A 50705-nucleotide genomic window follows, 5' to 3' on the forward strand; every position below is an offset into this window, starting at 1 on the left:
AAGACTTAGGAGCAGAAATGAAATTATTTTCTTAAATTTAGACATCCTTTGAAATAAAATGGTCTTTGAAGCCTTACATGTGTTCATGCACTTAGCTGAGGAAGACAACTTAAAAAAGGGATCCCAGATGCACCAAGGAGGTATATTGTGGCATGGGGGGGAGGGGGGTTGGCGGGGAGGGGGCAAGGCCCAATGCAGGACGGTGAAAACCAGCAGCAGAAGTCTAGCCTCAGAGATGGGATACTGTGCAGATCCCATCCTCCTCCTGGGAGGACAGGACAAGGAGGAAGGGTACTGATTCCAACTTCTACAGGGAGATGGGAGCCTCAGACTGAGCCCCTTTCAGGCTGTCCATTCCCTGGACCCTCCGCCCAGACCACAGGTGTGGGAGGTGGGAGTGGGTAAGCAGGTAGGGGGAGGGAGGCCTTGGCTCATCCAGTTCTGAGGAGAGAGGAGTGGACTTCCCTTTGGAGCACAGCTCCAGCAACACTGGCCAGCCGCCTGCCCAACCATAAGCTTAGCCTGGCCTCTCTCTCCCTCCTCCTTTTTCCATCAGCTCTGAACTTGGGAAGGGATCAGGTATTGTTTTGAGCCTCCATCCTAAGCCAATCAAGGACTTGGAATCATTGCACCAAGGTTGCAAGATATAACACCAAGAAGAAAAGCTGGGAGACTGCACACACAGGTTGCCCGTATTTGAGAATAAAGAACATGTGCATATAAAGGGGAGAAGACTAACAAACTGCCCCAGGGCATTAATACCAGGTTACAGCTGGAGAGCAGAATTAGGGGTGGGTTCCATTCTGTGTTCAGGAAGTTCTACGTGATATCACTGTTATGATCACAGGAAGACCACAGAGCTCTGCAGCAGGTGTTAACCTTTCAGTAGTCGGAGCAAGACCAATAGGGGTGAGGACTCTGGGGGAGAGGACAGAACCGACCCACTGGGCAGGAAAGGTGGGGGACTATCCTATGACTGCTGCAGCCACCTCAATTTGGGCCCCAGAACCAATGAGAAGGTGCCATCCTGAGCTTCCTGGGATGACCTATGGGCACTCCGGCTGGCAGCCCCCCACCTGTTCTCATGTTTGACTCCTCTGACCCTCCGTATCTGTGGGGCAGGTGTGTTGTCCAGGCTGACATTTTGCATTCCTCTTGCAGTTTGGATTTCTCTCACCTACCCTTCAGATGATATTGCCTGAGGCAGATGCCCCAGGAGTGGTCCTGGCCTCAATGCCAAGCTGGAGAATTATAGGAATAGCAACAGGGCTTTGCCTCAAACAAGCTGGCTCCAATGTCAGCTCAGTGTCCACCACTGCATACATGATACCTGGCATGACTGTCCCCTTCTAACCCTGATGCTATATGTCATCCCGTCTTGATGGTTCCTGCTCATTTTATGTCCCTTGCATGGACAAGTCACCATTAGACATGACACAGGCCCCCACTTCCCTGCCGGCCCCAAGGCCAACAGAAAAGCAGTGGCATGGCAGAGGTCTGTGAGCCCCAAGGGTAGCACACTCTATACCAGGGTGCCCTCCACCTACTCCCCAACTCAGGTCTCATCCTCAGTGTCCTGAGGGGTCCTGTCACTCCAGGATGAGGGACACAGCAGAGACACCTTCCTGCACGGCGTTTCTGGAGGACTCTGGCCCCAGGGATGTGTCCACGGGTCCAGGAGATGGTCAAGTAGGCTTAGGGTTAGAGGGTTCAGGCTCCCTGCCAGCTACAGGGGCCTGGGAAAGGGGAGGGGAGAGTAGCTTGCCTACCACCAACCCAGTACCACTCCTATTTGGGAGCCTCAGGGACATCAATGGTATGACCAGAGCTGGCCCAGCTCCTGGCTCCCTGGAGACAGTCTGCCTGTGTCTTGGGCTAGCTGGTGGCTCTGGGCAAGGTAGGTACCTCTTTGAGCCAGAATATCCTCCTCAACAAAGTGAGGGCCCTGACCCAGCCCCACTGGCCTCAGAGGTCCCTGTGCGACTCTCTGTGAAAGGGCCTGGGCCATGGGATGGAGCCCACGGCTGGCTGTGGCCCCAGGTCTTGTGTCTCAGACAGATCACAAGCAGAAGGAATTGCTGTTAGACTCCCCAACCTCAGCCCAATTTCCTAAGGAAGGTGTTGTCCCAGTGAAAGGGTCTTGTGCCTGAGGGGCCTTGGCCAGACTTCTAGAAGCAGCAGATGAAGTCTCACCTTCCCGAGTAGCCTTGGGCCACTTCCCCTTCTGGTCTTGGGCATGCCTTCCTCTGGCTGGACTGACCCTCACACCAGGGGGACTTCCCCCTTTGTCATCACTGTTCCCTCACCTGGAATGCCCTTCCCCAACCTGACCACTGCATCCCCAAAGGCTTCTCCCAGTGCTGGGAGCTCTCACAATCCTTTGCAGTTTATTTTTCCCCACTTGATGCATCTCACGCAGTCTCCCCTCCCCCAAGCCTGCAGTTCCAGGGACCAGGGGCAACCTCTTGAGCTGGTAGCTGGGTGACTTCGTGATGGAAGACAGGCCATCACCACAGCACACGCCCTTCGGGTCAGCCTGCACACACCCCTGACCCCTCTACTGCCCATCCTGCACTTTGCTGTCCTGCTATGTCTCTCTCTGCTGCCTAGGAGCCCTGCGTGGCCACTGCCAAGTTATAAGTATGTGATTATGCATGCTGGGGTTCCCCCCGGCCCCTTTGTTGCTGCGGAATCTGTCCTGGCAAACAAAAGTGCACTGGATTAGCCACAGTGGATTAAAAGATTTGCTTCTCAGAGTTTAACTAATAACCTAACAATCGTGCCGACAGAGGCTCTGAACCTCTGGACACGCTTGCCAGGCCATCTGGGAGCTCTTGGCCTCTGTGAACGGTGGGATGGCAGTTGGGGTCATAAGAGGCAGCCACCACCCGCCCTCACACCCAGCTCTGTGTGTGTCTGGGCCTGTGCTCTTGGCTCTGCCAGGCCCCTCTGGGCTGAACTTGGGGACGGACCAGACTCCAAGAGAAGGCGGAGGCCCAGGTGGGGGGAACAAGGCCTAATAAGGACCCCCTTCTAGAGGGCTGGCTGCATGAGGCCAGGTGTAGGTGGCATAGACCAGGCCTCGCCTACACCCAGCCTGGCCCCCCTGGGCGTGTCCACATGTCCACACAGCAACAAGGACACAGCAACATGGCTGTGATGAGCAGGTGACACTCCAGGCTTCACCATGCCATGGCACACAGCCCCCCCTGCAGTCGCCCCATGATGCACGGTCCTACACACACACACACACACACACACACACACACACACAAAAGCGTGTCCCTCTTTGATCTCCAAAGGACACTCCATTTACAAGCTCTTAATCGCAGCTGTCTTTTCGGGGCCTGTCCTCTGAAGTCCCGAGTAATGGGATTTGGCTCCTCTGATCCATCTTGAGCTGGCCGCTCGCCATTATAGGTGGACATTTTTTCCCTTTTTTTGCACTTTTTTACTTTTTTTTTTTCCTTCTCGAAAAATTATCCCTTAAACCTCACATGGCTTGCCGCCTAGTCCTGAGAATGGTGGCTGGGAGAGGGGCAGGCAGCCTTTATGCCAAGGGCCTAGCCAGTTGGGGGTCTTTGATGCCGCCTCCATGTGAAATCTAATGTGAAAGACCATGAGAGCGATTTTCGGAACCATAGTGCGGTGGATTCATTCTGCCTCGTGCTGTTTCCTTTGTCTCTCTTCCCATGACCCTTCCTTGGGACATTTGGGGAGAAGGCCTCAGAGTGAGGGTGCGGTTATGCGTGTACGTGCATGTGAGGGTGCAGAGGGCAGGGTCGGCTGAGGGCAGGGCCTCGGCCATAAGAACAAAGGGCAGCAGGGAGCATGTCCACCTGTCCGCCTGCCCATCCATCCGACTGTCCGTCCACCCGCCCAGCTTACCTCACCTGCCTGGCTCTGTGTGCTTGCTCGCGCCCCACCATCCTGCGGTCCGCCATGATGGGCTTGGCTGTCCGTCTGAGCACTTTCAGCCACTCCAGGAAGCGAGTCCCTGCTCTTGGCCACTGTGTGGCTGGGAGGAAGAAGCGTGACTCTAGGCTGCAGCTCGGGCTCCCACCGCCGATTGGCTGAGGCAGGGACCAGATGACGGCCTCAGAACCCTATGGTAGCCATGGCAACCAGCCCCTTTAGATACCGCCACCCCCAAGCCACTCCTGACAGCTGAGGGAGCAGGCAGCGCCTCTGATGGGTCCACGCCAGGGTCCCCTCAGAGGGTCAGATCAGGCATGGCTGGATGGTGGCTGTTCCCGCACGAGCTGTTAAGTGCTTTCATGTGTGTGTGTGTTTTTCATGAATGTCCAGTGCAAAGGATCCCTGTCCCTCTCAGGACATGTCCCAGGCTGCTCCATACCCTGTCTGACCCTTCAGTGGAGGCAGAAACAGTGTCCTTACAGCCCCAGGTAAGAGGAGGACTTCAGGTTAGGCTTGCCCCAGGGGCTGAAGGCCAGGCCCAGTCTCATGAGAAAATAATGGGTGAGAGCAACGGGAGGAAGAGGAGAAGGAACTGCCCAACCCCAGGTGGACAGAGCCAAGCTTTTGATCCACCTCAAACCCCAAAGGGCCTGCCAGCTCTATCTCTGACTGCCAACCGCTCCTCTGTATTCTCACTAATCTGTTGAACACACAATTACACAGTCCCCTCAGCCTTCAAAGGCGCTGGCATAGCTCTGCTGCCTACAGATCCTGTGCCTCCACCTGTAGGACTCTGGGACTTGAGCCACACTAAGTAGACACTCTCCACCCCTGCAGAAATTGGTCACACACCCGGGACCTTGCACCTGCTCTTTCCCTGAGGCCCTTTGGTGAAGCCTTCCCAGATGTCTCAAGACCAGGACTTCTCAGAAAGGGCACAACACAGCATCACTCCTGGGTGCTGCAGAGCAAAGAGCAATTCATACCTCATCTCTGTGACAGCCCCTGGCCTGTCCGAATGTTCCTGGGATGAGCACCACCTGGTCAAGGTCCCCAAGGCCACCTGAAAGCCCAGCTTCCTGGCCCAGCCCAGCCCATACCTGCTGAACACAGGCTGAGTAAGGAGCAGCTGCAGGGCTGCCAGGAGTAGGTGCAAGCCTCAAGGCCCTGTGAAGTGGCCAGGACTAAGGCAGGTCTCTGGGGCCCAGGAGGCTGCTGAGGAGGCCAGAAGACCCAGGAGCTGGCGGAGCCTAGAACACAGATCAACATGGGTCCTGAAGGAAGGGGCTCAGGGAAGGCCAGGCTGGACCCAGAACCATAGAGCAAGGAGGCTGCTCAGGTAGCCCCCTGAACTTGCTTACACTTCACACTGCCTCCACCCTAAGCTACCTGGTCACATGACTGAGCCCCCAACTTTAAGGGCCTCCCCTGCAAGGTAGGATGCCACCAGCAGATAGGACTAATCCAAGGGTAAAGCTGGGTCACCTGATGGTGATAAAGGGCCCTGGACCTGCAGCTCCAACCTGGGGGTCAGAATGAGCTGGGAAGGGCTCTGGTTTGCTGTGGCAGAACGCAGGACAGCACAGGGCTGAGGCTAAGGGGGTTCATCTGGCATATGGCTCCAGCTTGGGGGCAGTTGGTGGAGAAGAAGAGGGGTTTGAAGGGAGTCTGGAGCCGGCAGAAGGTTCAAAGGGGTGGCAATGGATGTTGAGGACAAAGTTCAAATACAGGCTCAGGGAAGGGCAGGTGGTGCACATGGGTGGGCCTCACAAAGGCTCCTCTGAGCTCCCAGGACTCTGATAGGACCCAGGGCAGGGACAAAGGTGCCCAGGCCTTGCCTGCTCTCTCCACATGCACCACCATGCAGCCAGTGTACACTAGAGCAGGACTCGAGTGACACCCTCAGGATGAAGAGAGGTACAGAGCACTAGACTGGGCTGCACCCTTCCTGGGACTTAAGACAGACACCAGAATGCGACAGTGGACATAACATGGTCTTGATGGTCTACTGCCCCAGTCCCAAGGGACCCCTCCCCAGTCCATAGCCAGTGATGGTCTACCCTGTGTCCACAGCCCAACCATGGCCCTTGACACTGAAGCTGACTGGTTGGGCTCTGTTGTCCTGTAAACACATGGGACACATGGGGATCAAGAGGGCTTCTAGACAGCTGAGGGTCTGACCCAGGCAGCACAGGGTAAGTCTGGCTTCTGCACGTTTGACCTTGGTCAGTACAAATGACCCCCCAATCCAGGGGCCTGAGGGGGCTGCGGGGCCTCATGGAGAGGGAACTGGAGGCTCCCAGAAAGACACACATCAACAGAAATGAACAGGACCTGGAGGGAGGAATATATGGGGGGCAGGGACACGTGGCTAGATGGGCTCCAATGGCTGTTCCTGGTTCCGTATGACATGTGAGCACATGTAGTCCATGTGCCCCGTCCCCACCTCCACCTCCTAAAAGGTAGAACAGTATGACGCATCCAGTCTGCCAGTGGCCTGTCCCAGAGCTGGGCTATTGTTTTACCTGTGGTGGGGGAGGACTCTGTCAATCACTGAGGGCTTCTTAACCTTTGCTGAGTCAAGGGCATTTGAGGAAACAAACGGATGCTGCCTTCCTCCAGGAGAGAGCTCATGTTTCAGAGATTCAGGGCCAAGGCTACACTCAGACTGCCACCTCAGTCTATCCTCTGTTACAGAGAAATGAGTGACCTGCCAAAGCCAGGCCGAGTTCCTCCCACTGGCCAGCAGCACCAGAAGCCGGGGGAGCAGAGCCGGCCAGGACCCAGGACACTCTCCCTTGGGCCACCAGTGCTGACAGGGAAACAGATGCCCAAGTTTGCCCCTACCCTGTGCCAGCCCCAAGTCCCCTGGGACCGCAGGAATCTGACACAGGAGCCCTACAGGTCCTGGCAGGAGCCCCCTTACCTGTGGCCTTCATTGGGGTGGAAAACAGGTTAGTGATGGGTGACTGAGAGCCAAGGTCAATGAACTGGGGACATTAGGGGTGCATACCACTGGGGAGACCCAGGTCACAGGCTGAGGGGCTGGAAAGGGATCAGTTTGATTCAGTTCAGGGCCGATGTGAACTGTTGAACTGTGATGTGGACATGAATATGGGGAGGACTGGCCCATCCAGAATATAGCCAATCTGGCTTAAGCCAGAGGCTGTAGTTCAGACAACTGGGTTTGGTCATGCTGATCCACCAGAGCTGGGGCAGGGGCAGACTGGGAATTGTCAGCTTTTGGTAAAATTTTTTAAATATTTAAAACTGTTGCCCAGCTGGCATGGTTCAGTGGTTGAGCATCAACCTATGAACCAGGAGATCACGGTTCAATTCCTGGTCAGGGCACATGCCTGGGTTGCAGGCTCAATCCCCAATAGGGGAAGTGTAGGAGGCAGCTGATCAATGATTCTCTCTCATCATTGATGCTTCTATCTCTCTCTCCTTCTTTGAAATCAATTAAAAATACATATATATAAAAAAAAACCTGTTGCACTGGCCAGTTTGGCTCAATGGATAGGATCTGTGGACTGAAGGGTCCCAGGTTTGATGCCGGTCAAGGGCTCAATCCCAGTAGGGCGTATGCAGGAGGCAGCTAATTAATGATTCTCATTGGTGTTTCTATCTCTCTGTCCCTCTCCCTTGCTTTTATTGGTTTTAAATCAATAAAAATATTTTTTAAAAATACTGTTCATAAAGTAGGGGCATTACATGAGAGATCACTGGTGTATGGAAGGATGAGGAAGCGTGTGGGACTAGGACAGTGTACCCAGCTATGGACAGAGATCTCGGAGACATGCCCCCCAGGCAGGTTCTGACCCTTGATGACCTCATGAGCCGTGAAATCTCCAGGGCTCTCCTGCAGCTGTACTCACTGGCCAGCCATCCCTACTGGCCAACTGCATGCTCTCTCTGGCCTCCGTCACCAAGAACACAACCCAGGTGTTGTCACTTCCACATCACCTTTCAGGGGAGCCCAGTATCCCTCAGACAGTTGTCAGGACCAAGTCAGGGGAACCCCTCCTTGTGCTTCCAGGGCCCTGAATGGGTCTCAATGCTGGACTTCCAGGTAAGGGTCAGGGAAGAGGGCCAAGTCACCCCAAAATCTCAGAGCAAAAAGGCCTTAGGGTGACTGGCCCAAAATCAAGTGTGGGTTTGCAGGTCCAGGTGGCTGTGCTGCGAGAGCTCCTGTGAGAGGCTCTCCCTGCGAGACACTGCCACCTACAGTGTCCTCGAGGGCCTCTGCACCTCTGAGCTGGTGGGAGATGCTCACCACACCAAACAGCATGCCAGCATGGACACTGGTCACTCCCAGAGCCAGACCACAGCCTCCTTGCCTCTGCTCTGGAAAACATTCCAAAACAGGCAGGATGTGCAATGCGGAGAGGCAAGCACCATCCAACCCTATTGCAGAACACCTTCAATTTCTCAGGATTCTCTCCCAGAGGAAAGAAAAACCTCAAAACAAACCTTAGTCCCACAGCTCAGCTGGGCACCACTGCCCCTTCTCAGCCATGTCCAGGGTCTCTGGGCAGGGGGGTAATGGGGTCAAGGAATATGCAGGAGAGCTTCAATCCTCTAAGCAAGCAGCACACACATGGCCCAGCTCCAGACTTTACTTGTGCTGACCCCGAAATGTGGTGAACCTTCCTCAACTGGGTCCCCGCTGCAGGCGGAAAAGAGACCTCAGAGGCAGCGAGAAGGCCCCAGGCCGCTGGGGATCCTGGGACCAGAGGTCCATTAGGGCCTCCACAAAGTCCACCCCACCCAGAAGCTTCACAGCCAGCACACACAGGAACGGTTCAGCCACTGCCCACAAGTGGCTCTTCCACCGCCCCAGACCATGTCTATGGTGCCAAAAGGTGGAGAGGTGGGCTGGCCGGGGGACAAGGGACACTGAGCCTGGCTATCAGGCGTGCGTCAGTCACTATGTGGTCACTTCCCGCTGGCTCTCTTCTGCATCACCGCCGGCTCAGACAGTGCCTGTTGCTGAAGCCGCTCAATTAGCTCTTCCACGTAGACCTTGAACAGAGGGACGGGATCCTACAGGGGCAAGACGGGGTCACAGTGAGGCACTTTTGGGAGGACAGAAACCCAGCTGCCTTTGGCCAAATACCAAGAGGAACTAGGAATGAGAGGACTGAACCTCTCAGGTTTGGCCACAGGGTCAAGTGAGGCCCCTCAGCTTGTCACCCCTTAGCCCCCAGTCCAGAGGATAGTGTCCTGTCCATGAGACAGAGATAGCCTTCCCTTGGGGATACAGGAATCAGGCTCCTGCCTCTGGTTTCCCTGCCTTGGGGCTTAAGGGAAACAGCTAAAACGAAACAGAGGGAACACAGGCAGACAGCTGCTTTGCCATGGGTGGGAGCTCTCTGTCCCGGCGGCTACCACAGGCTCCACGCCCTCCTAAGGGACAGACACAAAGGTCTCAACTGGGAAGACCCTGAGGGATGCTCAGTGGCTAAGTAAACCAACAGTGCACGATCCAGCTCTTATCACCGAGAGACTTTCTGTCCCTGAACCTATGAAGTGGGCCAGAGGGAGCAGGAGAGGGGCAGAACCACGAGGGGAGGGAATGTGCCATGTGGAATCCACAGGACTGTGGCTCCGGCTGGGGAGCTGGGCAGGAGCAGCTCTTTCCCAAGCCCACACGGTGTGGGCAGCCCCTCAGTCAAGACAGTGCACTTCATCCCTCCCCCAACTGTCTGCTTGGCCGCTGTGCCACCCTAGAGGGTAGCGCTGCTGGCACTCACACACGCTCACCTTCTCCTCCAGAAGCCTCTGCTTCTCCACAGCTTCATCCAGTGTCAGGCCGACCCACTCAGCCTCCTCCTCTGGGATGACAAACTCCTGGCAGGCAGACAAGGAGCATGTGGTGAGGCCAGGTGGTCAGTCACTGGGGCCCATGAGCAGAAGTCCAGGCCCAAACCCTCACCTGATACTTGTCATAGATGGCTGCCCTCCTCTCAGGGTCGTCTGGGTGCAGCTGGGGGTCCCGTCGGGCAAGCCGCAAGAGCATCCCTCGCTTCAGGTCCATCCCGAACTTGGAGCACAGGTCCTCCTTCGGGGTCTGGCAGGAAGCTACGAATGGGGCCAGGTGCTGCTGGCAGGGTCCCACCCACCAGGGTACTCCCTAGCAGCTGGCAGTCCCCAGGCCAGAACAGAGGAAGGAAGAGCCAAGAACAGGAAAAGAGGAGGCTGTGTCCACTTGGGCTCTGGAGAACAACAGAGCCGCCCACAGCAACAAACTTTCCTGTGGGCAGAAAGCCCCCACGGGGGCTGCCCCAAAAGGGGCATGGTCCCATTCACATCTCATCGGTGACCCTCCACTCCAGAGACCAGGTGCCCCAGTGGGTGCTGTGATCTAGCCTCCCCGCTCTGCCTGACCATCAGACCCCTCTTGCCTTCAGGATGTAGAAGTCAAACCCATAGGCCTCATCGATGAGGTCCAGGGTCCGCATAGTCACAGTCACGGAGAACTTCTTGTCCAGGATCTCACTGTAGAGCTCGCGCTCAAACAGCTGTGGCTTCCACACCTTCTTTACCCTCTTTGAGAGCTGAGAAAGCAAGAGTCTTCATGAGTATGGCTGCTCCTCCCAACAAAACAGAGACTCAGAACACAGACCTGTTTGCCCATCTGGAAGTCAGCTTCTCCCCAGCCAATGTGGCACCCCAGGCTTTGCCAAGGCTGCTGGTGTGTGTTCCAGACACACCACACACACAATCCTAACTCCATGTCTCACGAGTTATTACATTCCACACCAGGGACCAAGAAGGCAAAGGGAAGCCGCCAGCCTGGGAGGCCTCCCCAAGAGGGCTCAGCGGTCCCTCCGGGTTTACCACCAGAGGCAGCAGGTGTTGGCCACAAACCTGGGAGAGGTGCCCTCAGGTGAGTGTCTCGGTCCAGGAGGAGGTGGTTGTGTCAGGAGAAGTGTCAGAGACAAACTATGGTGACTCAAGCTGACAGGTGACTGCAGACCCCCCTCACCCCTCACCACGCAGGCCTCCCCGTCCTTACACTTGAGCTGAGCCACAACCGCAGGGCCTCTGCACTCGCTGTTCCCCATCACGGATCCCCCTGTCTCAGGATATCCAGTTGGTCTTACAGAGAGCTGTGTTCCCTGGGACTGTGCCTTTTCACTCTGGCGTGCTCCTTTGAGGGAGCTGTCTCACCAGACCGTAAGGCCTCCTGGGACTGGCCGGTCTCCCTTTGGCTCCCCAGATCCCTCGGAGCCCAGCACGGTGTCCAGAGCAGCCAAACCCCGGGGAACCCCCCCCCCCCCGCGCCTGAAGCTTGCCCTGCTCACCCACCTTGTGGTTGTTGACATATCTGTGGCCCAGGATCCAGCCCTCGCCGCCCCAGAGCCCCCGCTGGGACTCGCGGGGGTAGTGAATGGGAATGGGCACGTCCTCCACGCGCTCCCGCTGCCCATTCTTGGGGTTAATCTTGAACTTGGCCCCGTGTGGCCTGTAGTGCACGGGAGCGGGCGTCCGCGTCTCCTCCAGTGAGCGGAGGTAGTGCTGGGGCAGGCGGGCGTAGATGCCCTCCCGCAGCTGCAACCGCTTCCATAGAAAGACGGGGAACTTGTGCAAGGGCATCGCGGCCAGCCTGGCGGGAGGCAGAAGACCGCCATCACGACGCAGCCCGGCTAAACCTCACCCGGACTCGAGCGCAGCCCCTACCCCAACCCCGGCTTCAGATCCCCGCGCTAACCCGGCTCCCGACAACCACGTTCACCAGGGGGGCAACCCGCTAGAACCCGAGTACCTCTCCGAGCTCCGCGCCCCGCCGGAACCGGAAGTTGCGCTGCGGCAACGTGCTCTCCACCCGCCTCTGGCTGGCCGCAGAGCCCGTCACTCTATCGCGATCCCGCCCACTTTTCCGCCGTTAAGGGACCGTGGAAAAACGCCCCGCGAAGCCTGAGGCGGCGCTAGGCACCGTCAAGAAAGGCCGGTTTGGGGCGAGCAGCAGCCTGGGGGACAGGCCTTGTCATCCCCGAGTCTACCTGCTTTCCTCCCAGGAGCGCAAAAAAAAAAAAAAAAAAAAGCAAAAACTCTTGCCTTGAAATATAACCGTAGCCCCGGCGGGGTGGCTCAGTTGGTTGGAGCGCCATTTCATACACCAAAGGGTTGCGGGTTCGATCCTCAGTCAGGGCCCATAGGAGAGGCAACGGATCTCGTTACTCTCTCCCCCTTCCTCTCTAAACATATCCTTGCGTGAGGATTTTAAAAGTATATATAACTGTAGAGTATTAAATTAACCAATCACAGTGAAATCAGAGCTACATAAAAATATATTAGTCTTATTTTTACCCCAAAAAACACCATATATAAATGTTTCCCCTTTATGAGCCTAGCGAATGCTACGTTGGCCATATGCAGTGACTGGACGTGGGGGGAGGCCTCCAGTGAGGCCACACCCTGGACAGGACCCCAAAGGGAAGCCCCAAGGGCTCTGAGCCTGGCCTCAGTGACCCGGCTTCGCATTGGCCCTGTTCCACATCCTTCACACAGCAGCCCGCTGTGCTCTTGCCTTGGGAAGGGGCAGGGCACTGCTCCTTTGGGGCAGCCATCGTCCCTTACCATGCTTCCCCCAAGAAGAGGGAGAAAGGCTGGGCCAGGTCTCTCTTGCAGCCCCCTAACCAAACATGTGCTTGGGCCAGTGCAGGGGGGCAGCCATCACCTCCACTCCTGACAGCAAATCAAGAGGATGCTCCCCAGGGGAAGAGAGGGGACACAGAGTTGGAGCAGAGTATACCCTACATTGCTGGCACCCACAGAACAGCTCGGCAGCCCCGTTCCCGGGAAGCTCTTCTCAGGGGCCTGCAGCTTCAAAGCTGAGAACCAAAGGAAGGGGAAGGAGAGGGCACTATAGCCAGAAGCCAGCCTCTCCTGTGCCAGCACTCATGGCAGCTGAACCCTATGTCCCCCAGTGCCAATCAGCTCTCTGGTGGCCATGGTCACCCCTCCCCAGGGCAACTGCATCAGCAGGGGGCATCCCCATACCCAAGATAAACTGGCATTTAGGGGCACAGCTCCAAGCCTCAGTGTGTTGGGGGCCGGTGGGAGGTGGGCTCAAGTCTCCTCTGCCTCCCTGGTCTCACATCACAGCCTCACAGGAGAACAGGGTGATAAGAGAATCTTTCTCCACATCTCCAATTGTCGCCTGGCCGGCAGAACACAGAGCCTGCCTCCAAACGGCACCTGTGGTCTCCAGGCAGCCAGGCCCTGGCCCCAGGGGCCGCTGCAGATACCAGCTGGGCCTGCAGAGGATGGGGTCAGCTGGCAGCCACGAAGGACTAGGGAATTGGGAGGTGTGGTCCTCTCCTCGGCAGGAGGAAGCAAATGGGTGAGCAGGGCCATTTTATTCAGTTGGCAATCTATCCGGACAAGGTCCCTCTCCCGTGGTCCTGCCCCTGGCTGAAGAGGTTGTCATCAAAGCTGTGCATGTCCCTGAGTTGGCTGCATCATGTCACCGTGTACAGCTCCTCCTGGTGGTTCTTACAGATCTGATAGTGGCAGGTGAGCTTCTGTGAGCAGGCCCAGGGCTCAGTGTGCTTGTCACGTGGGGGCAGCAGGAACGCCGTGCTCCCTGCCAGTAGCATGTGCCAGATGCTGTGGGTATAGTAATAGTTGCCACTGGTCATCATGGAGGCATAGATGGAAATGGCCACCGTGGCCATGGAGATGCCGGGCAGGAGAAAGAAGACCCAGCGCTGCCAGGAGGTAGGGTAGCAGTGGCGTCGGTGCCCACAGCGGTACACCTGGAGGGAACCATCACGAGAGCATTGGCACAGGGGCTGCAGCTGTACCTCCCAGGGGCCCACCCAAGTCTGCGTAGCAGGACCAGGGATGTGCAATACTCGGAAGGGGCTCAAGGGCACAGAGACCTGATGGGTCCTCAGGCCTGGGCCTCAGCATGAAGCCACACAGGCCTTGAGTACCAGTGCTCAGGCCTCAGCGAACAGGGAGGACTTGCCCCGGCCGGCATGGCTCAGTAGATAGAGCGTTGGCCTGCAGACTGAAGGTGCCTGGGTTTGATTCTGGTCGAGGGTACGGGCTCAGTTGCAGGCTCAATCCCTGGCCCTGGTCAGGGCACGTGGGAGAGGCAACCAATTGATGTCTCTCTCACATTGGTGTTTCTTTCTCTCTGTCTCTCCCTCTCCCTCTCCCTTCCGCTCTCTCGGTAAAAATCAATGGAAAAATATCCTCAGGTAAGGATTAACCAAAAAAATATTTATATGGAGGACTCAGACTCGGGACCAGGAACATGGCCAGAATCCGTGGCCAGGCTCTCTTCTCCCAGAGCCGGGGGTCTATGGGGGAGACAACATTCTCTTATTCCAGTTAACAGGAGATGGGGTCTGGGCAAGAGCTCCTTACCCACATGGTGACCATGACCACAAAGGCAAAGAGACAAGGCCCCATCATGTTCCAGGCGCCCCTGCGGTCCAGCTGTAAGGACATGGCGAACACCAGCGTGCCCAGGAGCAGCAGAACCTGAGCAAGGCACATAGACAGTCACAGGGTCACAGAAACCCGAGGCCAACGCTGTCCATGACGGCACAAGGTCCAGCAGGAGCACGTGGCCTGGGCATGCTGGTCATCCTGTCATTGGCCCACTGCCCCCCAACACCTCTGCCCGCACCCTTGGAGCTGCTGGCACACTGTTCTGCTCCACTGTCAGGGAGGGAGGCACCTCTCCTCTAGATACTGATTCATCCTGAGGCACAACTTAGCCAGGCAGGCACCGGGTCACAGGTCTCCATCAGCCACACCCGGCTGTGGCAGAAAAAACTCCAAAGTGTTCTCAGCACTAGAGACCCCAGGAGCACATCCGGGACTTCTCAGGGAGGTCTGGCCTGGGTTGGGGCTCTAGGCATCCCTTTAAATAGAGCTTGAGAGAGAAACAGGCTAGGAAGGTCCTTGCCTAACCCTATCTTCCACCTTCTTTTCCTGGAATCCTCCAAGCAGCCAGCACTGTCCCTTCCAGCTGCCAGAGGCTTCTTCCAGAGGGAGACTGGTCATTACGAAAGATGGGAGGTTTCTAATGGCAGCAGCTGAATCCTCTTTCTGATCTCTTCCTCAGCAGGCAGGGGACTCTGCTCCCTCAGAACCCAGACCTGGGTATCAGGAGGTCACTCACATATTTCAGGGCTGCCTTCAGCCGTGCCATGCAGAGGATGGTGACCCAGATGGACACTCCAGAGCCCAGGAAGTCGCAGTACTGCAGGGTGTCATAGTTGAGGATGCACAGCACTGCCTCCCCCGGCTGGTCGCAGGCGTGATAGAACTGCAGGGCAGGGCGGTGAGCGGAGGCCCACACCTCCCCACCATCCCCAAGGGAGCAGGCAAGCCTACCGTGGAGAAAAACATGGTGTAGGCATAGACGGAGGCTTCCACCAGGAGGCAGCGGTACACAGAGAGGGTGATGGGAGCCAGGAACATGAGGTTGCTGAGGGTGAGTAGGAGCGCGGCCATCCTCTGCTGGGCTACAGACTGGGCTGTGCTGTTGTCCGTGCAGCTCCACCCACGCCAGCCTGTGGGCAGGGCAATGCTCAGCGGGCTGAGGTTGGGCAACTGAGGCCAGGCTACTGGGGGAGGCACTTCTGAACCTCAGAGCCCACCCTCACCCACGGCCCTGCAGAGAAGTCCCTTCTCACCTAGGAGCAGGCTAGGACAGGTGTAGGTAGTGGGGCACGTGTGGGTTAGTATAGGCTAGTGTGGGCAGGGGCCGACAGCTATGAGGCAGGCATGGGCAGGTGTAAAGAGGTGTGAGACAGGTATAGGAATGTGTGGGGCAGGTATGAGGCAGGTGTGGGGCAGGTGTGGGGCAGGTATGAGGCAGGTGTGGAGCAGGTATGAGGCAGGTGTGGGGCAGGTGTGGGGCAGGTATGAGGCAGGTGTGGAGCAGGTATGAGGCAGGTGTGGGACACGTGTGGGCAGGTATGGAGCAGATGTAGGCAGGTGTGAGTCAGGTATGGGACATGTCTGTGGGCAGGTGTGGGCAGAGGAGGCCAAGGTCAGAGGCAGTGCCTTTCTGTGCTTGCATGGGGGAGGTATGTGGCAGGAGTGGGGAGAAGGCATTTGCTCTTGTTCTGTGAGGGTGCTCTCCAGCCTTGGCAGAGGGGGATGGGCCCCTAGAGGAAGGCACAGGGCTGAGAAGTCAACGACAGTATTGTCTGGAGGCATCCAGGCCTGGCCCTCACCTGCCTTGCAGCTACACCCCGCATACAGGTAGCCATGTCTGCGTAGCAGGAGGCACTGGCCGTAAGGTCCACAGTCATTCAAGCAGGGCACCAAAGACAAGGTCGTCTCCACGAGGACCGAGGACTTCTCACACTCCCTGCGAGGAAGGGGCCATAGGAAAGCTGGCTGCCGAGGTCTGCTGGCCAGTCTCTGCCAGGGCTCCAGTCAGGTTTTGGACACATGAGCCCAGAATGGAGGTCCCCAGGCCCTGAGCCCTGGAAGACAGCAGCTGTGAGAGCCACAGAAGCCAAGATGCCCCTTCCCCTTCGCACCACACTGCATCCCAGTCTGTCTAGGGCTGTGCTGAGCCAGTCCCCTCAGGACAGCCTGGTTCAGGACAGCCCTAGACAGACTGGGATGCTGACTCCCAGGGCTGCCCGAGCAGGGTGGCCATGTGGAGAAGGGGAGAACTTCGTAACTCCCGGAAGGCAGCTTATCCTGTGCGGCGTATAGGAAGCTAGGTCACTTTCAGACTCAGATGCAGGCAGCCCGATCATGGCCCCAAATGCAGTGACTCCCCCACCTGGCAGCTCTGGGTGGCCCCCACCCTAGCCCCCAAGTACTTACTCAGGACTCTGAAGGCACACGAGCTGCAGGGAGAGGTACCAGCTGTCCGTCTCTGGGTAGGGGATGATAAGGTTGGCCTTGCGAGACACGGTGCTCAAAGACAGGGGATACCCCTGGAAGAAGGCTGCAGGGGGAGCAGGAAGGCCTGGTGAGAGGTGGCCGGAGAGGCTGGCGGGTCACTTAGCCAGATGCTCCTGCCCGTACCTGTGGTGCAGTTGAGCAAAGTGTTGAAGCTGAGGAAGGGCGAGGCAGCGTTCACACAGACCTTCACCAAGGTGTTGTTGGAGATCACGCTCTGAAAGGGGTGGCCGTGCAGCGTCAATCCTAAGTCTGATGCTGGGCGCTCTTTGAGGTTCCCACTGCCCAAGGCCCGCCCAGGACCCTCCCCTGCAGGCCAGGCAACACCCAGCCTCTGATTCCACCCGTTTCTAGAGGCACAGCCCTCAAACCGCTGGCAGGGACCTATAAAACAGGCCTCTCAGCCCTGGTTGGTGTGGCTCAGCTGGTGAGAGCTTTGTCCTGAGTTGCGGCTTCAATTTCCAACCACGGCGTGTACTGGAGGCAACCAATCGATGTTTCTCTCTCACCTCTATGTTTCTCTCTCTCTCCCTCTCCTTTCCTTTCTCTCTCGAATCAGTGAAAGACAAACCTCAGATGAGGGTTTAAAAAACAAACAAACAAGCTTCCCTTTCTGCAAGTGGTGCTCCTACTCTGGTCCAATGCCTATTGGGCTCATTCTGTTACCTGAAAGGCCACCCCAACCCAGTGTCCATGATAACGTCAGTGCAGGAAGGCTAAGGAGCAGCATCCAGCCTGGGAGCATCTGAGCCCTGAGCTGAGCCGGGCCCAGAGGTGCTCACCTTGTTGGCCCACAGGGAGATGGTGAGGGAGCCCCCACTATCCATGCCCGTGTTAAGGTGCAGCCGCATCACCGAAGGCACGTCCGACCGCACCAGCACTGAGACCCTGTCTAGGGGCCTGAAGTGCACAGACACTACATCCATGTCTTCCCGCATGACCTGGTAGCTCAGAAGGCAGAAGGGACCACCACCCACAGCGCTGCTCCTGCCAAGGTCCTGGTAGCCAGGGCTCGGGGGCAGCAGACCATTGGAAGTGTTGCGGCTCTGGTTTGGACTGTTCTGCAGGAGATGTTGGAAGTTGATGATCCAAGGCCTGCAGGCTGTCAGGAGGACAAGGCGCTCAGCTGGAAAAAGGGCTGGGGATCGAAGGCAGAACCACCCCCAGCCTGCCTCCCCATGCAGCCCACCTGTGAGAGAAGCTACAGTGCTGAAAGCCACCAACACATGAGGCCCTGCCAGGTTCTTGGCTGTCACTTGCAACCACCGGTCCCAGGGCGGCGAGGGCAACAGCAGGCGGCAGGTCTGGGTGGGGCCAGGGCAGGTGAGCACCTTCTGGAAGTTGCTGGGCAGCGTAGCTGAGCCCACAGTGAGGTGCACAGGGCAGCCTAGGCTCCTGTTGGACACACAGCCCTGCAGCTCCAGCAGCAGCTCCTGGGTGTACTCGGGGACGAAGATTCTGCAGCCAAGGGGGATGGCCTCGCTCAGGCTTTGTGACTTCCAATGACCTCCCCGCACTGGTCACACTCAGGGTGGTTGCTCCACTTCCCAGTACGACCCCAAGACCCAGAACCCAACCTTTCTCACCCACAGTGAGGAAGTGGCAACACCCGCTCCATCAAACCGGAGGCTGGGCCTCCCCCAAGACCCTCACTTACTTGAGGTAGCTGGGCTGGGAGAGGAGGGTCTGTGGCAAGGGTGTGTTGGGCTCCAGGATGGAGACCTCGACTACCCGTACAACCAGCATGTCAGGCTGGAAGATGTAGGCACAGGTGGGAATAAAGCCCTAGGGAGAGAAGGAGAGGTGGGGGAGGGGATTTCGTAGGCACGGGATGGGGCAGGAGCAGAGAGCCCAGACCGGTTGAGGGGGGAAGGGCAGCACCAGAGAGCCTAGCTGGGGGTGGCTGGTGGGGAGGCAGGGCTGCAGCAGAACCTTGACAAGGTCTGCCCCGAGGAGGTAAATAACAGGGACCAGCCATCCCTGCACGCATGTGTCCTGCCCCTCTGTCTCTGGACAGCAGACCCCTCACCTTCACCTCAATCTTCTGGGATGAGGGGGGCAGGTGGGCAGCCACAAACCAGTCCCCAGGTGCTGGGTGGGAGATGTTGATGGAAGCATTGCTCTGCAGCATCTTGATGAGGAAGGAGGGCTGCATGGAGGTGTTGGCAGGGAAGCTGGTACCCAGTGGGTTGATGACAGGAGGGGCACCATAGCGGAAGTACCTGGGGGTGGGGATAGCAGGGCAGGCATCAGATGTCGGCCCTGGGCCAGGCGCGGGCAGGCGGGCAGGCGGGCACCTACACGGTGATTTCCACCTTCGCACACGTGGGGTCGCCACCCTGGGACACCTGCAGCAGCCAGCGCAGCAGCACGGTATCCGGGGGCACTCGGAAGTGGAAGAGTCTGGCGCTGCCGTACCAGCTGTAGAAAGACAGCCTCTGCGGGGACTGCGAGAACTGCTCAGACACCAGCCTGATGCCTGCGGGGAGAAAGCACTGTCACCCAGACCAGGGTGCCCCAAGACGCCCCCACCTCCATGTGGGGAGCAAACAGAGAATTCAGAGGCCTTCTCCCCAGGCATGGCCCCAGAGAGAAAGGATGAGGGAAGCCACGGTGGGCTGGTCTAGAGCCCTTGGCATGCCTGGCTCTCCAACTTTCACCTTGGCAAAGGTTATTGTCCCTTCCCCTCCAGCCCCTGGAAGTTGCCTCTGGCAACCGATCCCACTTGACAAGTGAGGGAGCTCAGGCCCATGATGATCTGGGACACAGCTGGACTGAAGCCCGAGTCCCCTCACCCAGAGAGGTGGCAAGCAGAGACCCTGGGGTGGAGGGGACCCCAGGCTGGAAGCCTAGCCAGCCGTGAGACCAGAGGACAGCTGGCCCCCATTCTGCCCAGGGCTTTACCTGGGGCTCCCCATACCCCAAGCCCTACAGTGACTCTCAGTCCCCCACCTCTGTGGCCTCAGCCCCCTGCTCCCCTCCCTGACACACTCCAAAAATTTGCCCTCACTGCTCACTTCCTGTCATGCCAACACTTCCTGGAGCAGCTCTGAGGAGCTTCTGAGACTCAGCTCAAAGGCCTAAGCCCCATCTAGGTTAGGCCCCTCCTAGGGTGTCCACTGACTAGGGCACCACCTCCATGACAGCATATATCTGGGTCCTACAGTGTAATCACCTGCCCCAGGAGTGAGTGAGGGTGCCCGCCCAGGCCCCTCCCTATTGGGACTCCCACAGAACAGGCATGCTCTGCACTCCCATAGGTGGATTACCAGGCGTGGGATCCGCCATCTCCCTAGAATGCATGGCAGGGATCCTGAACCCAGTACCAGTTTAGGCCTTGTGCCCCCTGTGACCTTGGGTATCCAACCCTTTCTCTGCGTCCCAGTTTCCTCATGATTTGGTCCAGGATTTAGCACCTCCCCTTGGGTGTCCCTCCCTCCAAGGTTAAGGGATGCTAAAGTGCTTCTGAAAGAAATACCCTGTGGACACAGCAGAGGGCAGCCTCACTCTCCTCCAAGCTGGGGGCGCCTCCCTCTACCCTGCTAGGAGTTGCTGGCTCACACAACCCCAGCAGCAGGCCCTGCACCCCTTCAAGTGTGAGTCAGGTGAGCAGGTGAGGGAGCCAGTTGAGCAGCTGGCTCTCCTGCCAGCCTCCTGACCTTCCAATGGAGAAACCTTGAGAAAATATAACAACCTACTTTCAAAGACAGTCTGAGCTCCAGAGGAGCCCAACATGGGGGGCTAGGCAGAGGTAGGCTCCATGTAGGACACACTCCAGGCTTTCTGGGTGTCTGCTGGCCACCACATTCCACTCACCGGGCCATGGCCTGAGGAGGCTAGGAGCCACTGAACTAGCACAAACTTTTCTCCTAAAGCTCCTGCAGCCCCTAGGATGATATGACAAGGGCCAAAGGCTGGGAGGTGAAACAGGATAGCTCCCCACCCCCACCTCAGGACCATGGGGCTACAGTCAGCCAGTGCGGCTAGCCTCTGGATGGGGCCCCAAAGGGGAGGTCACACTGCACTGTGCAGCCCTCTGACTTGAGAGAGGCAAGTCCTTCTGGCCCCGCCAGCCCTGGAGTGCCAGCTTGAGGACACCTGGAACCCAGCTGGTAGCTGTGAAGTTTCAGCAGATGCACAAGAGATCAGAGATGTGCTCAAGGTCATCTTAAGATGCAGTGGTCCCCACTCCCAGGGCTACAGAGCCCTTTCAGGACACCCCTTATCTCTGCAGCCCCATGTCCCTGCCCAAGATGCTCACACTGTTATCTTGGTAAACATACCAAGCCATAACACATCAGTCTGAGCCTAATGCGGAAGTCACATCTCTGATAACAGGGAATAAGTGCTGTATGTACCCCTGCCCTGCCCCATAGCCCCCTCCAAGGACACAGGGTTGTGGGGAGAACAAAGAACGTTCCTGAGCCTGACCTGGGCACTTGAGTGAGGGCATCCTCCAAACCAGGACCCCTGCACACCCATAGTTTCCAGAAGCCAGGGCTACATTGCTGTCTGCCCCTCAAGCTGGCCAGGGAGGTAAGGGGTTGCCCCAGGTTTCCATCTCCAGAAACTGTCCACCAGTGACCCCTCATCCCCCTCCACCCCTCCTCCAGGACGGAGAAAATGAGGGTGGCAGTATCTAATGGAGCAACTTAATCAGGAGTCATCTCGGAGAAACCGCCTTCCATTTCAAGCTCAGAAACCAAAGGCACAGTCTTCAAAGAAATAGGAGCTTGGAGGAGCAAGATTTCAGAAAAGGAGGAGGGGCTGGGAGCACAAAAATCAAGGTGAGTTAGTCCCAGGCTGTGCTGGGTATGGCTGCCTAACTGCCCAGGGAGGGCGAGGGTAGGGGTGGGGTGGGGGGCGGGGGAGGCATCTGGCCTTTGCAGCAGCCTGGCCTCATGGCCCCATAGGAGTCCCAGGCCATAGGAGTCCCAGGCCATAGGAGTCAGGGGAGCTTACTCAACACCCCCAAGCCCCAGTCAGAACCCCAAGGGCAGCACTTCCTGCCTAGGTACCATCTGGGGTCCTGGAAGACTGGGGCCTCTCAAGGATGCAGAAATGCAAATGGAGGGAAGCAAGTTCACCAACACCAATGAAGTACCCATTTCCTCCGGATCATCCTCCCCTACCAAGTTCCTCAGGGCCACGGCCCTCCAGGAAGCAAGGCAGCTGTTGAAAGACTGCACTAGGGTTGGTGGTCACTGTGGGAGAGGTGGAAACATGACACCCACCTGGGCCCCTACTCCAGGATCTGTGCAACTTTCTCTTAACTCTGCCCCTTCTCCAGACCAGATCCCCCCTCCCTTTCCCCGCTCCCAATCACACTGCTTATTAACCCTTCTTTTCAGCGGCCTCTCAGCTGGAGCCTGAGCTGTGTCCCCCAGGACCCCTCGATCCGCCCACATCCCAGTGTTAGAAGGAGGAAGAGAGAGGGAGGGCGCGTTCCAGGGGTCCGTTAGGCCGAACCCGACCCTGGGGACAGAGGAGGGTCGAGCACGTCCTTTACACCCCGATCGCTCGAACACGAAAGAGATTGACCTAAACCCCCAACCCGGGGTGGAGACCTGGGCACTGAGCCCGCGCTAGGTGAGCGCAAAAATGCCCCCAGGTGAGTCACAATCCCGGCCCCGCCTCCCGGCCGCACCCCCACCCCACCCCAAGCCCGTGCCGGCGGGTTGGCACCCACCGTCCCCGCTCTCTCACCACTCTTACTGATGTCGCGGGTGGCGGCAGGAGAGGGCCGAGCCAGCAGCAGCAGCAACAGCGGCCCCGCTACTGCCACCGCCACCGCAGCTCCCCGGGTCCCGAGCCCAACCCAGCCCATGGCTTTGCGCTCGGCCCGGCACTACCCGGACCGCGTCCTTGGCCACCTGCTCCGGCCGCCGCCCGGGCAGCCACCGCCGCCACTACGGACCCTGCCGCCGCTGCCCCGGGCTCCCATCGTCCCGGCCGGTCCCAGACACCGGCGCCCGCGGCACTTCCGCCTCCGAGGCCCCGCCCCGCCGGTAGCCGACGGGAGAGGCGCCGGAGGAACGCGGAGCTAGGAGCGCAGGGCGCGCGGGGCGCGCGAGGACTGGGATCCGAAGGAGGACGCGGCGGGGGGGGGGGAAGTGGGGGGTGGGGAGGGGTTGCTGAGCGACGCCGGGCTGGGAGCGGGACGGGGCGCGATGCGGAATCAGGGGCTACATGGATCAGGGTGACGCGGGGCGGGGTGCGGTGTGGGGTTGGGCTGACGCGGGGCCGGGAGTGGACCTGAGGCCGGAGTTGGGGGAAGGTGGGCAGACGCAGTCAGGGCCGACAGGAGCACGGAGGGGTGCACGAGGAAAAGGGTCAGAGCGAGGTCGTGGGCTGAGGGCGACCGCTCGCGCAGGAGGGGTATGCGTGGCGGGGTGGATGGACGGTCCTGCGGTACGCGCGGGGGACAAGGGACCGAAGCAGGAATTCGGGGCGGGAATTAAAACGCGCAGGAGACTCCAGGCGGCGGGGGACGCGCGGAGAGCTCCAAAGGCGTCCTGGAGGCGCTGGGTGGTCCCACGGGACGCGAGTGTGTCTGTGTTCGCTGAACTGTGGGCCAGGCGCAGCGGGGCAGGTGGAGGAATGGCTCGAGCGGAGACGCCGCACAGCCTGGCGAGCCCCACACCCATGTCTGCCTCCCCAGGGCTGCGCCCCTCCCAGAGCTGAACTCCGGGGCTGTCACTCCGCAAAGTCGAAACGAGTGTGTGTAAAAACACATACACACACAACACAACACAAACACACACACATTTGAAAGATGAAAGGCTCCGTAGACGTGGGAATTTCACATTGTTGAGTGGAACTAACTCCTCAACCTCTACCTCGGGATAGATCCCAAACCCTAAGGATTTAAGCATAAATAGGAAATGATGGGGACTAGAAGAAAACTTGGGTAAGATTTTAGAGTCTTGGAGAAGCGAAGGCATGTCTAAATATGGCCCCAAACTCAGAAGTCTTTAGAGGCAACACTGGAAAATTCCACCGGTGAAAATGTTTTCTGCAGAACAAAACTAGATAAGTGAAGTAAAAAACAAACAAAACCCAAGACATAAACTGGAGAGGACAGGCTTGCACTTTGTATTACAAAGGGCCAATCTTAATAAGATCCTATATAATAAAAGCCTAATATGCAAATTGTCCCCTCAACCAGGAGTTTGACCAGGTGGTGGGCCAGGTGGCTAACTGCCCATGGCCCTGACCCCGGAGGCAGCGGCAGCAGGCAGCCTGGGGAAGGGAGGCCCCAGCTGGCAGCTGGCAGTCACTAGGGTCCCTACCTGTGCACGAATTGGTGCACTGGGCCTCTAGTTAGTAATAAAGAGCCCCTACAAATCAATGAGAAAATACCCATCCTCCAATACAAAAGGATCTGAGAATACTGGAAAGGAAATGCAAATGAACCGGAACAGGCTCCACTTCCCTCCTTATAGTTTTAAGTTCAAATGAAAAAGTTCCCAGATCCTCTTTTTTTTCTTTCACCTAACAAATCTGCAAAGATCAGAAAATGTGATCAAACATGAAGGGTGAGATTGTGAGCCAACAGACATTCTTATGTGTAGTGAGCCTCTAGGAAGCCTCTGAACTCTTGAGTGCGTAGCCTTGCCTCAGTTATTCCACTGCTGTGAGTTTTCCCTGTGGAGATTGGTCCTGAGGGGATGGGATATTTGATTCATGGATGCCCATACCGTGACTCAAACAAACACTATAACATAGTGGGACTGCGAAAGGAAACTGGGAAGCTCTGTGTACTGTTTGGAAATGATCTACCAGATTTAGCTTTAGCTCAGAAAAGGAAAGGGCAGAAAGTTACCACTTTTGTTGGAAATTAAAAATATATATATATATTTGCATGTCTCAAAGGCATAGAATAAGATTCCAGCAGCAAGGGCACAGGGTTAGCCTGGAGGGAACCATTTGGCTAGTGATGGGATTGGGGCTGGGGGTGGGGTGCTATACCTGTTTGTACCTTTTGAACTTTATACTGAGCAAAGGGGTGAGGGAAGCTGGAGGGAGGGAGGAGAAGCTGACCCACCAAGCCCAAGGCCACTTAAGGCTAATGAAGTGGGGGTGGAGGCTGGGGACTGGGGAGGAAGGAAGCCCAAGGAAGAAGGAAGCCAGAGGTGAGAGGCACAAAAGAGACCCTTTGTTCCTTTGGAATTTTCAGGCTGGGCCTTCCTCACCCCAGGCAGCAGAGGCTCCTGCTGTTCGGAATTTAAAGGGACAGATACAGTTCTGGGTTTTGTAGAGCTGTGATTTTAGCGCACTACAATGACCCAGTTATGCTGGGGACAGCAGCTGTGGTCAACACTGGGGACTGTTCCATCCCAGACCCATCTCCTGCCCCAGGCTGGGCTCAGAGGCCCCCCACCAGCCCTCCTTACTCCAAGGTCCTCCCCTGAGTGTGCCACTTCCTAAGCTTCCTGTGCCCAAGTTCCCTACCAGGTAGGAGGGGAAAGTAGCAGGTGCCTCAGCCCTCAGTCCTGTATCTAGGGAGTTGGCTAATTTTTAGGTACACAAGGGGCCCTAGACTGGAGTCCAGAGATCTTTGCTAAATAGCAGCATTAGCAACGGAAAGAACTCTAGAACCCACCTTCAGGGGGCTTCATTTTCAAGATTGGAAACTGAGGCCCAGCAACCAGGGAACTCTGTCTAAAGCAGTGGTTCTCAACCTGTGGGTTTCGACCTCTTTGGGGGTCGAACCACCCTTTCACAGGGGTTGCCTAACACCATCGGAAAACACATATATAATTACATATTGTTTTTGTGATTCATCACTATGCTTTAATTATGTTCAATTTGTAACAATGAAAATACATCCTGCATATCAGATATTTACATGACGATTCATAACAGTAGCAAAATTACAGTTATGAAGTAGCAACAAAAATAATTTTATGGTTGGGGGTCACCACAACATGAGGAACTGTATTAAGGGGTCGCGGCATTAGGAAGGTTGAGAACCACTGGTCTAGAGGCATTTGCATATACACAGTTCTGTATTCTATCTCATGGCATACAAAAAAATGAATTCCAACTAGATCAGATGGTCAACTGCCAAGTATAAAATGTTAAAAAGGAAACTTAGAATACATCACTTAGAATACAGAGATGGGAAAGAATGTCTTAAGCAACATGGACAGGAAACTGGGAAACCATGAAGGAAAAGTTACTTATTTTACTACATTTTTTAAAATGTTATGTAACTATAAAAAGTATGAAAGGTCCTGACCAGTGTGACTCAGTTGGTTGGAGCATCGCCCAGTGTATGGAAGGGTTCAATTATCAGTTGAGCTACATACCCAGGTTGTGGGTTCAATCCCCAGTGGTACTGGAGGCAACTAATGGATGATCCTCTCATGTCAATGTTTCTCCCCTCCCTTCCTTTCTCTCTCTAGACTCAATGAAATCCTCACCTGAGGGTTAAAAAGTATGAGCCCAACGAGCATGGCTGAGTGGTTGAGAGTTGACCTGTGAACCAGGAGGTCATGGTTTGATTCCTAGTAAGGGAACATACCCAGGTTGTGGGCTGGATACCCAGTGGGGGGCGTGCAGGAGGCAGCTGATCAATGATTCTCTCTCATCATTGATGTTTCTATCTCTCTTCTCCCTTCCTCTCTGAAATCAATATTATATATATATATATATATATATATATATATATATATATATATATATATAATCAAAAATCCAGTTGCTGGATAATGTGGATACATCCCATTTTCAGACTGGAACACCTGGGACAGAGCCTCTCACTAGCTCTCTGAGTGCTGTCCAGCCACCCAGAGGGAAGGGCTGTTAGAGGGATAGGGAGGTGGGGGGAGGACACAGATGTTTTCCCACAGACAGTCTGTGTCTGGCCACAGTGAGCATTATTATATTTACTTCGGATAAACATTTCAAAGATGCCTTAGCTGGTTTGGCACAGTGGATAGAGCATCAGCCCTCAACTGAAAGGTCCCAGGTTTGATTCCAGTCAAGGGTTGCAGGCTCAATCCCTGGCTCTGGTAGGGATGCTTGAGGATGCAACCAATTGATATATGTCTCTCTCACATTGATGTTTCTCTGTCCCTCTGCCTCTCCCCCTCCCTTCCACTCTCTCTAAAAATCAATAGAAAAATATCCTCAGGTGAGGATTAACAAAATTTTTTTCCCCAAAGGTTAATAAAGACACCCCCCCAAAAAAACACACTCCACTATAAATCAATTTTATCCAAATAATTGTAGGAAGAGCTGCAGCACCTAGGTGCTTCTTTCTCTGTGACCCTCTGCCTTCCTCTCTCTCTAAAAAAAATAACTAAATAAAAAACAAACAAACAAAAAACCTTGATGGGGTCTGGTAGGGAACTGTGGGTGTGGAAATCAGTTTCCCTGTTTGTCCCAGCATAAACTAGAACAGGGTGCCCAGACATCTGGTTTCACACGGATAATTTCCCCAAAAGTTTTATGAACAACATGGGGTTTTTGAGTCTATTTTACCAAAACAATTTTTTTAATTATAACTTTTTATTGATGTTTTAAATACATTTTTATTAATTTCAGAGAGAAGGGAAAGGGAGAGAGATAGGGATATCAATGATGAGAGAGGATCATTGATCAGCGGCCTCCTGCATGCCTCCCACTGGGGATGGAGCATGTGCCCTTGACCAGGAATCAAACCATGACCTCCTGGTTTATAGGTTGATGCCCAACCACTTAGCCACGCCGGTGGAGCTGTTTTATTTATTTTTTTAATATGCATTTTTATTGACTTCAGAGAGGAAGGGAGAGGGAGAGAGAGATAGAAACATAAATGATAAGAGACAATCATTGATTGGCTGCCTCCTGTAAGCCCCCTACGGGGGATTGAGCCTGCAACCTGGGCATGTGCTTGATCTGAATCGAACCATTACCGCCTGGTTCATAGGTCAATGATACTCAACTACTGAACTACTCCTGCCAGGCTGACTTTTGTCATTGTTGTTAATCCTCACCTGAAGATATTTTTCCATTGATTTTTAGAGAGAATAGAAAGACGGGGAAGAGACACAGAGAGAGAGACACACACACATCAATTGGTTGTCTCCTGCACGTGCCCCAATCAGGGCTGGGGATCAAGCCTGCAACCAAGGTATGTACCCTTTTCCAGAATCAAACCCCAGGACCCTTCAGTCCGTGGGTCAATACTTTATCCACTGAGCCAAACTAGCTAGGGCTATTTTTATTTTTATTTTTTTAAGCCAGAGAGAAGATGGGAGGAGAGAGAGAAACATCCATGTGAGAGCAAGATATGAATTGACTATCTCCTGCATGTCTCCTACCGGGGATCGACTCAGGACACTTGGGATTGTGCTCTAACCAGGAATCTAACCAGCAACCTTTCTGTGCAAGGGATGACACCCAACCAACTGAGCTACATGTGCCAGGTCCAAAGTTTTTCTTAAGTCTAATAAGCCTAATTACTATTATCATCTATTATTATCATTTCATAAAGAAAAGTCATTTTCAACAGTTCCAGAACTGTTTGTCTCAATTGGCCATTTAAGTTTAATAGCAAAAGACTGGTTAATGGCCGAACCGGTTTGGCTCAGTGGATAGAGCTTCGGCCTGCGGACTCAGGGGTCCCAGCTTCGATTCCGGTCAAGGGTATGTACCTTGGTTGCTGGCACATCCCCACTGGGGGGCGTGCAGGAGGCAGCTGATCGATCTCTCTCATCGATGTTTCTGGCTCTCTATCCCTCTCCCTTCTTCTCCGTAAAAAATCAATAAAAAATATATATATATATATATATATATATATATATATATATATATATATATTTTTTTTTTTTTAAAGACTGGTTAATGATTACAATGCACTGTAAAGCATTCAGAAGGAAAGGAGAATGATTTGTGGACCATTTGGGTTTTGTTTTTGTGTGTATGTGGCAGTTTTATTTTTTAATGAAATTATTTTTATATATTTTTATTTTTATTTATTTATTTTTTTTGGTGTCAGGAGTGGGATTTTTATATATTTTTAATTAATTTCAGAGAGGAAGGGAGAGGGAGAGAGATAGAAACATCATTGATGAGAGAGAATTACTGATCAGCTGCCTTCTGCACTGGGGATCGAGCCTGCAACCAGGACATGTGCCCTGACCAGGAATCCAACTGTAACCTTCTGGTTCAGAGGTCAATACTCAACCACTGAGCCACACCGACCTGGCTTGTGTGGCAGGTTTTGTTATTAGTTTTAAAAATCAGTACTTTTAAATGGAAACAGCTTGACCAAAAATCTGCCACAGAATTTTGGGACCCATTAAAACAAAATTTAATGAGGAAAAAAAGTCGTTTTCCAACCTAAAGTAGGAAGTACATACATTCAGAATTATGCCTAAATAAAGGTTAGTTTTTTTTATTTTATTGATTTTTAGAGAGGGAGAGGAAGGAAGAGCTAGAGAGAAATACCAATTTGTTGTTCCACTTATTTTTTTTAATATATTTTTTTTTATTGATTTCAGAGAGGAAGGGAGATAGAGAGATAGAAACATCAATGATGAGAGAGAATTATTGATTGGCTGCCTCCTGCAAGCCCCCCACTGGGGGGATCAAGCCCCAAACCCAGGCATGTGCCCTTAGCTGGAATTGAACCTGGGACCCTTTAGTCTGCAGGCCGATGCTCTATCCACTGAGCCAAACTGGCGAAGGCTAAAGGTTAGTTTTGTTTTTTAAAGTTCAGCAAGTAGTTGTTATTTATCCCCTCTTTTTAAAACATAAGTTTTTTTTTTTTTTTTCTTTTTTCTTTCTTTTTCCAATATATTTTATTGATTTTTTACAGAGAGGAAGGGAGAGAGACAGAGAGCCAGAAACATCGATGAGAGAGAAACACCGACCAGCCGCCTCCTGCACATCCCCCACCGGGGATGCGCCCGCAACCCAGGCACATGCCCCCGACCGGAATCGAACCCGGGACCCTTCAGTCCGCAAGCCGACGCTCCATCCACTGAGCCAAACCGATTTCGGCTAAAACATAAGTTTTTATTGACCTTAGCAGTGGTTCTCAACCTTCCTAATGCCGCGACCCTTTAATACAGTTCCTCATGTTGTGGTGATCCCCAACCATAAAATTATTTTCGTTGCTACTTCATAACTGTAATTTTGCTACTGTTATGAATCGTAATGTAAATATCTGATATGCAGGATGTATTTTCATTATTACAAATTGAACAAAATTAAAGCATAGTGATGAATCACAAAAACAATATGTAATTATATATGTGTTTTCCGATGGTCTTAGGCAACCCCTGTGAAAGGGTCGTTCAACCCCCCAAAGAGGTCGCGACCCGCTGCCTTAGAGAGAGAGGAAGGAAGGGGGAGAGAGAAACATTGATCGGCTGCCCCCTACTGGGAATTGAGCTCACAATCCCCAGCATGTGCCCTGACTGGGAATCAAACCTGCTACCTGCCACCTTTTAGTGCACAGAATGATGCTCCAAACAGCTGAGCCACACCAGCCAGGGCTTGATTTTTTTTCTTATTTATTTATTTTTAGAGAAAAGAAGGGAGAGAGAGAAACATCAATGTGAGAGAGAAACTCAATTGGTTACCGCTATTCCCTGACCCGGCTTCATCCTGAACTAAAATCTAGACATGTGCCTTGACTGGGAATTGAACTGGAAACCTTTTTGGTATACAGGAAGACGCTCCAACCAACTGAGCCACCCACCTAGGGCTGGAATAAAAAAGAAACTCCTTTGAATACTACACTGCTGTAAAAAGGAAGGAACTTCTACCATTTGCAGCAGCATGGATGGTCCTGGAGAGCATTATGCTAAGTGAAATAAGTCAGTCAGAGAAAGATAAATATCACATGATCTCACTCATTTGTGGAACATAATGAACAACATAAACTGATTAACAAAAACAGATCCAGAGACAGAGAAGCATGATCAGATGCTCAAACCTTAGAGGGGCCCTAGCTGGTTTGGCTCAGTGGATAGAGCGTCAGCCTGCAGACTTAAGGGTTCCAGGTTCGATTCGGTCAAGGGCATATGCCTGGGTTGCGGGCTTGATCCCCATTAGAGGATGTGCAGGAGGCAGCCAATCAGTGATCCTCTGTCATCATTGATGTTTCTATCTCTCTTTCCCTCTCCATTCCTCTCTGAAATCAATAAAAATAAATTAAAAAAAAAAACACCTCAGAGGGAAGGTAGGGAAGGGTGGGGGTAAGGGGGAGAGATCAACCTAAGGACTTGTATGCATGCATATAAGCATAACCAATGGACACAGACACCAGGGGGTGAGGGCGTAAGCCGGGGGGTGGGGGGGGGGTGGAAATGGGGGGTTAAGGACACATATGTAATACCTTAATCAATAAAGAAAAAAAGAAATTCCTGTCAATCCATGATTCTATATCCAGAAAAATCATTCTTTAAGAATGAAGACAAGCCCTGGCTGGTGATCTCAGTGGTTAGAGCTTCTGCCTGCACACTGGAGGGTCTTGGGTTTGATTCCAGTCAAAGGCACATACTGGGTTGCAGATTGCAGGTCCGACCCCCGCCCCCAGTCAGGGCAAGTGTAGGGAGCAACCAACCCATGTGTCTCTCTCACATCTATGTTTCTCTCTCTCTCTCCCCCTTCCCTTTCACTCTCTCTAAAAGTAAATGGGGAAAAAAAACTCTCACTCTTTGGGTGAGGATTAAAAAAAAGAACGAAGATAAAGCCGTGGCTGATGTGGCTCAGTTGGTTGGAGCGTTGTCTGTGCACCCGAAGGTTGCAGGTTCTGTTTCCAGTCAGGGCACATAGTTTTTGGGTTCCATCCCTGGTCCCCAGCATAGGTGAGGCAACTCTTGATATATGTCTCACATTGATGCTTCTCTCTCTGTCTTTCTCTTCCTCCCTCTAAAGAATAAAAAATTAAAAGAATAAATACATTTTTTAAAATATATTTTATTGATTTTTTACAGAGAGGAAGGGAGAGAGATAGAGAGTTAGAAACATCGATGAGAGAGAATCATCGATCAGCTGCCTCCCGCACATCTCCCACTGGGGATGTGCCCGCAACCCAGGCACACGCCCCCGACTGGAATCGAACCCGGGACCTTCCAGTCCGCAGGCCGACGCTCTATCCACTGAGCCAAACCGGTCTCGGCAAAAGAATAAATACAGTTTTTTTAGATAAAAGAAAACCAAGGTGTGGTCAGCCAATCTGAATGGCAATAAAAATGCTAACAAGCTAGATCTTATATTGTCTTAACATAGAGACACACAATAATAATTAATAATAATAATAATAGCCCTAACCGGTTTGGCTCAGTGGATAGAGCTTCGGCCTGCGAACTGAAGGGTCCCAGGTTCGATTCCGTTCAAGGGCATGTACCTTGACCGCGGGCACATCACCAGTAGGGGGCGTGCAGGAGGCAGCTGATCGATGTTTCTAACTCTCTATCCCTCTCCCTTCCTCTCTGTAAAAAAATCAATAAAATATATTTTAAAATAATAATAATAATAATAATAAAGAGGGTGGGAGAAAACTTTTGGAGATGTGGATATGTTTATGGCATATATTGCGATGGTTTCACATTTATATACTTATCTCCAAATCCTACACATTAAATATATACAGATTTTCGTTTGTCAGTATTTAATGATCGCATCGGTATGAAAACGAATATGATCCATGCTGAGTTCATATTATTATCGATTTTTTCCCTCCGATTTTAACAGAAATTGACATGTTTTTCCTTGGGCCCTACAAGCGGAGAACAGTCGGGGGTGGGGTCGAGCAGGGAAAGGGGCGGGGATAGAGGGGGAGGAGGCCAGCGCTTCTCCAGGCTGTCCACCTTACCCTTCTCTTCTCCCCTCCATCTCTCCCTCCGCCCCTCCTTCCTTCCCCCAACCCCACCCCTCCGCTCCCCTTGCCTTTCTCCCTCCCCCGCCCCTCTCTCCGTCCCTCCGCCCCTCCTCCTTTCTTCCCTCCCTGGAAGCGTTATAATCCCCGCGCTCCCTCCGCCAGTGTTCAGCCAGCGCCCACGGCCTGGGCGCCATGAGCGGCCTCTTCGGGCGCGCGGTGCTGAGGGAGGTGGTGTGCGGCTCGCGGGCCTGGGTGCCCAGCCTGCTCGTGCGCCCCTGCTCGGGTGAGTCGGGGGAGGGGATCGGCAGCAGGCGCCTCCTAGCCGTGGTTGGCGCACAGGCTGGGGGCCCAGACCCGGCAGTCCTCCTGACTCGCTGGGAAGCCTTGGGGCGCCGCGCGGGTGTGGGGGGCGATCGAAGTCCCGGAAGGCGCGCTCCTTGGGTTCCTGCGGGGGCGGGCCGGGGTCCTGTATCCTCTCATTGCCCTCCAACCCCCCACGCCTGCCGCCCACCTCCCCAGGTTGCCTCGGGGCAGAGGGACCCAAGGACTCTGGAGCAGAAGGAAGCCAGAGGCCTAGTGGCTGCATTGGGTGGCGAAGGGATCCTTGCGGAGCTGGGGCTCCTGAGTGGGAAGTCCTTCTCCGCAGACGAAAACTCCTCCCTCGGAACCTCTGTGGTGTTTTCTCTAGGCCCTAAGTCCTGGCCGGACCTCCTTGGGGCCCTGGGGCCTTTATCTGTAACCGGTCCTCTCCCCTGACTGAGAGCCAGATGCCATGTGTTCCAGACGCTGGCAAGAGCGCACTGCCATCTTCCCAGGCCAGGCTAGACAGCAGGTCCCGAGGCTCTGGATTTGAGGGGAACAAACAAGTCAGGGGGCTTCTTCCCCAGTGGGCCTCGCTTGGCCCTGAAAGGATGTGCCAGCAGGTCACCCACAGCACAGGCTTTGGTTTGTTTTCCTCCTGGGGATGAGGAATGGCCGCTGCAGATGCCCCCTGGGACGCTGGCCGGCTCCAGTCTTATTCTCATTTCTCCACCAGTTCTGTCTCTGAAGGACTTTGCAGGACGTCCAGGGTCTGGGCTCTCGTCAAAAGCACATTTGAGCCTGGATCCAGTGCTGTGGGTTTGCATAACTCAGAAGTGGCTTGGGCTGCAGGAGGGTGATGCAGCCTCCCGTCTCCTTAGCTGTGTCGGGGCTGGACTCAATGCTCTCCTTGGCTCTGGAAGCTCCCCGCCTTAAAACCTCACAGCAGCACAGAGCTCCTGCCTGGCCAGTGAGGTGTAAGAGAAGTCCTCCAGGCTTCCTCGCCTGCAGACAGGAACCCCTCTACCTTCCTCCTCAATCCCCCCGGGTCCCTTTGTCCTGGCGTCTGTGGCCTACCCGGTGGGGAGAACATACTGCGTTTCTCCCCGGCTCTCTGCTATTCTTTCACCTGAGACCCAGAAGATGGGCTCTGGGTCCTTGGTGTTGTGGCAGTGTCTGTGCTATCACCCCCAAGGACAGGAGTCAAAAGTGAGGCCAGGAGTCATGCTTTCTTTCCAGTGAATCATCCCTGGGTCTCCTGGCTCTCAGGGGACACCAGCTCCATCATGAGCAGCTTCTGCTACTGCCTGGGAGGGAGCTATGGCCCCTCCAACAGGTTGGAAGCCCCCAGGAATCCAGTGCCCTGATTATCCCTGACAGGCAGCCCCATGCTGGGCGATTCCTGGCTGCGGGCACCACACTTACCCCCCTCCAGAGCTGCTCTGGCGGAGGCAGACACTGTAGCCCAGATGACATCTGGGTCCGGCAGGGGAACACAGGTCAGGAGACATGAAAAGGCGAGGCAGCTTCCCTGAACCCTCCTCTTCTAAAGGAGGGCCCTCCTGGACCCTGGAGCGGACCCTGGTGGCCGTGAAGCCAGATGGGGTGCAGCGGCGGCTTGTTGGGGATGTGATCCGGCGTTTTGAGCGGAGGGGCTTCAAGCTGGTGGGGATGAAGATGATTCAGGTACCAGGGCTCTTGGCCTGTGGGCGTCCCTCAGTGCACTAGGGGGAGGGCTTCTTACAGACCCCAGAACCTCAGCCCTTCGCGTCGGTCCTGCTCCAGGAGGAGTGCCCTGGTGGAAGTAGAAGGGGAGGGATGGAGAGGTGGAGTTGGTATCTCCTGCACTGCTGTGCTTGACACACCGGCTCATGGAGGTGTTTTCTGCAAAGTCATTGCCCTAGTGCCCACTGGGGCGCCCTCTCCAGGGACTCCTCTCACTCCTTCTCCCAATGCCACACAGGCGCCAGAGAGCATCCTTGCTGAGCACTACCACGACCTTCAGAGGAAGCCCTTCTACCCAGCCCTCATCAGCTACATGAGCTCTGGCCCCGTGGTGGCCATGGTATGACCTGGTGGAAGGGGTGGAGGGCCCTGGATTGAGCCTAGAGCTGCTGAGCCCTTGGTGATCCCCCTTCTCCTGACCTTTATCTCTGTGCTGCAGGTCTGGGAAGGCCCCAATGTGGTCTGTACCTCAAGGGCCATGATAGGGCACACGGACTCAGCTGAGGCCGCCCCCGGCACCATTCGAGGCGACTTCAGCTTCCACATCAGCAGGTACCGGGGCCCTGGCACACTCAGCCACAAGCTCATTGTTTTGCTGGGCGAAAGTTAAGCCAGAAGAGACTTGGGATATCACACCTCTTACTTGCTAGTCTCAGGGAGATAAAGTATTCCCTGAGCGTGTGTATGTCCTCCGTCATCATGGTCTGTTGTCTGACTCTATCTTGCCAGGTACTCTGAGGGAGGACTGGTGGGAAAATGAGGCTCCCAGTAACAGTCTGGGCTGGTCCATGAGGTTGTAAGAGGCCGAGGCCAGGCTGGAACCCAGTTTTCTAGCTCCCCTCTTCTTCCTTTCCCCTCTGCATAATCAGCTTGCTCCTCTGGACAGTAGGGAATCAGCAGACCTTTCCCAGGACCTCCCAGGTGCATGTGGAAGCCTGTGCCTTACCTTTGCTACCTGTTACCTGGCACAGGAACATCATCCACGCCAGCGACTCCGTGGAGGGGGCCCAGCGGGAGATCCAGCTGTGGTTCCAGAGCAATGAGCTGGTTGACTGGGCAGACGAAGGCCACCGGAGCAGCCTCTACACAGCCTGAACCTCAGGCTGCCCTAGGCTGCCCCCAGCATCCACCCAGGACCAACTACCTCTGTCCACAAGAACTTGAGCCCACACTGTGCTCTGCCCATCTGTCCCAGACCACTTCCCTGTTCACCGTCGGCTTCAGCCCAGAGCAGTTGAGCCAACTTTATGTGCCTTTTGGTATCTTAAACCAGCAAGAGATTGGACCAAATCCTTTCCATACCAAAATGCCAGACCACTTTTGGGGGGGTCTCCAAAAGTGGTTTAACCTCCCCCCCCCCCCACAGGGGACACATTAAAATTCCTTGTGCTGTGCATGGGGGGAGCGCTCATTATGTCAGTGGCTAGGTACTAATGAGGCCTTTACACAAGGTTGTATAAACCAATAGGAGGTCAATAGAACCTATGACTCAGGCAGAGATCCAGAGACCTCCAACCTGAAATCTGGGGGAATCCAAGCTGGGCCCTGAAGCTGGTGCTGTCCCAACACTAAATCATTCTGATTCCACTGAAGAAGGAGCTTCCTGCCTTGGACAGGACTGGAGGGTGGCAGGAACGGGTGGCGGGGGAGGTGGTGGCTAAGACCACCCTCAGGGCAGAAAGCTTGGTGACCATAACCTCCTCCCCTCTTCATGGCTTCATGTGGCCGAGGCTGCCTGGTGTTTACTTATCTTCATGTTGACACTACATCTCACCCCTAGTCCCCAGGTGTCCCTACTCACTCTTGACAGGTACTGGACACTACACATCATTACATCTGCTAAGGCTGGCTTGGTCCTTTTTCTTTTTAAAAAAAAATATATTTTTTATTGACTTCAGAGAGAAAGGAAGAGGGAGAGAGAGATAGAAACACCAATGATGAGAGAGAATCATTGATTTGCTGCCTCCTGCACACCCCCTACTGGGGATTGAGCCCGCAACCCAGGCATGTGCCCTTGACTGGAATTAAAACCAGGACCCTTCAGTCCGCAAGCCGACGCTCTATCCGATGAGCCAAACCAGCTAAGGCTGGCTTGGTCCTCATTTGATATTTTTTCCTTCTTACAGTTCTTTTTTAGGTTTTTTTTTTTTTTTTTTTAAAGAGATGGGAACATCAATGAGCTAGAAACATTAATGAGAGAGACACATCAACATTGATGGGCTGCCTCCTCTGCATGCCCCCTATTGGGGGTCAAACCCTGACCTGGAATCAAACCAGCGACCTCTTGGTCCATGGGTTGATGCTCAACCACTGAACCACCTGGCCGGGCTTTTTTTCCTTCTTGATGAAGGATGGTTGCCCTGACATTTATTGCTCTTGAAACGGGTCATTTTAGGACCTGGCACTGGGCCTGGAGAAGTGAAGCAGAGGCCTTCCTGAGGCTTTCCTTGGCCGCAGTCTCCTTCCCTCCTCTGCTTTGATATTTATGCAGCAGGGTAGGCAGGTGTCTGGGAGGCAAGGGCATTTAAATGCTGAGCACTTCCCAACCAGCTGTTTTAAATGCACAGCTGGGCCAGCCTGACCTTAACCCGGGAAGGAGTGTCCGCTGTACCCAGCTGGCTCCGACCACGGTACTAACACCCAGTCCTGTGGAGAGGACGGAGTCTTGTGGACAGTTTGGAAACCCACTCACCTGGCCTCGGCCACAGAAATCCGCCTGCAGCCGTGGTTCTGGGACCCCCATTCTCGGCAGGCGGCGTGGCCACGGTGCTGCAAGATGTGCTGGGAAAAGCTGGGAGGCAGCCTTGGGTAGGGCTAACGGGGAGGGGGCGGTGGTCCTGGGCGGAGCGAGAGGCCACTGTGCAGGGCGGGCGTCCTGAGAAGAGCGAGGAGGCATCTACGGGCCGGGCGTCGGGGGAGGAGCGAGGGCGCCTGCGGGAGGGGCGGCGGCGATGGGGCGGGACCTCCGTTTCCCCGGACTCTACCGGTGCTCAGAAGTGACGTGGCGAGAGCGCCGCTAGTCCTGGTGGTGGCAGCTGGTGCTCTGATCCGAAGCAGGTCCCTGCTGTCCTCGCTGCCGCGGGTCCGTACCGAGCGCCATGGCCCAGCCGCCGCCCGATGTCAGCGAGGATGACTGCCTCCCGGAGTACCGCCACCTCTTTTGCCCCGACCTGCTCCGGTGAGGGCCTCGTCCTGGTCTGCCTTTGAGAGCGGGGTCAGGAACTGGGGAGTGGGGCCCGGGGTTCGGGGCGTCCGAGTGCTCCGGTACTTTGATCCTTGCACTGCGGAGAGCGCGTTCTGTTTGGCTTGGCCCGCGCCGGGGCATGTGGCGAATGGCAGTTCTGGGAGGGAGGGAGTGAGGGGCAGGTGGAGGACAGCTTGTATGTTTTGAAAACATTACTCACTGAACTGACAGCTTTATGAATAGAGAATTTGAGGCTGAAATTGGGTTGCCCGGAGACCCAGAAAGCCTAGGCATGCAGGCTTTAGCGTTTTATTTTCTTACAAAAATCATCCACGTTATTTGTTACCAGTCTAAATGTGATAGAGGTGCCCAGTTCGTAGGGTCAAAGTCCTCCCAGAGCCACAGCCGTCCCCCACTCCCCAGTTTACGGGGATATCTTTAAAAAGCCTCGTGTTGTTGTTGTTTTAATTCTTTATTGTTTAAAGTATTACCTAAGTCTCCTTACACCGCCCCCCACCATTGACCTCTCCCTGGCTGCCCCCACCCCCAAAAAAGCCTCGTGTTTTCTTCCCCCAGGGACAAAGTCGCCTTCATCACAGGCGGTGGCTCTGGGATCGGATTCCGGATTGCTGAGATTTTTATGAGGTGAGCACTCCTCTGTTTGATCTGTGCCCACCACCCCATCTCCACTACTGACTCTCATACTTCCTCACACCTTCCCGGGCAAGAGGCTGGTGGGTGAGGGAACCCCTCTAGGCAATGAGCCATTTAAGAACATCTGAAAGGGGTCAAGTGCTGTCCTGGGGGAGGCAGGACTCCAGGGCCCTCTCCCAGACCTCAGTGGAGACTGTGTGGCTGTGGTCTGAGCACCCTCATTTATACAAAGAGGGAGGGTTCCACAGAGTGAGGTAACTCCCTTGCAGAGCTCCCTGGGGCCTGGCTGTGAGCCAGAGTCATGGAGGGCCCAGTTGCATGTGGAACACAGTGTCTCTTGAGACACAAGTTCTATGGCCTTAGGCCCAAATCGAATATTTATCACCCCGACTTGGGAAAGGCCCAGAGTTAGGCTGGGGTTGGGGGAGAGGGAGCCTGTTGATATCCTAGGGACCCTCTTCAGTTTCTCCTGGACCCTCACTTTTCATACCAGGGAGGTGAGCCCCACTGGACAAGATTTTGGGAATCATTCGTTCTACGTGAACTTTTTGCCAAACTGGTGGCTTTGGGCGTGTTGCTTCTCTGAACAGAGTATGACTAGCTGGTCAGGGTCATTTTGAGGAGCAGGTAGAACATGCTGAGAAGGTGATAGCTGCTATTGTTACTACCAACACTGTGAGGAGCTGACACTGTTATAATGTACCCCGCGAATCACACAAGGACGCCTCAAGAAGTCGAATTAAAGAGCCACATTTATTGCAAATCCGGGACTATGAAGGGGCATTTCCCAAATCTCATAGTGATAAGATGGCTGCAACACCAGATTTATATAGGCAAAGATCACAAAGGTATAGATTACATCCCAAGGTTTGGAATGAGGAACCTGGTTTGCAAAAAAGCAGTTTACAGAAGCAGAAGCAGCATGTTATCTAAATTATAGTTTTGGGTCTCGGAATCACTGATTGACAGAAACACATTATCTAGAGCCCTCGGGTCTTGGGACCACTGAGTCAACAGAGACACGTTATCTGGAGCCCTCTGACCTTGGGATAACTGTGCTGTCCTTCCCAGGTAAAGGAAAATGTGCTTTCTAAGACCAGTATGACCACAACCCATGGGATTTCACATTACAATCAATAGGGTATTTAATCAAATGGGGTGATTCATATAATTCAGAAAACAAATAACTTTTCTATTATTTTAGTAAACAAATAAGTACAGAAACCAAACAGTAGGGTTAAAGTTAAACTATAGTTTCTACCTGAGATGATTGCTACCATACTCAGCACAGGGCAGGTGCCCTGACCTCAGAATGGGCTTTCTGTCCATCTCCAACATCACAGGGAGAGAGGACAGGGGCACGTGGGGCCATGCCAAGGGGGACCCAGAAGGCCTCATGCAAATGCGTGGGCCCCCATTTGATGTTCGCAGCTGCTTTGGTGCTGTGCACATGGAGTTTGGGGCGGGGCCTGTATCCTGAGGCCAGCCCAGAAATGCTGGGAGTGGGATTAATGGCAGCCATCTACAGTCTCACCACAGTGGCTTAGCTGTGTTCAGACCCCTGTGTCCTCTGACAGCTGTACCTTCCACATTGAGCTGGTGTTTCAAGAGACCCTTGGGGGAAGGGGGCTCTGCTTAGAGCTCTGGGCAGGAGCCCATCTGGGTTTATCTCTTGCGCCTTGCCATCCTCACTCCTGCCCTCTGGCTTTGCAGGCACGGCTGCCACACGGTCATTGCCAGCAGAAGTTTTCCGAGAGTATCCATGGTAAGGTGTCTCTACTATGCCTACCCCATCCATGGGTGGCTGTGGAGACCCAGAGCCTGGACCTGGAGGGTCCTGAGGCCCAGAGGATGTTGACTGCAAAAGCTGCTCCTCTTCCAAATATCAAGCTTCGGTGGAGGTTGTCTCCCAGGAAAACACCTGGCTTTTAAAAACGTTTAATTGTTGGGTCCTGTGAGGGACCCTCATGCTGAGTGGTACTGATGCTAAGAGAGATCTCTGAGCTCAGCTGGGTTATAATAGTGGTCCACATGTCCTACCCACCCAGGAGGAAAGTCTCACCCCTGCCACTGACCCATGACCAGTGGCCTGGAAGGTGATGTGGAGGGAGGAGTGTTGAATTTCTTAGAAATGTCCACAAGGGGTAGTGGCCCTGGGGAATGGCTACCTGCCAGCTGCATCTCTCAAGAATGGAGTCTAGCAACAAACCCTGGCTTCCCAGCAGAACCTGGACACATCCTCCTTGGATGCTGAAGGGCTGTTCTCTCTAGGCCGAGGCCACTTGGCCGATGCCCACCTCTTCTCTCCCTTCCTGTCTGCCTTCTAGGCTGCCAGAAAGCTGGCTGCAGCCACTGGCCAGCGATGCCTCCCCGTGTCTATGGATGTCCGAGATCCCCCAGCCATCGTGGCTGCCGTGGACCAGGCACTGAAGGAGTTTGGAAAAATCGACATTCTCATAAACTGTGAGTCACTGTTAAGCTAGGCCAGAGGTTTTCTGATGAGTCAGCGATGCTAGACCTTCCTTCTTGGAAGTCCCAGAACTTTTATCCCGAGCTCCAGGCCACTGTCTTGGTCCAACTCTGTTCCTTCCAAGTCATTTCAGTGCGAACTTGGCTGAATCAGAGTCAGAGGCGATCTCAAGCCTCCTTCCCTGTCCAGCTTGTGCCGTCCTGAAGTCTGTGTGCTCTACCTGCCCAGGGATCCTGCGCCATCTGTGTCTCCTTCCACCCTGCAGGTGCAGCTGGAAACTTCCTGTGCCCAGCCGGCTCATTGTCCTTCAATGCCTTCAAGACTGTGATGGACATCGATGCCTTGGGCACATTCAACGTGTCTCACGTGCTCTACAAGAAGTTCTTCCGAGTGAGTGTTCTCTGGTTGGGACCTCCCCTCTTCTGGTGGTCTGCTCGCTGACAAGCGCGCCCCTCACACACCTCCCCCCCCCCGCCCCCGTGTCCCCCACGTGTTGCAGGACCACGGAGGAGTCATCGTGAACATCACCGCAACCCTGGGTACCCGGGGGCAGGTGCTCCAAGTGCACGCAGGCTCTGCCAAGGCGGCCGTGGGTATGGCGCCCCTTCTGGTCTGCTCTCCGGGGTTCCTTAGGGTCCCTCTCCTGCCTGTCCCTGGAGGCCAGCAGTGTCTGAGTGCGCAGTGGAGAGGCCCAGCCCTGACCCCGAGTCCCCGCTTCAACCCAGGCCACCCCAGAAGTCCAAGCAGCCCTGCATTCTCCCTCATGCCTGCCTGCCTTCCTTCCATGCAGATGCAATGACGCGGCACTTGGCCGTGGAGTGGGGTCCGCAGAACATCCGAGTCAACAGCCTTGCCCCCGGCCCTATCAGTGGCACGGAGGGGATCCGGCGGCTAGGTAAGGCTCTCAGGAAACCCAGGCCCTCTTGGATGCTCCCCTAGGTACAGGCTCCACAGTGCCTCCCTGGGCTCCCCTCTCACCTGGCTGGGACAAGTGCCAACTTTTCACGGCTCCCTGGGGCTGGCAAGGAGCCGTTTGTGGTTAGCACACAGCAGCAGTGGACTAAGGATTAACTAGACTTGGGAAGCCGCTCCCTTGAGGTCGAGGCCACAGGGCTACTGACCTTGATGTTTGAGTCAGAACCAAAGTGGGGCTTCCATGGAAGCTTCCGGAACCTTGGCAGGGTGTCCATCGAAAAGCCCTATGCCGGTTCTTTGGCAGTGTTACTCGGTACCTGGCGTGTCCCTGCTCTGCGAGGATGGTGCTAACAGTGCCCGCAACGTTCTCGGATGTGGTTTAGAGAAAGCTGGGCCGGGGAGGGTGGGGGGCCTTGAGATCCTGTGGCTCACAGGGTTTGACCTCCCAGGTGGTCCCCACGCTGACAAGGTCCTGGCCAGCCCCCTGCAGAGGCTGGGGAACAAGACGGAGATCGCCCACAGTGTACTCTACCTGGCCAGCCCTTTGGCATCCTACGTGACAGGGGCCTTGCTGGTGGTTGACGGCGGGGCGTGGCTGACGTTACCCAATGACATGAAGCTGCTGGCGGATTTTGCATCCTTCTCTGCTAAGCTCTAGGTGATGTGCCACTCCCACCTTCTGGGTGTCATTTGTGTTCATGGCCCTTTCCCAAGACCCCACCCTGTGGGCTTTTGGTCACTGTTTGGGCCCTGATACGTTTTTACTCAATTCCTTGGGCATCTTTCGAGACATGTTCTTGGGCATGTTTGGGCTTCCACTACTCCAACAGACCAGGCCATATGTAGGTCAAGCTGGGGAGGGGTCTTCTTGGGTGGTATTGGGAGGGGGCCCAGCCCAATGAAGCTCTACCCCAGATCTCAGGGCCCTCCTGCAAACCAGGGTGGGCATGGCTTGCCTGGCAGACAGGAATTCTCTCTCTCTGGGACCTCCCCTCGGTGACCCTCTCCGGAGGCCTGAGGGCTGTCTGAGCCCATGCAAGGGTGCCATTGCTCTCTGCCTCCCCCCTCCCCCAATCCCAGTGGTGTGGCTGGTCTGTGAAGCCTGCTTATCCCGGTTCTCTGAGCAGCACCTTCCTCTGAGGAAGGCTGAGGCCCAACCCATGCCTCTGAACACCTATGCTCATCAGACCTCCTGGGTCACAATCACAGGGTGGTGGTAGAATGTCCTAGACTTTGGCTGTTTCCTGTCCCACCTGAGGGGGTGTGTATGGTGAGGGGATAGCCCAGGAGTTCACGGTTCAGTCACACTGTGAAGCCAGGTTTGGAGCAGGCTTCTGCGATGACCCCCACCATCCTTCCTGGAGACGGGTCTGTGAGCACAGTGATGTTGAGAAGCCCCTCTTCTGAGGCCCTCTGTGCTTTGGTTGCCATCAGCCATGTTCTGAAGTGCCCGTGAGTGACCAGGCAGCTGGAGGTGGGGGGTGGGGGAAGTCTGGGCTGGGAAACCATCCACTGGGGTGAGGAGCACTCATCCAGGGGAGTTCTGGAAGAGGGCAGAAGGGGACTGCTGGTGTCTGCCCCCCAGGGGATACACAAGGCTTAGCTGCCCACTGCTGTCTCCCGGCCACTTGTGGGTGCTGCCCAGGTGGCAGATACAGTTCCCTAGGCTGTGCAGGAGAGGGGCCCTGGGGCGCTTCAGTCCTCTGTGACCTTGGTGTCTGCTGGCATTTCTGACAGGAGCTGGACAGCTGAAGCGAAGAAGGCATTCTGAAGGGGAGGCTGGTTCACAACCCACTCTTGGATTCCCGGGACCTGCCTCTCACTCAGCTGAGAACTCCAAACCAACCACCCAGCAGAGCAGCTGAAGCAGAGACTAACCCCTCCTCTGAGAACCATTCTGTGTTCCCATCCCTTTCCCGTGGCCCATCTCCTGTGCATGGGCAGGAGTGACCAGGCAGTGAGGCCAGCCTGCTGACCTGCCCGCACCACACAGATATCTGCCAAGGGGTGATTGGCATTCCAGAGCTCCCTCAAGAGTGGAGGTGCAGACCAGTTGCTGGGGTACACCCCTCACCCCCTGACCTAGGGTTAGGGGCTATCCTGCTCTGCCTAGTCCCAGCCTGGGCTGGCCTCCTTCTGCCTGTTTCCTGTCCCACCTGAGGGGGTGTGTATGTGAAGGGATAACCCAGGAGTTCACAGGTCAGTCACACTGTGAAGCCAGGTTTGGAGCAGGCTTCTGGGGTGACCCCCCCCCCATCCTTCCTGGAGACAGTAGGATGCCTCAAGGTTCAAGCCCCTCAGAACTGTAGGTCAGCCCTCTGGTTAGGCACACAGTTCCATCCTTCCTTGTTGGTATCACCCATTTGTATAAGCAAAGATCCTAGAGCTTTGTCAGAAAATATATTTCCTTAAAGAATAATATTTTTTTATTATAAAACATCTATTCATTGGACTTTGCAAAACTTTTTAGAAGGAAAAGGAAGATACTTGAATAGAATCACTGACCCAGTCATTTAGTGTTTCCTTCCTATCTTTTTCCTGTGAAGAGTTTAGAAAATGCTTCCTATCTAATGCCTGAACACCCTGCAAGGTCCCCATGTGCTCTTGGTCTGTTCCTATTGCCATTAGGGGGCTGAGTGTGAGTTCTGTGCCCCAGAGGACCATGCTCACTTGTCCCTTGTTCAAGTCCCTTCATTCTATGAAAGGAGACCACTTCTCCTCAACATGTGCAAGGGAGTGGCAGGGAAACCCCATGGCCATCCCAGCTGGGAGGCCACCTGGCAGAGGGAGCACCTTTTGCTATTTAAAGGTGCTCTCTGTTGTCAGGGAGACCAAAATGTGGTGCATCAAGTTCACCAGCAAGACAGAATGAGCCCTCGCTGGTGTGGCTCAGTGGATAGAGCATCGGCCTACGGACTGAAGGGTCCCAGGTTTGATTCCGGTCAAGGGCACATACCCGGTTTGTGGGCTCTATCCCTAGTAGGGAATGTGCAGGAGGCAGCCAATCAATGTTTCTCATTGTTGATTCTATTTCCCTCTCCCTTCCTCTCTGAAATCAATAAAAATATATTAAAAAAAAAAAAAGACAGAGGGGTCCTTATGATACTGCTGGGGGGACAAGACAAAAGAGTGAAAGCAGCTACTGGGGAGACCTGGCCAGTGAGAGGCAGAGGCAATCCTGAGGACCCCTCTCCATATGCCAGCGAGCCTGGGCCTGCTGTCCTTCCTGAGGAGTAGGCCCTGGGGATGGCCTGAGGGGGAGGGTGTCCTACCATGGATGACTAGGCTCTGCTGCTTTTGAAGGTTGGGATGCACTGTTGAGGTGCAGGTTCCAGGGGTAAGCCTTTTATTACTGTACTAGAAGCCTGTTGCATGAAAAGATTCGTGCAATAGGCCTTCCCTTCCCCTGGCTGCCGGCGCCGGTTTTCCTCCAGCACCTGGACCCAGGCCTTTGCTCAGGCCGGAGCCACCTTCAAGCCTTTGCTGCCCCACCTGGCCACCCTGGGTCAGGTTGCACACAGGACGTCCACTGCCCCAGGTCGCAGATAGCAGGCCCGGATGGTGGCAGGGCAGGGGATGGTGCTGTCCTGCCCTGCCTGCAGTATGCAAATTAGCTGCCATCTTTGTTGGCAGTTAATCTGCATATCATACTGATTAGCCAATGGGAGGTGTAACGAAGGTATGGTCAATTACCATGTTTGTCTATTATTAGATAGGATTAGGGTGCTCCAGAAACAGAACCAATAGGATGTATATAGATATATATGGAATTTATTAGAAGGATTAAATAGCAGGTCAAGAAATCCCATGATTTGCAAGCTGGAGACTCAGGAGAGCCAATGGTGTAATTCAGTCAGAGTCAAAGGCCTAAGAACTAGGAGCTCTGATGGCCAAGGGCAGAAGAGAGAATTCTGCCATCAGTGGATTGGATGAGGTGATGCCACCCACATTGGTGAGAGTGGATCTTCACTCAGTCTACTGTGCTAATCTCTTCTAGAGACACCCAACTATCTGGGCATCCCTTAGTGCAGTCAAGTTGACACATAACATTAATCATCACAGGTGCATACAGTAAAGTGTCTCCACACTCCATCTCCTGCATATGCTGGTCAGTTTGGTTATGAGAAATCAGCCTAGTCTACCACCCCAGGCTGTCATCCTGTAGGTACGGGATGACCACTGGGGGCTCATGGGTCACAAGCATGTCCAGCAGGCTTCACTCGCTGGGCAGTGAGGCTGGTGAGCCCCAGGTGCAAGCTGGTGAGGAGGGCCAGGTGCACAGGGTGTGGCATCAGTCCCAGCAGTGGCACTTGGGCTCAGTGGCAACTGGCAAAGAACTAGGTTATCCCCTTCCACATTCATCTCAAAAATGCCCCTAGAAAATGCCAGGCTTTCTGAAAAGAAGGATAATTTTTTTATATGTGAACCCTAGTCAGAGTTTTCTTCAACCTTAGCCTTGGAAGCTGATTTACAGCCCTGCCAACTTGGCTCCCCCTTCGATGGGGTGAGGGTATTTATCATCCTTTCAAAACTATACATAAAACATCAGCCAAGGCAGAGGACTGCCCCCCCCCCCAAAGAAGCTCTCACTTGGGGTACGACCCTGCAGCCCTTTTTCCATATCTTCATCTTCTCAGGGAGCAGATGGACATGTTGAAAAGCATTGTACACTGTGTTTGTTGAATGAATAAATGAACAGCCCACTATGTTGTGAATCACGGAGGTTATTCCTATAATGCTATAGGACAGGGGTCCTCAAACTACGGCCCGCGGGCCACATGCAAATACAAATATTGTATTTGTTCCTGTTTGGTTTTTTTACTTCAAAATAAGATATGTGCAGTGTGCCTAGGAATTTGTTCATAGGTTTTTTTTTAAACTATAGTCCAGCCCTCCAATGGTCTGAGGGACAGTGAACTGGCCCCCTGTTTAAAGAGTTTGAGGAGCCCTGCTATAGGATGTTGCTATAATGCAATGACTCTCTGGGCTCATTCATCTTTATATCTACAGAAAGCAAAGAAAATCTTAAAGTTGCCTTAAATAACCAGTGCTAATTTGAGGTCATTTCTCTCTGCTGACTCTTGTTCCCATGGTAACTTGGTTGAATTAGACTGGCTTGCATGTGCTAGCTTTATCCTTCGGGTCATCTCTGGAGGACCTGGAGGCTAGACGCCTAGCACTAATGGTGGTTTCCCAAATGCCACATTGTTTTCCCAGTTGCTGAGTTGTCATACCCTCCGCACCTCCTTCTGTCTTCCTGTCCCCTTTCCTTCTATGTGCACTGAGCCCATACTTTGCCCAGCCCCCTGGCTGGGAACCCAGACAGGACTCTGACCCTCCTGGACTTTCCTGCTTTCTGTCCACACTGAGAGAAGCGGGAAGAGAGACATGAGACATCCCTGAGAACCTCAACAATTTGAGGGTCAGAAGATGTTCCTCTGGCCTCATCCTGTGGGTCAGTCAAGTCAAGCCCCACCCTGGGCTCCAAGTTCAGGTGAGCATCTTTTGTTCCCTGGGTCTGCCCAGTGCTTCAGCTAGGCGGCGATGTCCTCTTGCGCAGGGCAGATGGGCTCTCTGGGCTCAGGGCTTCCCATGTTGGAAAGCGGGCTGGGCATGGGCCCCTTGGGCATGTCCCTCAGGATAATTTAGGTTGGTTGCTGATGGATGCATGCGGCAGAAACCTATTCTGGCTGTTTAGAGCCAAAGAGCGAATGTATGGGGAAGATCCTGGCTCCAAGGATAGGATGCACTGGATCTCCAGGATAAAGCTTGGAGCCAGGACTCTGGGGTCCCTTTTTTCTCTCACCCTCACCTGGCCCTGTGAGCCAGCAGCTTCCCCTCCCTGCACACGAGCTGTCTCCATGTCTTGGTCCCATTGCCATGGGTATACCCTGTAGTCCAGCTCCTTGAAGAGAGACGCAGAGCTCCTGAAGAAATGTGCATGGTCATTCGGTCTGGGTCAGGTGTCCGGCTCTTGTTCATTAAACTCTGGCCAAGGATTGCTCACATCGTACAAACATGGCAACTCCCACTATAGTCGTGGATTTGATTGGACAAGGGCTGCTTTTATTTATTTATTTATTTATTTATTTATTTATTTATTTATTTATTTTATTGCTTAAAGTATTACAAAGGGTATTACATATGTATCCATTTTATCCCCCCGACAAGGGCTGCTTTTAGAAAATGTGTGTTATAGCAGACCATCCAGTGTAGGTCCTAAGTCACACCAAACAAACTCACTAAAGACCAATGTGTAGGCCCTGGCCGGGTAGCTCAGTTGTTTAGAGCAGCGGTCGTCAAGCGGTGGTCCACGGACCACCAGTAGTCCGCGAAGTCCGAAAGGTTGGTGACCGCTGGTTTAGAGCATTGTCCTAACACCAAGGCCATGGGTTCGATCTCCAGTTAGGGCACATACAAGAATGTGGCTTGTGTAGCTCAGTGGTTGGAGCATCAAACAGCTCCAAGGGTCATGTGTTCCATTCCTGGCCAGGGGCACGTGCCTGGGTTTCAGGTTCGATCCCCAACCGTGTAGGGGGCAACTTGTTGATGTATCTCGCATCGATGTTTCTCTTTCTCTGTCTGTCCCCCTTCCTCCCTCCTTTCTACTCTCTGAAAATCAATGGAAGTATATCCTCAGTTGAAGATGACCAAAAATAAAATAAATAAAATAAAATAAAATAAAAAATAAATAAAATAAAATAAAATAAATAAAATAAAAAAATAAATAAAATTAAATTAAATATAAAATTAAATAATAAAATAAAATAAAATAGAAATCCACCAATTAATGCATAAATAAGTGGAACAACAGATTGATGTTTCTCTTTTTCAATAAATTAAAAAAAAAATTTATGTGTAGCCCCTTAAGCTGATAGTGTGTGTGAGTCTGTGTGTGTGTGTGTGTGTGTGTGTGTGTGTGTGAGAGAGAGAGAGAGTCTGTGTATGTGTGTACTCCTTTTCAGTGATTGGATGAGTCTCAGGTCTCCCTCTCTGGCGAAACCCAAAGGCCACTTGGGAGATGGCAGAGGTTGCCTAAGTCGGATGATCTACACAGGCTTCCCACTTATATCTGGGGCCAGGACTTTGCCCAACTCAGCTCTTCTGTGCTAGGGACCATGGTGGAGACTGGATCCTTCTTTGGACTTCTGTTTTTCTTGCTTACGCCAATGGAACCCTTGAGCGAAACAGCCCCCAAAGACAGGGCATTGCTGCTTTCCTATTTAGCATTGGGTTCCGGTACAGGTGCCTGGAATGAGACCTACATCACCTTGTCAGCAGGCAGAGGTGTATAGGGCTCTTTAGTCTTTACTTACTGGCTATCTCTTGCATTATTTTCTCAGGTGACAAACATAATCAGTATGGATTTCACGAACTGAACTCTCAGAGGATAACATTATCTTCAGGGCTGGGAGCTTTTTGGAGTACTCACCACGTCCATTAGTCAGAGTATCTCGATAAGACATTACTTGGCAGGTGTCCGTTGAAGAAGGAATAATAAATACGCAGAACTCAGAATTAACTTTTAACTCTTCCACCATCACGTGTCATTTGGACAATTTTTACACAATGGGAAGAAAATGATGTGGGTTAGCTCTTCACCTCTTTGGAAAATGTGACCCGAGGCTAAAAAAAGGAAGTTCTGAATCCACATACAAACTTCTCACTGCCCCTCAGTGCGGTTCCCCCAGTTGTGATTTTGGCTGCAGGAGAGATGAGGTGGGTGCAGAAGGTGGGCTATGAAGCGCTCTGGGCACAGTGGGGATTAGAGATGCCTGTCTTCACAGGAAGATGGGAGCAGGTGCCAGCAACGTCAGAGTGAGATGGATGGTAAAATAGGAAAATCGTCCAAACGTTGATTGAGTCAGGAGGGACTATACTGTGCTGTTCAAACTCATTTTATTTTTACTCTAAGAAATGTACTTTACTAAATTTGAAGGTGAGAAAAAAGCCTATCCCACTGAATAAAATATCAGTAAACACGAGTGTGGATCTGTGCTCTTAACTGCTGGAGGCTACAGGGGGAGTGTGTGATCTAGATCTATAATTGACTTCCCTTTACGAAATGCGAATGTTGTTTCCAAAACTGTAAAATAAAAATATTTGGCTGGTGCCTGACCAGAGTGGCTCAGGTGGTTGAGCATCGTCCTGGACACTGAAAGGTTGCTGGTTCGATTCCCAGTTCAGAGCACATGCCTGGGTTGCAGGTTCGATCCCCAGTTGGGGCACATCTGGAAGGCAACCCATGGCTGTTTCTCTCTCACATTGATGTTTCTCTCTCTCTCCCTTCTTCTCTCTAAGGATGTCCTTAGAGAGGATTAGTGAGGATTAAAGATATATATAGATATATAGATAGATAGATAGATAGATAGATATATAGGTCTATCTATCTATCTATCTATCTATCTATCTATATAGATATAGATATAGATATAGATATCCAGCAGTTTTTGTTTATAGCTTGAATATACTTGATGTACAATAAACTGCACTTATGTAAAGTGTATTATTTGATGAATTCTGACATACATCTTTACCTCTGCAACAATCACAATAAGGAACATACCCATCACCTGCAAACCATTTCCTCCAGTTCCTTGGTAACCCTCCCTTCTGCTTCTCCCTCCCCCTTATCCTCAGGTGACAGTGGGGAAGAACTGGTGAGCAATCCAGGATGACAGCTCAGGTCCTGGGAGGGCAAGACCAGCCAGAAAGGGAGGGAACATGTGGGAGAAAAGGTTCCACAAGGAGGAGGGGAATCGAGAACATCTGGCTGAAAGGTGGGAATAGTAGGAAGAGGTGCTAGACCAGCCGTG

At 53.7% G+C, this 50705-nt stretch overlaps 4 protein-coding genes across 8 annotated transcripts; 2 read left to right on the top strand and 2 right to left on the bottom strand.

Annotated features, from left to right (window-relative positions):
* Nucleotides 1-8521: 8521 nt before the first annotated feature.
* Nucleotides 8522-11823, bottom strand: MRPL28 (mitochondrial ribosomal protein L28). Of its 3 annotated transcripts, none has more exons than XM_059692520.1 (6): nucleotides 11690-11823; nucleotides 11233-11530; nucleotides 10326-10478; nucleotides 9857-9991; nucleotides 9685-9771; nucleotides 8522-8964 (listed from the first exon to the last, which is right to left on the bottom strand). In XM_059692520.1, exons 2-6 carry the CDS (start codon nucleotides 11518-11520, stop codon nucleotides 8857-8859), a joined length of 771 nt encoding a protein of 256 aa, XP_059548503.1. In that variant the 5' UTR covers nucleotides 11521-11530; nucleotides 11690-11823; the 3' UTR covers nucleotides 8522-8856. The 3 variants fall into 3 exon arrangements, with proteins under 3 accessions (XP_059548503.1, XP_059548505.1, XP_059548504.1); XM_059692522.1 differs by lacking the exon at nucleotides 11690-11823 and adding an exon at nucleotides 11636-11657; XM_059692521.1 differs by lacking the exon at nucleotides 11690-11823 and having other exon boundaries at nucleotides 11233-11604.
* A 1444-nt stretch (nucleotides 11824-13267) lies between these two features.
* On the bottom strand, nucleotides 13268-22803 carry PGAP6 (post-GPI attachment to proteins 6). 2 transcript variants are annotated; one of them, XM_059692519.1, is made up of 13 exons: nucleotides 22531-22803; nucleotides 19117-19294; nucleotides 18845-19037; nucleotides 18473-18600; nucleotides 18005-18273; nucleotides 17598-17917; nucleotides 16942-17032; nucleotides 16738-16861; nucleotides 16131-16267; nucleotides 15283-15461; nucleotides 15068-15214; nucleotides 14305-14421; nucleotides 13268-13685 (listed from the first exon to the last, which is right to left on the bottom strand). In XM_059692519.1, the coding sequence occupies exons 1-13, from the start codon at nucleotides 22640-22642 to the stop codon at nucleotides 13389-13391; spliced, it is 2292 nt and encodes a 763-aa protein (XP_059548502.1). In that variant the 5' UTR covers nucleotides 22643-22803; the 3' UTR covers nucleotides 13268-13388. The 2 variants fall into 2 exon arrangements, with proteins under 2 accessions (XP_059548502.1, XP_059548501.1); XM_059692518.1 differs by having other exon boundaries at nucleotides 22522-22802.
* Nucleotides 22804-32670: 9867 nt separating this feature from the next.
* On the top strand, nucleotides 32671-36060 carry NME4 (NME/NM23 nucleoside diphosphate kinase 4). 2 transcript variants are annotated; one of them, XM_059692524.1, is made up of 5 exons: nucleotides 32671-32924; nucleotides 34494-34627; nucleotides 34905-35006; nucleotides 35106-35218; nucleotides 35536-36060. In XM_059692524.1, exons 1-5 carry the CDS (start codon nucleotides 32834-32836, stop codon nucleotides 35759-35761), a joined length of 666 nt encoding a protein of 221 aa, XP_059548507.1. In that variant the 5' UTR covers nucleotides 32671-32833; the 3' UTR covers nucleotides 35762-36060. The 2 variants fall into 2 exon arrangements, with proteins under 2 accessions (XP_059548507.1, XP_059548508.1); XM_059692525.1 differs by having other exon boundaries at nucleotides 32680-32924; nucleotides 35638-36060.
* A 1563-nt stretch (nucleotides 36061-37623) lies between these two features.
* On the top strand, nucleotides 37624-44914 carry DECR2 (2,4-dienoyl-CoA reductase 2). Its single transcript, XM_059692523.1, has 9 exons — nucleotides 37624-37844; nucleotides 38427-38495; nucleotides 40218-40269; nucleotides 40832-40967; nucleotides 41240-41364; nucleotides 41474-41567; nucleotides 41765-41869; nucleotides 42339-42547; nucleotides 43627-44914. Exons 1-8 carry the CDS (start codon nucleotides 37765-37767, stop codon nucleotides 42545-42547), a joined length of 870 nt encoding a protein of 289 aa, XP_059548506.1. The 5' UTR covers nucleotides 37624-37764; the 3' UTR covers nucleotides 43627-44914.
* Nucleotides 44915-50705: the final 5791 nt, after the last annotated feature.

This window comes from Myotis daubentonii, chromosome 4 (assembly GCF_963259705.1).
Source record: "Myotis daubentonii chromosome 4, mMyoDau2.1, whole genome shotgun sequence".
In the NCBI taxonomy this organism is placed as follows: domain Eukaryota; kingdom Metazoa; phylum Chordata; class Mammalia; order Chiroptera; family Vespertilionidae; genus Myotis; species Myotis daubentonii.

Excerpts from the sequence above, each read along its gene's own strand:
- MRPL28 (XM_059692520.1), bottom strand. The coding sequence starts at position 11,520 with ATGCCCTTGCACAAGTTCCCCGTCTTTCTATGGAAGCGGTTGCAGCTG. Across the intron at positions 9,772-9,856 it reads CCATCTATGACAAGTATCAG|GAGTTTGTCATCCCAGAGGA; the intron begins GTGAGGGTTTGG and ends TCTGCCTGCCAG. Across the intron at positions 8,965-9,684 it reads AGAGGCTTCTGGAGGAGAAG|GATCCCGTCCCTCTGTTCAA; the intron begins GTGAGCGTGTGT and ends TTGCCCCTGTAG.
- PGAP6 (XM_059692518.1), bottom strand. The coding sequence starts at position 22,642 with ATGGGCTGGGTTGGGCTCGGGACCCGGGGAGCTGCGGTGGCGGTGGCA. Across the intron at positions 16,862-16,941 it reads TTTGCTCAACTGCACCACAG|CCTTCTTCCAGGGGTATCCC; the intron begins GTACGGGCAGGA and ends CTCCCCCTGCAG. Across the intron at positions 13,686-14,304 it reads TGGTCATGGTCACCATGTGG|GTGTACCGCTGTGGGCACCG; the intron begins GTAAGGAGCTCT and ends GGTTCCCTCCAG.
- NME4 (XM_059692524.1), top strand. The coding sequence starts at position 32,834 with ATGAGCGGCCTCTTCGGGCGCGCGGTGCTGAGGGAGGTGGTGTGCGGC. Across the intron at positions 32,925-34,493 it reads GCTCGTGCGCCCCTGCTCGG|GAGGGCCCTCCTGGACCCTG; the intron begins GTGAGTCGGGGG and ends CCTCTTCTAAAG. Across the intron at positions 35,007-35,105 it reads CTGGCCCCGTGGTGGCCATG|GTCTGGGAAGGCCCCAATGT; the intron begins GTATGACCTGGT and ends TCTGTGCTGCAG.
- DECR2 (XM_059692523.1), top strand. The coding sequence starts at position 37,765 with ATGGCCCAGCCGCCGCCCGATGTCAGCGAGGATGACTGCCTCCCGGAG. Across the intron at positions 38,496-40,217 it reads ATTGCTGAGATTTTTATGAG|GCACGGCTGCCACACGGTCA; the intron begins GTGAGCACTCCT and ends CTGGCTTTGCAG. Across the intron at positions 41,365-41,473 it reads TCTACAAGAAGTTCTTCCGA|GACCACGGAGGAGTCATCGT; the intron begins GTGAGTGTTCTC and ends CACGTGTTGCAG.